Consider the following 66303-nt stretch of genomic DNA (forward strand, 5'->3'; position numbering starts at 1 on the left):
GGATTGGGCTGTTATGTGGCCGTTGGCTTTGGGTTTAGCTATTTTGCGGGTACAGAAGGTTAGATAGTGGTCGCTAAGACCACAGATCATGACCCCACTATTTTTTATTTTAGGCCGGTCTGAAGTGAGAATGAGATCTATGGTTGATTGGGTGGAATCACACACCCTTGTTGGTAGTGTTATTAGCTGGGAAAGACCATGTAGATTACAAAGCTTGCTGTAGGATCTGAAGACAGGTGCATCTCTGCGTTGAATATCTGTGTTCAGATCTCCAGTTATAATTTTCTCCACGTTGTCTACCTTAGCCAAGCACTCCTCGAGAGCCCCATAGAAATCACTCTGATTAGGGGGTCTATATACAGTCCCTATCAGTACCAGCTTCGCGTTTTTAAATTAGATTTCCGCCCACACAGATTCAAGGGCATTGTGGTTGAGATCAGTGCGAGTAATGTATTTAATATCCTGGTGAATATACATACACACACCCCCACCATGTTTATTCCTGTCCTTTCTGATGACCGAAAAGTTTCAGAAACACTTTGATCTAATTTGGTTTCAGAGAAACACAGTATTTTAACCTTAGAGTTTTTGCCGTGGCAGACTTCTGCCGCTCCTCTTTTGAGGGCTACGAGGCAGACGATGGCGAGCTGCGAAAGAGGAAGGTGGCAGACGACATGAAGGAGGAGGTGAAGGAGGAGCGCTACTCGCCCTGGTCTGCAGATCCCGAGCACGGCGCCAAGAACGGGTCTCCTCCCGCTGCCGAGTCCCGGGATCTTTACAGCGCCGAGCAGCTGGTTCCTGCTCCCGCTAACTACCAGCCTTACAGGTGAGAGTGGACAAACATGGCTAACTACCAGCCTTACAGGTGAGAGTGGACAAACATGGCATCTTCTCGTCCTCACTGACCTCCTGTCACTCCTCAGGGTCCACGAGTACGGAAAGTCCTCCTCCCCTTCGTCCAGCAGGACCAGCGGAACAGGACGCGGCAATTTCGAGTCCAGGGTCCCCGACGTCGCCACCGTCCCCGACCATGACTCGCCAAAGCCCCGCCCTCACGACGTGGCCCCCTCCCCCTGCGCCCCCCAGGACTACCCCGGGGTGCTCAACATGACCATGGCGCAAGCCGGCAAGCCGGGCGTCATTGGCCACCACATCTACGGCCCCTACGGCGCCGAGCAGCCCCTGGCCCAGTGGAGCGGCCCCGGGCCGACCCAGTACCCGCCTCCTCACCACATGACCGCCGATTACACCACGCAAGCTGTGCATCACGGCTATCACCATGGCAACGTGGCCGAGTGGAGCCAGTACCCGCTGTTCTCGTATTCCTGCTGGTGAGGGCCCCTGAGGGATCTTCTGCGTGCTGCCGCTCCTTCACCTCACCGCCGCTGCTAGAACAAGTGTGCAATGTCATACCGAGGATTTATTTTATTGTGGAGTTGTCTATTTATTTTTCATTTCATTCCATCCTCAAGCGAACATATTATTTTTGTACAAAACTAACACAAAAAAAACCATAAGTGTGCAATTTTGTCCTGTCTTCCAGTTGTGATGTAATCTACAATTAAAAAACTGAAAAGTGAATGTTGCCTGGTGTCTCTTCAATGTAAAAATGTTATATTAATAATAAAAGACAATCAACACAGAAATACTTCAATCTATTTAAGTGGTGTCCAAAAATATGGCCCGGTGTCAATTTGTCAACGGCGGCTTGTAGTATTAGCGCAGGAGTAATAGCAGTAGCAGTAGTAACGCAAATCTGCTATCTCATAAAATGTGGAAAAATTGTAAAAAAGTTGAACGTCGCAAACGACTGCACGTTTTGCCTTTTTGTGCACTTCCCTGCTGCACTGGTTTTGTTATTAAATGCATTTGACCTGCCCCTTGCCTGCTGTCTCTGCATCCTGGGGTCACAACCAACAAAATCGACTGCCCTCTAATCGACAGCAAAAATGAGCTGAAAAACCTTTTGCATGATGTTCTCAGTTATTTAATGTCTGAGCATATATTTTAGACCTCAATGGTACACGTTGTACAACATTTTGTGGCACGCCAAAGAATCACTTGATTAAAACATTCAAACACAGTGTTACTGTTCAAGCTGTGTGTAATGTTACAGTGGACAAAAATATCAAATAAAACCTCTGCCTTGTTTTTAATGAACAGTTAGGCCTACCACGCTACTGTATTTTATTGTTGGTACTCGTAGAGTGTTCTCTAAGGTGGTACTTGGTGAACAAAGTTTGAGTTTGAGAACCACTGCTTTAGACAATCCAAACAATATCAAACTGGTCGCCACACCCTTTGATTTGTGTCCTTCGTGGGAAAAAGATCCGACCCCCTGCATGAACTAGAGATCAAACCCTCTGCATGAACTAGAGATCAAACCCTCTGCATGAACTAGAGATCAAACCCTCTGCATGAACTAGAGATCAAACCCTCTGCATGAACTAGAGAACAGGGGCCGTACTTATCAAGCTTCTTAGAGTGCCATTTTACACTTAAGTCCTGAGAATTTGCGAAATTTAGTCCTACTCTCAAACTTAAGAATAAAAGCTTTTTATCAACGTTCTTAAGTCTAAGAATCACTCCTACTCTCCACGATATTTAAGAGACCTTCAGAGGTGTCTTAAGTGGTTAGGAGTTGCCAGCAGGGGATGGCACTGAGGCGAGAGAGACGTGCGCCAACGTTCAGGGAACGGAACAATGTTTTTTTTTTTTTTGATGACGAGCAGCTGATCAAACGGTATCGTTTAGACAGAGCGGATATTATTTTTGTCACAGATTTAATACTTTTCGATTCCTTGTTGATTTCTGCATGTGTCTGCAGTGGGCTAGTATATATAGAGCCACCCACACCAGTTTCAAATTAGTTGCCTAATTAATGAATTGGAAAGAAAATGTTATGACAGTAGCGTATGTGTGTGGCCGTGAGGTGAGTGACGTCAGTGAGTGTGTGGGCGAGAGAAGAGAGGGAGCGGTAGCGTGAGTGCCGGCGGGGACTAGTTTGTTTTGTATTATTTTGTAGTTTATTGTCAAAATATACACTCCCATTGTCCACTTCAATATTTCCAAGATATTTCTTTATTCTTAGACAACGGATTCCCTTCCGTGATTGGTCATTTCTATGGACACAGAAATGACGTCACCTAAAATTCCGTTTACGGCACATAGTAATGTCGTAATTCAGCTCTGAGTGTGACACTTAAGATTCAGTCCTACACTTCGCTGAAAGTGTGAGTAAGACGCTTGATAACTAACTTTTAAGTGCAGCTTTCAGCCAAGAATTTATTTACTCTTAAGTCAACTCTTAGCAGACTTCTTAGGAGTCATTCTAAGAAGCTTGATAAGTACGGCCCCAGACCCCCTGCATGAACTAGAGATCAGACATGAACTAGAGATCAGACCCCCTGCATGAACTAGAGATCAGACATGAACTAGAGATCAGACCCCCTGCATGAAGTAGAGATCAGACCCCCTGCATGAAGTAGAGATCAGACCCCCTGCATGAACTAGAGATCAGACATGAACTAGAGACCAGACCCCCTGCATGAAGTAGAGATCAGACCCCCTGCATGAAGTAGAGACCAGACCCCCTGCATGAAGTAGAGATCAGACCCCCTGCATGAAGTAGAGATCAGACCCCCTGCATGAAGTAGAGACCAGACCCCCTGCATGAAGTAGAGATCAGACCCCCTGCATGAAGTAGAGATCAGACCCCCTGCATGAACTAGAGATCAGACCCCCTGCATGAAGTAGAGATCAGACCCCCTGCATGAACTAGAGATCAGACCCCCTGCATGAAGTAGAGATCAGACCCCCTGCATGAAGTAGAGATCAGACCCCCTGCATGAAGTAGAGATCAGACCCCCTGCATGAAGTAGAGATCAGACCCCCTGCATGAAGTAGAGATCAGACCCCCTGCATGAAGTAGAGAAGCGTTGGTCGCTTTGATTGATTGATTGATTGAATGTGCATGTTGCCTGCTAGACGGCGCATCGTTTAATGGTGTTTATTTGTGTTCCTCCATTGTTGCTGTAATGAAGAGCAGTGTTTGCCCAGCATGCATTAAAGTGTTTGCCCAGCATGCATTAAAGACGGCGTGTAACCGCGACTGCAGCTCACCTGCTGAGGCTGAGCCGCTAGCATCATAAAGCAAAGCGGCTAGCATCATAAAGCCAAGCCGCTAGCATCCTAAAGCAAAGCAGGACTCTCCTTCTTGCAAGCAAAGGCTATAAAAGAAGTGTGACCGTGGGGGGTGATGCAGTCTTTTCACACCCGGGGTGAGCACTTGGCCTCCACTCTGGATGGAGATGGGCCACTAATGACTGTTGTAAAGGAGGAGGGCGGAGGTGGGCGGGGGTCAAATCAGGTGTGCAATTCATTATCTCTGCTAGCTCACAATGTTGCTCTCTTCCTCATGTGCAAGTCAAGTGTTTATTACATCTTTAAGGCTTTTAAAGTCAACGCAATCCAAAATAAATCTTCCCAACTAATAAATGCTATCATTGGAAATGTGGAAATGACAGTATTTGTTCACTAAAACATAATCATATATGGAATGGTAGTTCAAAATATTGTTTTAAACGTGTTTACATAGAAGTGTACTAGGTTGGGCGGCTTGATCCAAATATCAATAGCATCGATAACAAGGGTAGTATCAGTATTGGATTGTGATCATATCGATATTTTCTGTTTTTTTCAATAATTGTTTTCACAAATATTTATAGATAGATAGATAGTACTTTATTGATTCCTTCAGGAGAGTTCCCTCAGGAACATTAATTATGTTTGTATTGTTAAATTGCTTATAAAGTTATACTAGTGAAACTCCAAAAATGTGAAGATCATGCAATTTAACATCAGAAGCCAAATTAATATGAGATGTTCAGTTCAACATTTTAGTGTGTCCATAGTCCAGTCCATAGTGGATCTAACATAATAGTGAGAGTCCAGTCCATAGTGGATCTAACATAATAGTGAGAGTCCAGTCCATAGTGGATCTAACATAATAGTGAGAGTCCAGTCCATAGTGGATCTAACATAATAGTGTGAGAGTCCAGTCCATAGTGGATCTAACATAATAGTGTGAGAGTCCAGTCCATAGTGGATCTAACATAATAGTGAGAGTCCAGTCCATAGTGGATCTAGCATAATAGTGTGAGAGTCCAGTCCATAGTGGATCTAACATAATAGTGTGAGAGTCCAGTCCATAGTGGATCTAACATAATAGTGTGAGAGTCCAGTCCATAGTGGATCTAGTTAATAGTGTGAGAGTCCAGTCCATAGTGGATCTAACATAATAGTGTGAGAGTCCAGTCCATAGTGGATCTAACATAATAGTGAGAGTCCAGTCCATAGTGGATCTAACATAATAGTGAGAGTCCAGTCCATAGTGGATCTAACATAATAGTGTGAGAGTCCAGTCCATAGTGGATCTAACATAATAGTGTGAGAGTCCAGTCCATAGTGGATCTAACATAATAGTGTGAGAGTCCAGTCCATAGTGGATCTAGTTAATAGTGTGAGAGTCCAGTCCATAGTGGATCTAACATAATAGTGTGAGAGTCCAGTCCATAGTGGATCTAACATGATAGTGTGAGAGTCCAGTCCATAGTGGATCTAGTTAATAGTGTGAGAGTCCAGTCCATAGTGGATCTATCATAATAGTGTGAGAGTCCAGTCCATAGTGGATCTAGTTAATAGTGTGAGAGTCCAGTCCATAGTGGATCTAACATAATAGTGTGAGAGTCCAGTCCATAGTGGATCTAGTTAATAGTGTGAGAGTCCAGTCCATAGTGGATCTAACATAATAGTGTGAGAGTCCAGTCCATAGTGGATCTAACATAATAGTGTGAGAGTCCAGTCCATAGTGGATCTAACATAATAGTGTGAGAGTCCAGTCCATAGTGGATCTAACATGATAGTGTGAGAGTCCAGTCCATAGTGGATCTAGTTAATAGTGTGAGAGTCCAGTCCATAGTGGATCTAGTTAATAGTGTGAGAGTCCAGTCCATAGTGGATCTAGTTAATAGTGTGAGAGTCCAGTCCATAATCATCAAAATGATACAAAAAGAAGGCATGCAATATCTTGAGATGCATGTTTTGAGTCTATGTCATAAATGAGTTTCTCTAGTAAATCTAATTGCTGACATGAAGAAACCTTTGCACGATATTCAAATATTTTGCGTTTCACTTGTACTTCCACACAGTCAGCCCTCGTCGTCCTACAATCCTACTATTCTACAAAAATTGTTGCACAAATGTTTCCCTAGTTTTCATCTACCGTCTGAGTTATTGTGTTATTGTGTGCGCATGACAAACTAATCTGTGGAATTGAGTACGCAAACAAGAATCCCACACGTTGGTGATGCAGTCCTTATTGTTTGCTTTCCCCCACAAAGGTTCCATGAGAAACAGGTTTCCATATTAAAAAATGGCCATTATAAAAAGCAGTCAATGGGGCACAAAAGAGTCCCGGGGAACTCCAATGTGGTCTCATTTAATAGAAAGAACGTGCCATGCACATTTTGAGACTAATTCCTTTACAACGTGTGCGGCCATATTCCATCCCGCTAACCTTAAAAAATGACAATTCTGTGGCATGATGTGACCTTGAAAGGCAATAAAAAGACCCTCAAAGGTCTCCCCAGGGGTCCAAATAGTCCATAATACTTTGTGTGTCTGATCAACAAGACAAAAGTAAGCAGGCTGCGGATGACTTCTCCTACGCCACAAGACAATCTGAAATGAAAGAGAAAGAACTTTTCCGGCTGGGTTTAATGGTTGTAGCTGGAGGTTAAATAGTACTTTGGGGCTTTCAATTGCTGTGGAAATGGTGCAAGAGCAGCTCATCGACCATGCACTAAGACGGCCGTAAAGTATCTGCCTTTTAAGTAATCCCTCGCCGGTACTCACGGAGAAAAGAACAGATTGACGTATTGCAGATTGTTAATGGTCAACAATGTCCACTGCTGGTGTTAGCAGACAAGTAAGTGGCATGGAGGCGTGAAGGAGTGCTGCCTCGACACATGTGGAGGAAATACCCAGGAGACTGAGGAACCTTCATAAACATCATGGAGTGGACCAGCAAATGGAGAGGAACTAAAACAGACTTATTGGCTGGAATCAAGGCAGTAATTATTCTTACCCTCCAAAGTCCACGTTGTACTAGAAGAGCTTTTACCTTGAAAGTCAGCTTTTACCTTGAAAACCAGCTTTTACCTTGAAAATCAGCTTTTACCTTGAAAATCAGCTTTTACCTTGAAAATCAGCTTTTTCCTTGAAAATCAGCTTTTACCTTGAAAATCAGCTTTTACCTTGAAAATCAGCTTTTACCTTGAAAGTCAGCTTTTTCCTTGAAAATCAGCTTTTACCTTGAAAATCAGTTTTTACCTTGAAAATCAGCTTTTGCCTTGAAAATCAGCTTTTACCTTGAAAGTCAGCTTTTACCTTGAAAATCAGCTTTTACCTTGAAAATCAGCTTTTTCCTTGAAAATCAGCTTTTGCCTTGAAAATCAGCTTTTTCCTTGAAAATCAGCTTTTGTCTGGACTGCAGTTAATTTGTTTAAAGGAAGGAATGAAATCATCCATTTTCAATTTTCATAACCATCATTTCAAAACTTGTGTCACGACAAGTTGTCATGTGATGGTAATATTTCACTACACAACATGGTGGCCACTAAATGATAATAAAATAGAGTATTAGAAAGTATTCTATTGAATGAACCCTCATATAAACATTCAACATGGAGGTAGTCGTTGTCACCTCCCACAATTCTATTAAGACTTTTTTTAAACAACAACAAAAATAGCTGACATTTGAAATGAAATGAGTTTATTTGGGTCATATAATCAATCACTTTGTGTGATCAGTTTAACAGCCCAGATTATACATATTAACAATCATACACATACACACAAAAAGACAAAGGAATAGGCTGAAGCCAAGGCTTATATTTGCCTATCCTAAACATTCACTGAAAATTACATTTCCTGGAACATCAACGTTCAAAAAATCAATATGAAAGTAATCCTTGCTATATTTTATCATTTTCCATTATTTCACCTTTCAAGGTTTTCTTAAAGCTTAACAAAGAAGTACATGTCTTCAGTTCATCACTGAGATTGTTCCACCATTTAACTCCTAAAACTGAAATACATTTGTATTTTATATTCCTTCTTACTTTACATGTTTCAAAAATCAATATCCCCCGTAAATGATAGTTTTCTCCTTTTAATTTAAATAACCTAAGAATACAAGCTGGAAGGCTGTTGTTCTTTACTCCAAACACAATATTGCTTTTAAGAACACAATATCTGAACATTTGAACACGTTAGAACTTACAAATAATGGATTGGTATGTTCATAGTAGCACACTTTGTGTATTATTCTAATGAACCTTTTTCAAAGTTTAATTATTGGCTTCTATGTTTGATTTATAAACATTTCCCCAAACTTCAACACAATATGTTAGATATGGAAAAATAAAAGAATAATACAACATATTTCTTATTCAGCATGTGTCTTACTTTTTAAAGAATAGCTGTGAGGAACTGGCATGGCTGCCGGGTTACTGACCCCAAGATCAGGAACCAGGAGAACGGGGAGCAGGTAAGAAGACTTGAATTACTCCAAACAGAGAAGGAAGCAATCTTGCATGTAACACAACCAAACATTAATCAATCTTCTAGCACTGAGGAGTGTGCGACATAGATAGATAGATAGATAGATAGATAGATAGATAGATAGATAGATAGATAGATAGATAGATAGATAGATAGATAGATAGATAGATAGATAGATAGATAGATAGATAGGCATAAATAGGAACATGCTGATTGGCAGCAGGTGTGGACTGGCTGCCAATCAACAGCAGGTGAGGTAAAAACCACAGCGCTCAGCGGGACAAGCAGGAAGTGGAAACAAAACAAGAGCACTGATAGGAAACAAACAGAAATGAAGTGACAGATCATCACATAGCAATGCATTTGGATATGTTTCCCTTTATATATTCAACATAATTAATGATCAATTATTATTCCCAAGAACTTAGTTTAATCTACTCTTATCAATTTCCACTTGATTTCCTTTTAATTTTGCTCCACAATTTGTCCTTGCACCACTAAACACCAAAAATGTAGTTTACTTATCATTTAATAATAACTTATTAATATCAAACCATTTTTCTCTCTCAATGAGATACATTATGTCATATACATGTCAAATACTAGTCTACATTATATTGTTATTACATCTAGCATTTTATGAATTGGCCTTCAAATATAAACGTATGTCCAATATATTATTGTGTTATGTCACACATATGTTATATGTTAATAACACACCCTTCTGTGCGTACCTTCTTTCATTTATTCCTAGTATTGTATACCATTATATAATATTAGTACTAATGTTAATCTATTATTTATCAAATATTGGAGTAATAATATCATACATCAGGCTCCAGCACCCCCTGCCACCCTGTAAGGGACAAGCGGTAGAACATGGATGGATGGATGGATGGATGGATGGATGGATGGATGGATGGATGGATTCTATTTTGATATGCAAACAAATAGCAAGTGTTCAAAGTTGTTGCACACTTTCACACCGTCTGTCAGTTTTGGTATGAAAATGTGAAATTGTTTGTGTGTAATCAAAATATGTTGCATGACAAATATCTGGCTGACATTTATATAATGATATAATGATATATAATGACCCAAACGGCTTGAAAATTGGTCAAAAATTCAATGAGTTATAGGGATTTTATTCTCTGATAGACTTCTAACTCTGTTGACGAATGCCCAATGCTTCCCCTGCTCAAGAGAGACACAATTGTCAGATCAATGCTAACATCACAAATGATGTGCAAATGGGTGAGTGGTATGGTTAACAGGTAGAGAATATTTCATGTTGTTACGATGATGTGACGACTTGGCTACAGGTGAGTGCTGCCATCTACAGTAGAACACACTCAAAGCTATCTTACATAACTTATATACTTATATACCTTATATACTTGGCTACAGGTGAGTACTGCCATCTACAGTAGAACACACTCAAGGCTACCTTATATACTTATATACTTATATACCTTATATACTTGGCTACAGGTGAGTTATATACCTTATATACTTGGCTACAGGTGAGTACTGCCATCTACAGTAGAACACACTCAAGGCCACAATATTGGCTGACTATGTTTATTTATTTATTTAGTTTTTCATTCAGTTTCAGTTTCAGTGGAACATGCATACGATACAATGTAATGCTTCACACTAATCCAGTTGTTTCATTACAGCACGTCTGAAAAGGAGTAGGAAGAAGCTGAGTTTATTTAATCCTACCCCTTTTCATACCATAGCAATTTGATCCTCTTTCCTTGTTCTCTGTAACAGAACAGTGAACAAATAAATAACAAACAAATAATATACCATAGTAAGCAAGCAAATATTACATAAATAAATAAATAATCTTTGTCTCAATAAAAATACAAATAAATAAAAAAAGGGTTCAAGATGTTCATCATAATTCTTGTTGTGTGTACTTTGTGAACACTTGTAGTGTGAACAGTCTCTGAAAGTGAATTATATTGCTGCTTTCTTTCATTTCTTTACTTAATCCATTCCATGATTTAATTCCACATACTGATATGCCAAAGGTTTTAAGTGTTGTACGAGCATACATTAGATTTCTCTCTAAGGTTATATTTCTCCTCTTTAGTTGAGAAGACTTGTTGTACATTCTTGGCTAGCAGGTTATAGTTTGCTTTGTACATCATTTGACATGTTTGTAAATGCACCAAATCATTGAATTTCAATATTTGTGATTTAAAAAATAAAGTGTTTGTATGTTCTCTATATCCAACATGATGTATTAATCTAACTGATCTTTTTTGTAACACAGTTAGTGAATGAAGTGCACATTTGTAGTTATTTACATTATTTCTGCACAATAACTGTAGATATGTAACACTGGTGAGCAGGAAAATGGGTTTTACTTCATGTTTAGGGCTCTAATCATGTAAGATTGTATTTAGAAGGTCATTAACTATTTGTTATGTTATTGCTAAGAAAATATTAATAATATTAATAATCTTACTTTGCAGATTTTGACCAGTCAGGCTTGGAACCAATTGGCCGCCACAATGGAGGGATGGATGTACCTAAACAACTCAACTATGCCGCCACAATGGAGGGATGGATGTACCTAAACAACTCAACTATGCCGCCACAATGGAGGGATGGATGTACCTAAACAACTCAACTATGCCGCCACAATGGAGGGATGGATGTACCTAAACAACTCAACTATGCCGCCACAACGGAGGGATGGATGTACCTAAACAACTCAACTATGCCGCCACAATGGAGGGATGGATGTACCTAAACAACTCAACTATGCCGCCACAATGGAGGGATGGATGTACCTACACAACTCAACTATGCCGCCACAATGGAGGGATGGATGTACCTAAACAACTCAACTATGCCGCCACAATGGAGGGATGGATGTACCTAAACAACTCAACTATGCCGCCACAATGGAGGGATGGATGTACCTACACAACTCAACTATGCCGCCACAATGGAGGGATGGATGTACCTAAACAACTCAACTATGCCGCCACAACGGAGGGATGGATGTACCTACACAACTCAACTATGCCGCCACAATGGAGGGATGGATGTACCTAAACAACTCAACTATGCCGCCACAATGGAGGGATGGATGTACCTAAACAACTCAACTATGCCGCCACAATGGAGGGATGGATGTACCTAAACAACTCAACTATGCCGCCACAATGGAGGGATGGATGTACCTAAACAACTCAACTATGCCGCCACAACGGAGGGATGGATGTACCTACACAACTCAACTATGCCGCCACAACGGAGGGATGGATGTACCTAAACAACTCAACTATGCCGCCACAACGGAGGGATGGATGTACCTAAACAACTCAACTATGCCGCCACAACGGAGGGATGGATGTACCTAAACAACTCAACTATGCCGCCACAACGGAGGGATGGATGTACCTAAACAACTCAACTATGCCGCCACAATGGAGGGATGGATGTACCTAAACAACTCAACTATGCCGCCACAATGGAGGGATGGATGTACCTAAACAACTCAACTATGCCGCCACAATGGAGGGATGGATGTACCTAAACAACTCAACTATGCCGCCACAACGGAGGGATGGATGTACCTAAACAACTCAACTATGCCGCCACAATGGAGGGATGGATGTACCTAAACAACTCAACTATGCCGCCACAACGGAGGGATGGATGTACCTAAACAACTCAACTATGCCGCCACAACGGAGGGATGGATGTACCTAAACAACTCAACTATGCCGCCACAATGGAGGGATGGATGTACCTAAACAACTCAACTATGCCGCCACAACGGAGGGATGGATGTACCTAAACAACTCAACTATGCCGCCACAACGGAGGGATGGATGTACCTAAACAACTCAACTATGCCGCCACAACGGAGGGATGGATGTACCTAAACAACTCAACTATGCCGCCACAACGGAGGGATGGATGTACCTAAACAACTCAACTATGCCGCCACAATGGAGGGATGGATGTACCTAAACAACTCAACTATGCCGCCACAATGGAGGGATGGATGTACCTAAACAACTCAACTATGCTGCCACAATGGAGGGATGGATGTACCTAAACAACTCAACTATGCCGCCACAACGGAGGGATGGATGTACCTAAACAACTCAACTATGCCGCCACAATGGAGGGATGGATGTACCTAAACAACTCAACTATGCCGCCACAATGGAGGGATGGATGTACCTAAACAACTCAACTATGCCGCCACAATGGAGGGATGGATGTACCTAAACAACTCAACTATGCCGCCACAATGGAGGGATGGATGTACCTAAACAACTCAACTATGCCGCCACAATGGAGGGATGGATGTACCTAAACAACTCAACTATGCCGCCACAATGGAGGGATGGATGTACCTAAACAACTCAACTATGCCGCCACAATGGAGGGATGGATGTACCTAAACAACTCAACTATGCCGCCACAACGGAGGGATGGATGTACCTAAACAACTCAACTATGCCGCCACAACGGAGGGATGGATGTACCTAAACAACTCAACTATGCCGCCACAATGGAGGGATGGATGTACCTAAACAACTCAACTATGCCGCCACAATGGAGGGATGGATGTACCTAAACAACTCAACTATGCTGCCACAATGGAGGGATGGATGTACCTAAACAACTCAACTATGCCGCCACAACGGAGGGATGGATGTACCTAAACAACTCAACTATGCCGCCACAATGGAGGGATGGATGTACCTAAACAACTCAACTATGCCGCCACAATGGAGGGATGGATGTACCTAAACAACTCAACTATGCCGCCACAATGGAGGGATGGATGTACCTAAACAACTCAACTATGCCGCCACAATGGAGGGATGGATGTACCTAAACAACTCAACTATGCCGCCACAACGGAGGGATGGATGTACCTAAACAACTCAACTATGCCGCCACAACGGAGGGATGGATGTACCTAAACAACTCAACTATGCCGCCACAATGGAGGGATGGATGTACCTAAACAACTCAACTATGCTGCCACAATGGAGGGATGGATGTACCTAAACAACTCAACTATGCCGCCACAATGGAGGGATGGATGTACCTAAACAACTCAACTATGCTGCCACAATGGAGGGATGGATGTACCTAAACAACTCAACTATGCCGCCACAATGGAGGGATCGATGTACCTAAACAACTCAACTATGCCGCCACAATGGAGGGATGGATGTACCTAAACAACTCAACTATGCCGCCACAATGGAGGGATGGATGTACCTAAACAACTCAACTATGCCGCCACAATGGAGGGATGGATGTACCTAAACAACTCAACTATGCTGCCACAATGGAGGGATGGATGTACCTAAACAACTCAACTATGCCGCCACAATGGAGGGATGGATGTACCTAAACAACTCAACTATGCCGCCACAACGGAGGGATGGATGTACCTAAACAATAACTCAACTATGACTATACAACTATGATTATGATGCACAATGGAATTTTAGATGAGAACATAGATTCAGCCAGATCATTGTGGAAGTTGTATCTTCCAGCATGACAATGAACCAGAACATGCAAACAAAGGAGTTAGTCAAGAAGAAGCACAGTAAGATATTCTTTGTACCCCCAACTGTTCTTGCTTTGGACTTATTCTGTGACGAGTCCTGCAGCTTCCTGGCACACATCAAGTCTGTACATGTCAGCCTGTAGTCGCTGGCCAGGTGATCCTCCTCAGACTAGTTGTGAGTCTTGTAGTCGCTGGCCAGGTGATCCTCCTCAGACTAGTTGTGAGTCTTGTAGTCGCTGGCCAGGTGATCCTCGTCAGACTAGTTGTGAGTCTTGTAGTCGCTGGCCAGGTGATCCTCGTCAGACTAGTTGTGAGTCTTGTAGTCGCTGGCCAGGTGATCCTCCTCAGACTAGTTGTGAGTCTTGTAGTCGCTGGCCAGGTGATCCTCGTCAGACTAGTTGTGAGTCTTGTAGTCGCTGGCCAGGTGATCCTCCTCAGACTAGTTGTGAGTCTTGTAGTCGCTGGCCAGGTGATCCTCGTCAGACTAGTTGTGAGTCTTGTAGTCGCTGGCCAGGTGATCCTCGTCAGACTAGTTGTGAGTCTTGTAGTCGCTGGCCAGGTGATCCTCGTCAGACTAGTTGTGAGTCTTGTAGTCGCTGGCCAGGTGATCCTCCTCAGACTAGTTGTGAGTCTTGTAGTCGCTGGCCAGGTGATCCTCGTCAGACTAGTTGTGAGTCTTGTAGTCGCTGGCCAGGTGATCTTCCTCAGACTAGTTGTGAGTCTTGTAGTCGCTGGCCAGGTGATCTTCCTCAGACTAGTTGTGAGTCTTGTAGTCGCTGGCCAGGTGATCCTCGTCAGACTAGTTGTGAGTCTTGTAGTCGCTGGCCAGGTGATCCTCGTCAGACTAGTTGTGAGTCTTGTAGTCGCTGGCCAGGTGATCCTCGTCAGACTAGTTGTGAGTCTTGTAGTCGCTGGCCAGGTGATCCTCGTCAGACTAGTTGTGAGTCTTGTAGTCGCTGGCCAGGTGATCCTCCTCAGACTAGTTGTGAGTCTTGTAGTCGCTGGCCAGGTGATCCTCCTCAGACTAGTTGTGAGTCTTGTAGTCGCTGGCCAGGTGATCCTCCTCAGACTAGTTGTGAGTCTTGTAGTCGCTGGCCAGGTGATCCTCCTCAGACTAGTTGTGAGTCTTGTAGTCGCTGGCCAGGTGATCCTCGTCAGACTAGTTGTGAGTCTTGTAGTCGCTGGCCAGGTGATCCTCCTCAGACTAGTTGTGAGTCTTGTAGTCGCTGGCCAGGTGATCCTCCTCAGACTAGTTGTGAGTCTTGTAGTCGCTGGCCAGGTGATCCTCCTCAGACTAGTTGTGAGTCTTGTAGTCGCTGGCCAGGTGATCCTCCTCAGACTAGTTGTGAGTCTTGTAGTCGCTGGCCAGGTGATCCTCGTCAGACTAGTTGTGAGTCTTGTAGTCGCTGGCCAGGTGATCCTCCTCAGACTAGTTGTGAGTCTTGTAGTCGCTGGCCAGGTGATCCTCCTCAGACTAGTTGTGAGTCTTGTAGTCGCTGGCCAGGTGATCCTCCTCAGACTAGTTGTGAGTCTTGTAGTCGCTGGCCAGGTGATCCTCCTCAGACTAGTTGTGAGTCTTGTAGTCGCTGGCCAGGTGATCCTCGTCAGACTAGTTGTGAGTCTTGTAGTCGCTGGCCAGGTGATCCTCGTCAGACTAGTTGTGAGTCTTGTAGTCGCTGGCCAGGTGATCCTCCTCAGACTAGTTGTGAGTCTTGTAGTCGCTGGCCAGGTGATCCTCCTCAGACTAGTTGTGAGTCTTGTAGTCGCTGGCCAGGTGATCCTCGTCAGACTAGTTGTGAGTCTTGTAGTCGCTGGCCAGGTGATCCTCGTCAGACTAGTTGTGAGTCTTGTAGTCGCTGGCCAGGTGATCCTCGTCAGACTAGTTGTGAGTCTTGTAGTCGCTGGCCAGGTGATCCTCGTCAGACTAGTTGTGAGTCTTGTAGCTTGTGGCTTCTTTGTGAGTGTGAGGATGAACGCTATAGAAGACAGCAGTCATCCTCCTTGTGTGCATTGTAAGACAAACAGATGAAATGATTGAGGAGGAGATTTTACTTCTCCACAGAAATGGTGCTTCAGTACTCAGGTAAGAACAGCAGGAGGCGCTGATGTCCATGAAGTGTCCATCCAAGCAGTGCAGAGTTCAGTCAGTGCCAGGCTTTGCCATCCTCTCTAGTCACAAGGACTCTGTTGTCAAAGGCAAAGTAGACGCTGCACTTTTAAAGCAAACACATTGTTCTCTTTTTACAAAGCAAATGTATCTAGTCAACAAAGTATGTATTGTTACATAATGTAACTAAGTAAGCATGTATTGTTACATACTGTAACTCAATAAGCATGTATTGTTACATACTGTAACTCAATAAGCATGTATTGTTACATACTGTAACTCAATAAGCATGTACTGTTACATACTGTAACTCAATAAGCATGTATTGTTACATACTGTAACTCAATAAGCATGTACTGTTACATACTGTAACTCAATAAGCATGTATACTGTAACTCAATAAGCATGTACTGTTACATACTGTAACTCAATAAGCATGTATTGTTACATACTGTAACTCAATAAGCATGTACTGTTACATACTGTAACTCAATAAGCATGTATACTGTAACTCAATAAGCATGTATTGTTGCATACTGTAACTCAATAAGCATGTATTGTTACATATTGTAACTCAATAAGCATGTATTGTTACATACTGTAACTCAATAAGCATGTATTGTTACATACTGTAACTCAATAAGCATGTACTGTTACATACTGTAACTCAATAAGCATGTATTGTTACATACTGTAACTCAATAAGCATGTATACTGTAACTCAATAAGCATGTACTGTTACATACTGTAACTCAATAAGCATGTGCTGTTACATACTGTAACTCAATAAGCATGTATTGTTACATACTGTAACTCAATAAGCATGTATTGTTACATACTGTAACTCAATAAGCATGTACTGTTACATACTGTAACTCAATAAGCATGTATTGTTACATACTGTAACTCAATAAGCATGTATACTGTAACTCAATAAGCATGTACTGTTACGTACTGTAACTCAATAAGCATGTACTGTTACATACTGTAACTCAATAAGCATGTATACTGTAACTCAATAAGCATGTACTGTTACATACTGTAACTCAATAAGCATGTATTGTTACATACTGTAACTCAATAAGCATGTACTGTTACATACTGTAACTCAATAAGCATGTATACTGTAACTCAATAAGCATGTATTGTTGCATACTGTAACTCAATAAGCATGTATTGTTACATATTGTAACTCAATAAGCATGTATTGTTACATACTGTAACTCAATAAGCATGTATTGTTACATACTGTAACTCAATAAGCATGTACTGTTACATACTGTAACTCAATAAGCATGTATTGTTACATACTGTAACTCAATAAGCATGTATACTGTAACTCAATAAGCATGTACTGTTACATACTGTAACTCAATAAGCATGTGCTGTTACATACTGTAACTCAATAAGCATGTATTGTTACATACTGTAACTCAATAAGCATGTATTGTTACATACTGTAACTCAATAAGCATGTACTGTTACATACTGTAACTCAATAAGCATGTATTGTTACATACTGTAACTCAATAAGCATGTATACTGTAACTCAATAAGCATGTACTGTTACGTACTGTAACTCAATAAGCATGTACTGTTACATACTTTAACTCAATAAGCATGTATTGTTACATACTGTAACTCAATAAGCATGTATACTGTAACTCAATAAGCATGTACTGTTACATACTGTAACTCAATAAGCATGTGCTGTTACATACTGTAACTCAATAAGCATGTATTGTTACATACTGTAACTAAATAAGCATGTACTGTTACATACTGTAACTCAATAAGCAAGTATTGTTACATACTGTAACTCAATAAGCATGTATTGTTACATACTGTAACTCAATAAGCATGTATTGTTACATACTGTAACTAAATAAGCATGTACTGTTACATACTGTAACTCAATAAGCATGTGCTGTTACATACTGTAACTCAATAAGCATGTATTGTTACATACTGTAACTAAATAAGCATGTATTGTTACATACTGTAACTCAATAAGCATGTATTGTTACATACTGTAACTAAATAAGCATGTACTGTTACATACTGTAACTCAATAAGCATGTGCTGTTACATACTGTAACTCAATAAGCATGTATTGTTACATACTGTAACTCAATAAGCATGTGCTGTTACATACTGTAACTCAATAAGCATACTGTAACTCAATAAGCATGTACTGTTACATACTGTAACACAATAAGTCCTGTATGTGTATGTGTACAGTCCTGTGAGTGTACAGCTCTGGTAATGCAGGAGTGTACAGCTCTGGTAATGCAGGAGTGTACAGCTCTGGTAATGCAAGAGTGTACAGCTCTGGTAATGCAGGAGTGTACAGCTCTGGTAATGCAAGAGTGTACAGCTCTGGTAATGCAGGAGTGTACAGCTCTGGTAATGCAGGAGTGTACAGCTCTGGTAATGCAGGAGTGTACAGCTCTGGTAATGCAAGAGTGTACAGCTCTGGTAATGCAGGAGTGTACAGCTCTGGTAATGCAGGAGTGTACAGCTCTGGTAATGCAAGAGTGTACAGCTCTGGTAATGCAGGAGTGTACAGCTCTGGTAATGCAGGAGTGTACAGCTCTGGTAATGCAGGAGTGTACAGCTTTGGTAATGGCTACATTCACACCCACCTGCACAAATGTACTTCAAAATGTAACAATCTAAATAAATATTACTTTTGTTTGTTTACTATTGCATGCATTAATAATATGCATTAGTTTGACCATTTAAAATCAACGCTAATAAAAAGGAGATGCTTGCAAATAGCATAAAAATGCCCCAAAAACTTGAAAAAACGCGATTCATAGCTTTACTTTTTGGTGTAACCATCATGAGCGTTCTGTTCAGGTATATTTCTATTATATTTTGATAAATCATCATATTTATGTATTACTACATTTAAATAGGTATTGCTCAATCTTTAATCCAATCAATCCAATCCAATCCACTTTATTTATATAGCACATTTACACAACAAGAATGTTTCCAAAGTGCTGCACAGCCATGTTAAAAACAATATTAAAAACAATATTAAAAACTATATTAAAAACAATATTAAAAAACAATATTATGCTACACCAATGACTGAATAAAAACAAAGAATAAATGAATAGAAAACCAATACAGAGACAATATAAAAAATAAATATGATTAAAAACGATTTTAAAGGGTGAAACCAATTAAAACAGTAAAATAGACATCAAAATTTATAACCCTAACCCTAACCACACAGGACAACAGAGGACAGAAGACCACACAACTCACGTAGTGTTAAAAGCCAAAGAATAAAAGTGGGTCTTTAGACGAGACTTAAAACACTCCACTGTGGGAGCAGTTTGAACATGGAGGGGCAGAGTGTTCCAGAGTTTAGGGCCGACCACAGAGAAGGCCCTCCCTGTCTCCCCTGGTTTTAAGTCTGGTCCTGGGCACCACGAGCTGGAGCTGGCTCTCGGACCTCAGAGCGCGCGCAGGAGTGTAAATTTGGATGAGGTCCGAGATATACTGAGGTGCCAGTCCATGTAAAGCTTTAAAAACAAACAGCAAGGATTTAAAATCAATTCTAAAATGAACAGGGAGCCAGTGCAAACTCCGAAGAATTGGGGTTATATGCTGGCGTTTCCTGGCCCCTGTTAAAAGTCGTGCTGCCGCGTTCTGGACTAACTGCAACCGGGAGAGAGTTTTTTGGCTAATGCCAGCATAAAGTGCATTGCAGTAGTCTAGGCGACTTGAAATAAAAGCATGCACGACTTGTTCAAAAAGGTTAAAAGATAAAAATGGTTTTACCTTTGCTAAAAGACGAAGATGATAAAAACACGATTTTAAAACGCCATTGACTTGTTTGTTTAAGCTGTGTGTGTTTGATTTCAGTTTGCTTTTGACATCTTATTTAGAATTGTACTTGAAACTTTTACAACCTTGTGTTGCGCTCATGATGGCGTAACCAAACTAGATTATTTTGAATATTTATTCCCTTTTATACATTTAGTATATTTAAATATTAATTTATAATTATTGAATACATTTCAAATATCAATAAAATGCAATTGCCTTCATCTTATAGGGTAATGTTTAGTTACACCAAGTCATGAGCGTAACACTAAGCTTCATCACTTTGACTTGTAATATCTCTCATTCTGCTGGTGTTTCATGCTTTTTTCTTTTTGGAACTTGTACTATACATATAATACAATCAAGTTTCCATATAAAATGATGTTCCTAGCAATACTTTAATTTTGCCTTTGAAAGTAACACTCCAATGTCCCTTAGTGGAGATGTACACATGACAAAATATTTGTGTTGTATAATTACTTGGGAATCATTCTAGATTTACATTTGAAAAGTAAGTCAAGAAAGTAATGTGCACGGCTAAACTAAATCTTGCTAATTTAAAGTATATCAGTAATAATTTGAATCCAGACGCTGCTAAATGACTTTTTTATTCCATGATAATACCACATGCGTCATACTGTGTCATCCGCTGGTCTTAGGGCTGTAACACAACACTGTAACCAATCTGTTATGTCTATAAGCAGACTCAAAAAAGTCCTGGACATGAAACCATTTTGTTATCACCACTGTAATATATTGGACAAATATCAACTACTGAATTGGGAACATTTTGCAATGTTACACGATGCTAATCTGGTTTTTAATATCTTACCACCACTTTTTGATTTTGTACATCTGAGTAGAAGGCAAACTAGATTCCCTCCTCAAACAGCCTGATAGTTCCACTCTGAAAAAGTGCCTCAGTGAGGGCAGCCCAGTTTTGGAACAAGATCCCTTCCCATGTATACTATGTTGATACATGACAGCAGAGGCGGGCCGTGCGTTTCTCACCTAGGCTTTCAGTGATGTCCGACTCAGTACCACTTCACCTCTCGAAATAGCGTAATTGATGTCACCACATGGACACGGCTGGAGATACTATACAGAAACACACTTGCACACTACTGGTTATTGAATCCCCTCAACAGTGTACAAAAGGGTCTACTTGTTGGCGCATTTAACATTCAATAAACCCGCTTCAGCAATTAAAACACATCTTACGTGCTACTGTCAAAATTAAAAGAATTGTATAAAACAAATGAAACATGAAAAAATTAAGAGATAAAATAATTGAACTCACAATTTGTAGCACCCATTGGACGCCGGATAAGCCAGTGGTACCGCTCCGAGTCCTTTGATTCGTGTGAAAGTGGCGGGCAAACCATTTCACCGCCAGGACAGCTTAGCTAGCTTCAGGTGTTGGCCGACAATATGTAGTTTCTCTTAAGTATCCTTCTTGAAAATGGCCTTGCAAATATTTATCTGCCACCTAATCAACATTTTGCTCTCCTTCTTTGTGAGTACCGGGGACTTTTCTGTGGCTTTCTATGGCTCGTATGGCTCCGGTGCCATTTCCTGTTTTTGCAACTTGTGATTGGGACTCCCAAGTGAGTATCCAATCACAGGACGCGTAAATGTCAGGGAGATTGATTGATTGATTGAGACTTTTATTAGTAGGTTGCACAGTGAAGTACATATTCCGTACAATTGACCACTAAATGGTAACACCCGAATAAGTTTTTCAACTTGTTTAAGTCGGGGTCCACTTAAATTGATTCATGATACAGGGCCAGCTAGAAGACCTTACTGACAACAACTCCTGATCTGATTGGCTATGGTAATTGTCTATCACCTGTATGTGCCCGTTCACTTACAGTCTACACACATTGTTGATTCTGAAGGCCTCGGGCAGATTTGGTACAGCATGGCAACATAAGCTAGCTGAATTCTGATTGGATACAAACACTAACCTAAAAACAACAACACTGAAAGGAGCAAAATATGACATGAAGAAAATATGAATACTTTTAGATAGTTAGGGAAAGTAAATGAAAAATTACTTTTATCCTAAATTATGATCATGTTTTCTTGTTATGTTAGGCCAGCAGAAAAGGCCTTGCTGGCTCACCACGGCATTACAGTAAGGCAATTCAGAAATAAGCAAAAAATCATGGCTACTTGAGAATCAAACTTGTGTACATCATCATTAATGTATTTTATTTTTTGCTGGTTTGTGCTTACCTGCCTGCTGCCGATGTAACTATGCATGTGTGGTATTGTTCATGGTGCTGTTGAAGTGTAGTGCTTGCACTGAATGTTGCCATATGTGAGTGTGAGATATTAACCACATCTTTTACTATTTCAAGTAGGCTATTAATGATTGTTGTTTTTATTGAATATTGTTTGCTGCTTGCGATCTACATACAGTATTTCACAGGGACTCCAGTTGGAAACTAGCTTTGTAGCTAAAACTTGCGCATTTATAGCAGTGTTACATACTGTGCGTTGGCCCTGTTCACTAATAAAATGAAAAAGAAATGAAACCCTGAAGATATACAGGAGCAACTGTATCCATACCCCCACCCTCAAGTCAAGTTGCCATAAAAGACAGGTGATATGCCTCTTGAACAGAGATGTGTTGGAGGAATGCAAGGGCTGGTATCCCGCTGCCTGTGGGGACTGTGGAGAAAGGCCCAACACACCCATTGATCTTGTTTGATAAAGGCCTTGACAGGCTCAGATTATATGTCTGAACCTGGATGAGATGTCTGTCTCAGTCCTGTGCTGAAGAAAGTCGATCTGGTGGGAAATAGGTGGGGCCATACCTGTAAACATTGGGAGGGAAGGACTACAACACCCACCTTGCTAGGAAATAATAATAAAAAATGACACCAAAGTATCAAAGTATCACCCATCTAATTTAACTGGTCTCACCTATATAAAAATTAATAATTCCACAAAAAATAGCAGGAGATTTATTCCGAAAAAAGGGGCCTGGCTACAAAATGTTGACTGACAGTACGCACTAGGCTGATTAAGATTTATTTTAAGTACATTTTAAGTACCCAACTTAAGGTAAAAACTATGCTGGACATTTCAGTCATGTCGATGGTTGAACCCTGATGCAGCTTCTGTTGCTTGACAAATGTTTCCAATTTCTCAATCGGTAGAGCACGAGACTCTTAGACTCACGGTTATATGTTTGAACCCCACATTGTGCAAAATATTTGTTCTTTAGATATTTCTTGAAGATATTTTTTCGGTGGCAACTTCACCTTAAAAAACCTCAGGAACAGTATACTCCAGACTGAAAACAATATTACCATACCTAAACTTAGTGTCATAGCGCGGGCTCGATCGCACTTCTCATCTGCAGCAAGGGCTGCCAGCACCACCTTTAGCAGCACGCCAGGACACCGTAGATGGTGAAATCCCTAAATTCCTTGCAATAGCTGGTCATCTCATAATTTCCATGAAAGAGGCCTGGTTAGCTCAGTCGGTAGAGCATGAGACTCTTAATCTCAGGGTCGTGGGTTCGAGCCCCACATTGGGCAAGATTTAGGTTTGCTATATACTGCATGAATCTTTCTTTCTTTCTTGTGGTAACTCCAATCTATAACTTTTACTAAATGTACACTGAAGTCTGAAAACGTCTCGTATTTCTCAAGAAAGAGGCCTGGTTAACTCAGTCGGGAAAGCATGAGACTCTTAATCTCAGGATCGTGGTTTCGAGCCCACATTGGGCGAGATTTATGTTTGCTAGATACTGCATGAATCTGTCTTTCTTGTGGCAACTCCAATCTAAAACTTTTTCTAATTGTACACTGAAGTCTAAAAACATCTCGTATTCCCCATGAAAACAGCCCGGTTAGCTCAGTCGGTAGAGCATGAGACTCTTAATCTCAGGGTCGTGGGTTCGAGCCCCACATTGGGCGAGATTTTTTTTAATAGATATTGCTTGAATTGGTCTTTCTTGTGGCAATTCCACTCTAAAACTTTGAGAAATTGTAAAATCAAGTCTGAAAAGGTCTCGTAACTCAAATGAAAGAGGCCCGGTTAGCTCAGTCGGTAGAGCATGAGACTCTTAATCTCAGGGTCGTGGGTTCGAGCCCCACATTGGGCGAGATTTATGTTTGCTAGATACTGCATGAATCTGTCTTTCTTGTGGCAATTCCACTCTAAAATTTGTACTAATTGTACACTGAAATCTGAAAACTTTGCTTATTTTCCCAGAAAGTGGCCCGGTTAGCTCAGTCGGTAGAGCATGAGACTCTTAATCTCAGGGTCGTGGGTTCGAGCCCCACACTGGGCGAGATTTATGTTTGCTAGATACTGCATGAATCTGTCTTTCTTGTGGCAACTCCAATCTAAAACTTTTTCTAATTGTACACTGAAGTCTAAAAACATCTCGTATTCCCCAAGAAAACAGCCCGGTTAGCTCAGTCGGTAGAGCATGAGACTCTTAATCTCAGGGTTGTGGGTTCGAGCCCCACATTGGGCGAGATTTTGTTTTCTAGATATTGCTTGAATTGGTCTTTCTTGTGGCAATTCCACTCTAAAACTTTGAGAAATTGTAAAATCAAGTCTGAAAAGGTCTCGTAACTCAACTGAAAGAGGCCTGGTTAGCTCAGTCGGTAGAGCATGAGACTCTTAATCTCAGGGTCGTGGGTTCGAGCCCCACATTGGGCAAGATTTAGGTTTGCTATATACTGCATGAATCTTTCTTTCTTTCTTGTGGTAACTCCAATCTATAACTTTTACTAAATGTACACTGAAGTCTGAAAACGTCTCGTATTTCTCAAGAAAGAGGCCTGGTTAACTCAGTCGGTAGAGCATGAGACTCTTAATCTCAGGATCGTGGTTTCGAGCCCACATTGGGCGAGATTTATGTTTGCTAGATACTGCATGAATCTGTCTTTCTTGTGGCAACTCCAATCTAAAACTTTTTCTAATTGTACACTGAAGTCTAAAAACATCTCGTATTCCCCAAGAAAACAGCCCGGTTAGCTCAGTCGGTAGAGCATGAGACTCTTAATCTCAGGGTTGTGGGTTCGAGCCCCACATTGGGCGAGATTTTGTTTTCTAGATATTGCTTGAATTGGTCTTTCTTGTGGCAATTCCACTCTAAAACTTTGAGAAATTGTAAAATCAAGTCTGAAAAGGTCTCGTAACTCAATTGAAAGCGGCCCGGTTAGCTCAGTCGGTAGAGCATGAGACTCTTAATCTCAGGGTCGTGGGTTCGAGCCCCACATTGGGCGAGATTTATGTTTGCTAGATACTGCATGAGTCTGTCTTTCTTATGGCAATTCCACTCTAAAATTTGTACTAATTGTACACTGAAATCTGAAAACGTTGCTTATTTTCGCAGGAAGTGGCCCGGTTAGCTCAGTCGGTAGAGCATGAGACTCTTAATCTCAGGGTCGTGGGTTCGAGCCCCACATTGGGCGAGATTTAGGTTAGCTAGATACTGTATGAATCTTTCTTTGTTGTGGTAACTCCAATCTAAAACTTTTTCTAATTGTACACTGAAGTCTAAAAACATCTCGTATTTTCCAAGAAAACAGCCCGGTTAGCTCAGTCGGTAGAGCATGAGACTCTTAATCTCAGGGTCGTGGGTTCGAGCCCCACATTGGGCGAGATTTTGTTTTCTAGATATTGCTTGAATTGGTCTTTCTTGTGGCAATTCCACTCTAAAACTTTGAGAAATTGTAAAATCAAGTCTGAAAAGGTCTCGTAACTCAACTGAAAGAGGCCTGTTTAGCTCAGTCGGTAGAGCATGAGACTCTTAATCTCAGGGTCGTGGGTTCGAGCCCCAAATTGGGCGAGATTTATGTTTGCTAGATACTGCATGAATCTGTCTTTCTTGTGGCAATTCCACTCTAAAATTTGTACTAATTGTACACTGAAATCTGAAAACATTGCTTATTTTCCCAGAAAGTGGCCCGGTTAGCTCAGTCGGTAGAGCATGAGACTCTTAATCTCAGGGTCGTGGGTTCGAGCCCCACATTGGGCGAGATTTTGTTTTCTAGATATTGCTTGAATTGGTCTTTCTTGTGGCAATTCCACTCTAAAACTTTGAGTAATTGTAAAATCAAGTCTGAAAAGGTCTCGTAACTCAATGGAAAGAGGCCCGGTTAGCTCAGTCGGTAGAGCATGAGACTCTTAATCTCAGGGTCGTGGGTTCGAGCCCCACATTGGGCGAGATTTATGTTTGCTAGATACTGCATGAGTCTGTCTTTCTTGTGGCAATTCCACTCTAAAATTTGTACTAATTGTACACTGAAATCTGAAAACGTTGCTTATTTTCCCAGAAAGTGGCCCGGTTAGCTCAGTCGGTAGAGCATGAGACTCTTAATCTCATGGTCGTGGGTTCGAGCCCCACATTGGGCGAGATTTAGGTTAGCTAGATACTGTATGAATCTTTCTTTGTTGTGGTAACTCCAATCTAAAACTTTTACTAATTTTACACTGAAGTCTGAAAACGTCTCCTATTGTCGAAGAAAGCGGCCCGGTTAGCTCAGTCGGTAGAGCATGAGACTTTTAATATCAGTGTCGTGGGTTCGATCCCCACATTGGGCGAGATTTGTTTTTGTAGATACTGCTTGAAATGGTCTTTCTTTTGGCAATTCCACTCTAAAACTTTGAGTAATTGTAAAATCAAGTCTGAAAACGTCTCATAACGCAAAGGAAAGAGGCCCGGTTTGCTCAGTCGGTAGAGCATGAGACTCTTAATCTCAGGGTCGTGGGTTCGAGCCCCACATTGGGCTAGATTTAGGTTTGTTAGATACTGTATGAATCTGTCTTTCTTGTGGCAATTCCACGCTAAAATTTTTACTAATTGTACACTGAAATCTGAAAACGTTGCTTATTTTCCATGAAAAAGGCCAGGTTAGCTCAGTCGGTAGAGCATGAGACTCTTAATCTCAGGGTCGTGGGTTCGAGCCCCACATTGGGCGAGATTTAGGTTTGCTATATACTGCGTGAATCTTTCTTTCTTGTGATAACTCCAATCTATAACATTTACTAAATGTACACTGAAGTCTGAAAACGTCTCGTATTTCCCAAGAAAGAGGCCTGGTTAACTCAGTCGGGAAAGCATGAGACTCTTAATCTCAGGATCGTGGTTTCGAGCCCACATTGGGCGAGATTTATGTTTGCTAGATACTGCATGAATCTGTCTTTCTTGTGGAAACTCCAATCTAAAACTTTTTCTAATTGTACACTGAAGTCTAAAAACATCTCGTATTTTCCAAGAAAACAGCCCGGTTAGCTCAGTCGGTAGAGCATGAGACTCTTAATCTCAGGGTCGTGGGTTCGAGCCCCACATTGGGCGAGATTTAGGTTTGCTATATACTGCGTGAATCTTTCTTTCTTGTGGTAACTCCAATCTATAACTTTTACTAAATGTACACTGAAGTCTGAAAACGTCTCGTATTTCCCAAGAAAGAGGCCTGGTTAACTCTTAATCTCAGGATCGTGGTTTCGAGCCCACATTGGGCGAGATTTATGTTTGCTAGATACTGCATGAATCTGTCTTTCTTGTGGAAACTCCAATCTAAAACTTTTTCTAATTGTACACTGAAGTCTAAAAACATCTCGTATTTTCCAAGAAAACAGCCCGGTTAGCTCAGTCGGTAGAGCATGAGACTCTTAATCTCAGGGTCGTGGGTTCGAGCCCCACATTGGGCGAGATTTTGTTTTCTAGATATTGCTTGAATTGGTCTTTCTTGTGGCAGTTCCACTCTAAAACTTTGAGAAATTTAAAATCAAGTCTGAAAAGGTCTCGTAACTCAATTGAAAGAGGCCCGGTTGGCTCAATCGGTAGAGCATGAGACTCTTAATCTCAGGGTCGTGGGTTCGAGCCCCACATTGGGCGAGATTTATGTTTGCTAGATACTGCATGAATCTGTCTTTCTTGTGGCAATTCCACTCTAAAATTTGTACTAATTGTACACTGAAATCTGAAAACGTTGCTTATTTTCCCAGAAAGTGGCCCGGTTAGCTCAGTCGGTAGAGCATGAGACTCTTAATCTCAGGGTCGTGGGTTCGAGCCCCACATTGGGCGAGATTTTGTTTTCTAGATATTGCTTGAATTGGTCTTTCTTGTGGCAATTCCACTCTAAAACTTTGAGTAATTGTAAAATCAAGTCTGAAAAGGTCTCGTAACTCAATGGAAAGAGGCCCGGTTAGCTCAGTCGGTAGAGCATGAGACTCTTAATCTCAGGGTCGTGGGTTCGAGCCCCACATTGGGCGAGATTTAGGTTAGCTAGATACTGGATGAATCTTTCTTTGTTGTGGTAACTCCAATCTAAAACTTTTACTAATTTTACACTGAAGTCTGAAAACGTCTCATATTGTCGAAGAAAGCGGCCCGGTTAGCTCAGTCGGTAGAGCATGAGACTTTTAATCTCAGGGTCGTGGGTTCGAGCCCCACATTGGGCTAGATTTAGGTTTGTTAGATACTGCATGAATCTGTCTTTCTTGTGGCAATTCCACTCTAAAATTTTTACTAATTGTACACTGAAATCTGAAAAAGTTGCTTATTTTCCATGAAAAAGGCCCGGTTAGCTCAGTAGGTAGAGCATGAGACTCTTAATCTCAGGGTCGTGGGTTCGATCCCCACATTGGGCGAGATTTTGTTTTCTAGATATTGCTTGAATTGGTCTTTCTTGTGGCAATTCCACTCTAAAACTTTGAGAAATTGTAAAATCAAGTCTGAAAAGGTCTCGTAACTCAACTGAAAGAGGCCTGTTTAGCTCAGTCGGTAGAGCATGAGACTCTTAATCTCAGGGTCGTGGGTTCGAGCCCCACATTGGGCGAGATTTATGTTTGCTAGATACTGCATGAATCTGTCTTTCTTGTGGCAATTCCACTCTAAAATTTGTACTAATTGTACACTGAAATCCGAAAACATTGCTTATTTTCCCAGAAAGTGGCCCGGTTAGCTCAGTCGGTAGAGCATGAGACTCTTAATCTCAGGGTCGTGGGTTCGAGCCCCACATTGGGCGAGATTTTGTTTTCTAGATATTGCTTGAATTGGTCTTTCTTGTGGCAATTCCACTCTAAAACTTTGAGTAATTGTAAAATCAAGTCTGAAAAGGTCTCGTAACTCAATGGAAAGAGGCCCGGTTAGCTCAGTCGGTAGAGCATGAGACTCTTAATCTCAGGGTCGTGGGTTCGAGCCCCACATTGGGCGAGATTTATGTTTGCTAGATACTGCATGAGTCTGTCTTTCTTGTGGCAATTCCACTCTAAAATTTGTACTAATTGTACACTGAAATCTGAAAACGTTGCTTATTTTCCCAGAAAGTGGCCCGGTTAGCTCAGTCGGTAGAGCATGAGACTCTTAATCTCATGGTCGTGGGTTCGAGCCCCACATTGGGCGAGATTTAGGTTAGCTAGATACTGTATGAATCTTTCTTTGTTGTGGTAACTCCAATCTAAAACTTTTACTAATTTTACACTGAAGTCTGAAAACGTCTCCTATTGTCGAAGAAAGCGGCCCGGTTAGCTCAGTCGGTAGAGCATGAGACTTTTAATATCAGTGTCGTGGGTTCGATCCCCACATTGGGCGAGATTTGTTTTTGTAGATACTGCTTGAAATGGTCTTTCTTTTGGCAATTCCACTCTAAAACTTTGAGTAATTGTAAAATCAAGTCTGAAAAGGACTCGTAACACAAATGAAAGAGGCCCGGTTAGCACAGTCGGTAGAGCATGAGACTCTTAATCTCAGGGTCGTGGGTTCGAGCCCCACATTGGGCTAGATTTAGGTTTGTTAGATACTGTATGAATCTGTCTTTCTTGTGGCAATTCCACGCTAAAATTTTTACTAATTGTACACTGAAATCTGAAAACGTTGCTTATTTTCCATGAAAAAGGCCAGGTTAGCTCAGTCGGTAGAGCATGAGACTCTTAATCTCAGGGTCGTGGGTTCGAGCCCCACATTGGGCGAGATTTAGGTTTGCTATATACTGCGTGAATCTTTCTTTCTTGTGGTAACTCCAATCTATAACATTTACTAAATGTACACTGAAGTCTGAAAACGTCTCGTATTTCCCAAGAAAGAGGCCTGGTTAACTCAGTCGGGAAAGCATGAGACTCTTAATCTCAGGATCGTGGTTTCGAGCCCACATTGGGCGAGATTTATGTTTGCTAGATACTGCATGAATCTGTCTTTCTTGTGGAAACTCCAATCTAAAACTTTTTCTAATTGTACACTGAAGTCTAAAAACATCTCGTATTTTCCAAGAAAACAGCCCGGTTAGCTCAGTCGGTAGAGCATGAGACTCTTAATCTCAGGGTCGTGGGTTCGAGCCCCACATTGGGCGAGATTTAGGTTTGCTATATACTGCGTGAATCTTTCTTTCTTGTGGTAACTCCAATCTATAACTTTTACTAAATGTACACTGAAGTCTGAAAACGTCTCGTATTTCCCAAGAAAGAGGCCTGGTTAACTCTTAATCTCAGGATCGTGGTTTCGAGCCCACATTGGGCGAGATTTATGTTTGCTAGATACTGCATGAATCTGTCTTTCTTGTGGCAATTCCACGCTAAAATTTTTACTAATTGTACACTGAAATCTGAAAACGTTGCTTATTTTCCATGAAAAAGGCCAGGTTAGCTCAGTCGGTAGAGCATGAGACTCTTAATCTCAGGGTCGTGGGTTCGAGCCCCACATTGGGCGAGATTTAGGTTTGCTATATACTGCGTGAATCTTTCTTTCTTGTGATAACTCCAATCTATAACATTTACTAAATGTACACTGAAGTCTGAAAACGTCTCGTATTTCCCAAGAAAGAGGCCTGGTTAACTCAGTCGGGAAAGCATGAGACTCTTAATCTCAGGATCGTGGTTTCGAGCCCACATTGGGCGAGATTTATGTTTGCTAGATACTGCATGAATCTGTCTTTCTTGTGGAAACTCCAATCTAAAACTTTTTCTAATTGTACACTGAAGTCTAAAAACATCTCGTATTTTCCAAGAAAACAGCCCGGTTAGCTCAGTCGGTAGAGCATGAGACTCTTAATCTCAGGGTCGTGGGTTCGAGCCCCACATTGGGCGAGATTTAGGTTTGCTATATACTGCGTGAATCTTTCTTTCTTGTGGTAACTCCAATCTATAACTTTTACTAAATGTACACTGAAGTCTGAAAACGTCTCGTATTTCCCAAGAAAGAGGCCTGGTTAACTCTTAATCTCAGGATCGTGGTTTCGAGCCCACATTGGGCGAGATTTATGTTTGCTAGATACTGCATGAATCTGTCTTTCTTGTGGAAACTCCAATCTAAAACTTTTTCTAATTGTACACTGAAGTCTAAAAACATCTCGTATTTTCCAAGAAAACAGCCCGGTTAGCTCAGTCGGTAGAGCATGAGACTCTTAATCTCAGGGTCGTGGGTTCGAGCCCCACATTGGGCGAGATTTTGTTTTCTAGATATTGCTTGAATTGGTCTTTCTTGTGGCAGTTCCACTCTAAAACTTTGAGAAATTTAAAATCAAGTCTGAAAAGGTCTCGTAACTCAATTGAAAGAGGCCCGGTTGGCTCAATCGGTAGAGCATGAGACTCTTAATCTCAGGGTCGTGGGTTCGAGCCCCACATTGGGCGAGATTTATGTTTGCTAGATACTGCATGAATCTGTCTTTCTTGTGGCAATTCCACTCTAAAATTTGTACTAATTGTACACTGAAATCTGAAAACGTTGCTTATTTTCCCAGAAAGTGGCCCGGTTAGCTCAGTCGGTAGAGCATGAGACTCTTAATCTCAGGGTCGTGGGTTCGAGCCCCACATTGGGCGAGATTTTGTTTTCTAGATATTGCTTGAATTGGTCTTTCTTGTGGCAATTCCACTCTAAAACTTTGAGTAATTGTAAAATCAAGTCTGAAAAGGTCTCGTAACTCAATGGAAAGAGGCCCGGTTAGCTCAGTCGGTAGAGCATGAGACTCTTAATCTCAGGGTCGTGGGTTCGAGCCCCACATTGGGCGAGATTTTGTTTTCTAGATATTGCTTGAATTGGTCTTTCTTGTGGCAATTCCACTCTAAAACTTTGAGTAATTGTAAAATCAAGTCTGAAAAGGTCTCGTAACTCAATGGAAAGAGGCCCGGTTAGCTCAGTCGGTAGAGCATGAGACTCTTAATCTCAGGGTCGTGGGTTCGAGCCCCACATTGGGCGAGATTTAGGTTAGCTAGATACTGGATGAATCTTTCTTTGTTGTGGTAACTCCAATCTAAAACTTTTACTAATTTTACACTGAAGTCTGAAAACGTCTCATATTGTCGAAGAAAGCGGCCCGGTTAGCTCAGTCGGTAGAGCATGAGACTTTTAATCTCAGGGTCGTGGGTTCGAGCCCCACATTGGGCTAGATTTAGGTTTGTTAGATACTGCATGAATCTGTCTTTCTTGTGGCAATTCCACTCTAAAATTTTTACTAATTGTACACTGAAATCTGAAAAAGTTGCTTATTTTCCATGAAAAAGGCCCGGTTAGCTCAGTAGGTAGAGCATGAGACTCTTAATCTCAGGGTCGTGGGTTCGATCCCCACATTGGGCGAGATTTTGTTTTCTAGATATTGCTTGAATTGGTCTTTCTTGTGGCAATTCCACTCTAAAACTTTGAGAAATTGTAAAATCAAGTCTGAAAAGGTCTCGTAACTCAACTGAAAGAGGCCTGTTTAGCTCAGTCGGTAGAGCATGAGACTCTTAATCTCAGGGTCGTGGGTTCGAGCCCCACATTGGGCGAGATTTATGTTTGCTAGATACTGCATGAATCTGTCTTTCTTGTGGCAATTCCACTCTAAAATTTGTACTAATTGTACACTGAAATCCGAAAACATTGCTTATTTTCCCAGAAAGTGGCCCGGTTAGCTCAGTCGGTAGAGCATGAGACTCTTAATCTCAGGGTCGTGGGTTCGAGCCCCACATTGGGCGAGATTTTGTTTTCTAGATATTGCTTGAATTGGTCTTTCTTGTGGCAATTCCACTCTAAAACTTTGAGTAATTGTAAAATCAAGTCTGAAAAGGTCTCGTAACTCAATGGAAAGAGGCCCGGTTAGCTCAGTCGGTAGAGCATGAGACTCTTAATCTCAGGGTCGTGGGTTCGAGCCCCACATTGGGCGAGATTTATGTTTGCTAGATACTGCATGAGTCTGTCTTTCTTGTGGCAATTCCACTCTAAAATTTGTACTAATTGTACACTGAAATCTGAAAACGTTGCTTATTTTCCCAGAAAGTGGCCCGGTTAGCTCAGTCGGTAGAGCATGAGACTCTTAATCTCATGGTCGTGGGTTCGAGCCCCACATTGGGCGAGATTTAGGTTAGCTAGATACTGTATGAATCTTTCTTTGTTGTGGTAACTCCAATCTAAAACTTTTACTAATTTTACACTGAAGTCTGAAAACGTCTCCTATTGTCGAAGAAAGCGGCCCGGTTAGCTCAGTCGGTAGAGCATGAGACTTTTAATATCAGTGTCGTGGGTTCGATCCCCACATTGGGCGAGATTTGTTTTTGTAGATACTGCTTGAAATGGTCTTTCTTTTGGCAATTCCACTCTAAAACTTTGAGTAATTGTAAAATCAAGTCTGAAAAGGACTCGTAACACAAATGAAAGAGGCCCGGTTAGCACAGTCGGTAGAGCATGAGACTCTTAATCTCAGGGTCGTGGGTTCGAGCCCCACATTGGGCTAGATTTAGGTTTGTTAGATACTGTATGAATCTGTCTTTCTTGTGGCAATTCCACGCTAAAATTTTTACTAATTGTACACTGAAATCTGAAAACGTTGCTTATTTTCCATGAAAAAGGCCAGGTTAGCTCAGTCGGTAGAGCATGAGACTCTTAATCTCAGGGTCGTGGGTTCGAGCCCCACATTGGGCGAGATTTAGGTTTGCTATATACTGCGTGAATCTTTCTTTCTTGTGGTAACTCCAATCTATAACATTTACTAAATGTACACTGAAGTCTGAAAACGTCTCGTATTTCCCAAGAAAGAGGCCTGGTTAACTCAGTCGGGAAAGCATGAGACTCTTAATCTCAGGATCGTGGTTTCGAGCCCACATTGGGCGAGATTTATGTTTGCTAGATACTGCATGAATCTGTCTTTCTTGTGGAAACTCCAATCTAAAACTTTTTCTAATTGTACACTGAAGTCTAAAAACATCTCGTATTTTCCAAGAAAACAGCCCGGTTAGCTCAGTCGGTAGAGCATGAGACTCTTAATCTCAGGGTCGTGGGTTCGAGCCCCACATTGGGCGAGATTTAGGTTTGCTATATACTGCGTGAATCTTTCTTTCTTGTGGTAACTCCAATCTATAACTTTTACTAAATGTACACTGAAGTCTGAAAACGTCTCGTATTTCCCAAGAAAGAGGCCTGGTTAACTCTTAATCTCAGGATCGTGGTTTCGAGCCCACATTGGGCGAGATTTATGTTTGCTAGATACTGCATGAATCTGTCTTTCTTGTGGAAACTCCAATCTAAAACTTTTTCTAATTGTACACTGAAGTCAAAAAACATCTTGTATTTTCCAAGAAAACAGCCCGGTTAGCTCAGTCGGTAGAGCATGAGACTCTTAATCTCAGGGTCGTGGGTTCGAGCCCCACATTGGGCGAGATTTTTTTTTCTAGATATTGCTTGAATTGGTCTTTCTTGTGGCAGTTCCACTCTAAAACTTTGAGAAATTTAAAATCAAGTCTGAAAAGGTCTCGTAACTCAATTGAAAGAGGCCCGGTTGGCTCAATCGGTAGAGCATGAGACTCTTAATCTCAGGGTCGTGGGTTCGAGCCCCACATTGGGCGAGATTTATGTTTGCTAGATACTGCATGAATCTGTCTTTCTTGTGGCAATTCCACTCTAAAATTTGTACTAATTGTACACTGAAATCTGAAAACGTTGCTTATTTTCCCAGAAAGTGGCCCGGTTAGCTCAGTCGGTAGAGCATGAGACTCTTAATCTCAGGGTCGTGGGTTCGAGCCCCACATTGGGCGAGATTTTGTTTTCTAGATATTGCTTGAATTGGTCTTTCTTGTGGCAATTCCACTCTAAAACTTTGAGTAATTGTAAAATCAAGTCTGAAAAGGTCTCGTAACTCAATGGAAAGAGGCCCGGTTAGCTCAGTCGGTAGAGCATGAGACTCTTAATCTCAGGGTCGTGGGTTCGAGCCCCACATTGGGCGAGATTTAGGTTAGCTAGATACTGGATGAATCTTTCTTTGTTGTGGTAACTCCAATCTAAAACTTTTACTAATTTTACACTGAAGTCTGAAAACGTCTCATATTGTCGAAGAAAGCGGCCCGGTTAGCTCAGTCGGTAGAGCATGAGACTTTTAATCTCAGGGTCGTGGGTTCGAGCCCCACATTGGGCTAGATTTAGGTTTGTTAGATACTGCATGAATCTGTCTTTCTTGTGGCAATTCCACTCTAAAATTTTTACTAATTGTACACTGAAATCTGAAAAAGTTGCTTATTTTCCATGAAAAAGGCCCGGTTAGCTCAGTCGGTAGAGCATGAGACACTTAATCTCAGGGTCGTGGGTTCGAGCCCCACATTGGGCAAGATTTAGGTTTGCTATATACTGCATGAATCTTTCTTTCTTTCTTGTGGTAACTCCAATCTATAACTTTTACTAAATGTACACTGAAGTCTGAAAACGTCTCGTATTTCCCAAGAAAGAGGCCCGGTTAACTCAGTCGGTAGAGCATTAGATTCTTAATCTCAGGATCGTGGTTTCGAGCCCACATTGGGCGAGATTTATGTTTGCTAGATACTGCATGAATCTGTCTTTCTTGTGGCAACTCCAATCTAAAACTTTTTCTAATTGTACACTGAAGTCTAAAAACATCTCGTATTTTCCAAGAAAACAGCCCGGTTAGCTCAGTAGGTAGAGCATGAGACTCTTAATCTCAGGGTCGTGGGTTCGAGCCCCACATTGGGCGAGATTTTGTTTTCTAGATATTGCTTGAATTGGTCTTTCTTGTGGCAATTCCACTCTAAAACTTTGAGAAACTGAAAATCAAGTCTGAAAAGGTCTCGTAACTCAACTGAAAGAGGCCTGTTTAGCTCAGTCGGTAGAGCATGAGACTCTTAATCTCAGGGTCGTGGGTTCGAGCCCCACATTGGGCGAGATTTATGTTTGCTAGATACTGCATGAATCTGTCTTTCTTGTGGCAATTCCACTCTAAAATTTGTACTAATTGTACACTGAAATCCGAAAACATTGCTTATTTTCCCAGAAAGTGGCCCGGTTAGCTCAGTCGGTAGAGCATGAGACTCTTAATCTCAGGGTCGTGGGTTCGAGTCCCACATTGGGCGAGATTTTGTTTTCTAGATATTGCTTGAATTGGTCTTTCTTGTGGCAATTCCACTCTAAAACTTTGAGTAATTGTAAAATCAAGTCTGAAAAGGTCTCGTAACTCAATGGAAAGAGGCCCGGTTAGCTCAGTCGGTAGAGCATGAGACTCTTAATCTCAGGGTCGTGGGTTCGAGCCCCACATTGGGCGAGATTTATGTTTGCTAGATACTGCATGAATCTGTCTTTCTTGTGGCAATTCCACTCTAAAATTTGTACTAATTGTACACTGAAATCTGAAAACGTTGCTTATTTTCCCAGAAAGTGGCCCGGTTAGCTCAGTCGGTAGAGCATGAGACTCTTAATCTCATGGTCGTGGGTTCGAGCCCCACATTGGGCGAGATTTAGGTTAGCTAGATACTGTATGAATCTTTCTTTGTTGTGGTAACTCCAATCTAAAACTTTTACTAATTTTACACTGAAGTCTGAAAACGTCTCCTATTGTCGAAGAAAGCGGCCCGGTTAGCTCAGTCGGTAGAGCATGAGACTTTTAATATCAGTGTCGTGGGTTCGATCCCCACATTGGGCGAGATTTGTTTTTGTAGATACTGCTTGAAATGGTCTTTCTTTTGGCAATTCCACTCTAAAACTTTGAGTAATTGTAAAATCAAGTCTGAAAAGGACTCGTAACACAAATGAAAGAGGCCCGGTTAGCACAGTCGGTAGAGCATGAGACTCTTAATCTCAGGGTCGTGGGTTCGAGCCCCACATTGGGCGAGATTGTATTTTTTAGATACTGCTTGAAACGGTCTTTCTTGTGGCAATTCCACTCTAAAACTTTGAGTAATTGTAAAATCAAGTCTGAAAACGTCTCATAACGCAAAGGAAAGAGGCCCGGTTTGCTCAGTCGGTAGAGCATGAGACTCTTAATCTCAGGGTCGTGGGTTCGAGCCCCACATTGGGCTAGATTTAGGTTTGTTAGATACTGTATGAATCTGTCTTTCTTGTGGCAATTCCACGCTAAAATTTTTACTAATTGTACACTGAAATCTGAAAACGTTGCTTATTTTCCATGAAAAAGGCCAGGTTAGCTCAGTCGGTAGAGCATGAGACTCTTAATCTCAGGGTCGTGGGTTCGAGCCCCACATTGGGCGAGATTTAGGTTTGCTATATACTGCGTGAATCTTTCTTTCTTGTGGTAACTCCAATCTATAACATTTACTAAATGTACACTGAAGTCTGAAAACGTCTCGTATTTCCCAAGAAAGAGGCCTGGTTAACTCAGTCGGGAAAGCATGAGACTCTTAATCTCAGGATCGTGGTTTCGAGCCCACATTGGGCGAGATTTATGTTTGCTAGATACTGCATGAATCTGTCTTTCTTGTGGAAACTCCAATCTAAAACTTTTTCTAATTGTACACTGAAGTCTAAAAACATCTCGTATTTTCCAAGAAAACAGCCCGGTTAGCTCAGTCGGTAGAGCATGAGACTCTTAATCTCAGGGTCGTGGGTTCGAGCCCCACATTGGGCGAGATTTATGTTTGCTAGATACTGCATGAATCTGTCTTTCTTGTGGAAACTCCAATCTAAAACTTTTTCTAATTGTACACTGAAGTCTAAAAACATCTCGTATTTTCCAAGAAAACAGCCCGGTTAGCTCAGTCGGTAGAGCATGAGACTCTTAATCTCAGGGTCGTGGGTTCGAGCCCCACATTGGGCGAGATTTAGGTTTGCTATATACTGCGTGAATCTTTCTTTCTTGTGGTAACTCCAATCTATAACTTTTACTAAATGTACACTGAAGTCTGAAAACGTCTCGTATTTCCCAAGAAAGAGGCCTGGTTAACTCTTAATCTCAGGATCGTGGTTTCGAGCCCACATTGGGCGAGATTTATGTTTGCTAGATACTGCATGAATCTGTCTTTCTTGTGGAAACTCCAATCTAAAACTTTTTCTAATTGTACACTGAAGTCAAAAAACATCTCGTATTTTCCAAGAAAACAGCCCGGTTAGCTCAGTCGGTAGAGCATGAGACTCTTAATCTCAGGGTCGTGGGTTCGAGCCCCACATTGGGCGAGATTTTGTTTTCTAGATATTGCTTGAATTGGTCTTTCTTGTGGCAATTCCACTCTAAAACTTTGAGTAATTGTAAAATCAAGTCTGAAAAGGTCTCGTAACTCAATGGAAAGAGGCCCGGTTAGCTCAGTCGGTAGAGCATGAGACTCTTAATCTCAGGGTCGTGGGTTCGAGCCCCACATTGGGCGAGATTTATGTTTGCTAGATACTGCATGAATCTGTCTTTCTTGTGGCAATTCCACTCTAAAATGTGTACTAATTGTACACTGAAATCTGAAAACGTTGCTTATTTTCCCAGAAAGTGGCCCGGTTAGCTCAGTCGGTAGAGCATGAGACTCTTAATCTCATGGTCGTGGGTTCGAGCCCCACATTGGGCGAGATTTAGGTTAGCTAGATACTGTATGAATCTTTCTTTGTTGTGGTAACTCCAATCTAAAACTTTTACTAATTTTACACTGAAGTCTGAAAACGTCTCCTATTGTCGAAGAAAGCGGCCCGGTTAGCTCAGTCGGTAGAGCATGAGACTTTTAATATCAGTGTCGTGGGTTCGATCCCCACATTGGGCGAGATTTGTTTTTGTAGATACTGCTTGAAATGGTCTTTCTTTTGGCAATTCCACTCTAAAACTTTGAGTAATTGTAAAATCAAGTCTGAAAACGACTCGTAACACAAATGAAAGAGGCCCGGTTAGCACAGTCGGTAGAGCATGAGACTCTTAATCTCAGGGTCGTGGGTTCGAGCCCCACATTGGGCGAGATTGTATTTTTTAGATACTGCTTGAAACGGTCTTTCTTGTGGCAATTCCACTCTAAAACTTTGAGTAATTGTAAAATCAAGTCTGAAAACGTCTCATAACGCAAAGGAAAGAGGCCCGGTTAGCTCAGTCGGTAGAGCATGAGACTCTTAATCTCAGGGTCGTGGGTTCGAGCCCCAAATTGGGCGAGATTTATGTTTGCTAGATACTGCATGAATCTGTCTTTCTTGTGGCAATTCCACTCTAAAATTTGTACTAATTGTACACTGAAATCTGAAAACATTGCTTATTTTCCCAGAAAGTGGCCCGGTTAGCTCAGTCGGTAGAGCATGAGACTCTTAATCTCAGGGTCGTGGGTTCGAGCCCCACATTGGGCGAGATTTTGTTTTCTAGATATTGCTTGAATTGGTCTTTCTTGTGGCAATTCCACTCTAAAACTTTGAGTAATTGTAAAATCAAGTCTGAAAAGGTCTCGTAACTCAATGGAAAGAGGCCCGGTTAGCTCAGTCGGTAGAGCATGAGACTCTTAATCTCAGGGTCGTGGGTTCGAGCCCCACATTGGGCGAGATTTATGTTTGCTAGATACTGCATGAATCTGTCTTTCTTGTGGCAATTCCACTCTAAAATTTGTACTAATTGTACACTGAAATCTGAAAACGTTGCTTATTTTCCCAGAAAGTGGCCCGGTTAGCTCAGTCGGTAGAGCATGAGACTCTTAATCTCATGGTCGTGGGTTCGAGCCCCACATTGGGCGAGATTTAGGTTAGCTAGATACTGTATGAATCTTTCTTTGTTGTGGTAACTCCAATCTAAAACTTTTACTAATTTTACACTGAAGTCTGAAAACGTCTCCTATTGTCGAAGAAAGCGGCCCGGTTAGCTCAGTCGGTAGAGCATGAGACTTTTAATATCAGTGTCGTGGGTTCGATCCCCACATTGGGCGAGATTTGTTTTTGTAGATACTGCTTGAAATGGTCTTTCTTTTGGCAATTCCACTCTAAAACTTTGAGTAATTGTAAAATCAAGTATGAAAACGTCTCATAACGCAAATGAAAGAGGCCCGGTTAGCTCAGTCGGTAGAGCATGAGACTCTTAATCTCAGGGTCGTGGGTTCGAGCCCCACATTGGGCGAGATTGTTTTTTTTAGTTATTGCTTGAAACGGTCTTTCTTGTGGCAATTCTACTCTAAAACTTTGAGTAATTGTAAAATCAAGTCTGAAAACGTCTCGTAACTCACATGAAAGAGGCCCGGTTAGCTCAGTCGGTAGAGCATGAGACTCTTAATCTCAGGGTCGTGGGTTCGAGCCCCACATTGGGCGAGATTTTGTTTTCTAGATATTGCTTGAATTGGTCTTTCTTGTGGCAATTCCACTCTAAAACTTTGAGTAATTGTAAAATCCAGTCTGAAAAGGTCTCGTAACTCAATGGAAAGAGGCCCGGTTAGCTCAGTCGGTAGAGCATGAGACTTTTAATCTCAGTGTCGTGGGTTCGAGCCCCACATTGGGCGAGATTTGTTTTTGTAGATACTGCTTGAAATGGTCTTTCTTTTGGCAATTCCACTCTAAAACTTTGAGTAATTGTAAAATCAAGTATGAAAACGTCTCATAACGCAAATGAAAGAGGCCCGGTTAGCTCAGTCGGTAGAGCATGAGACTCTTAATCTCAGGGTCGTGGGTTCGAGCCCCACATTGGGTGAGATGGTTTTTTTTAGATACTGCTTGAAACGGTCTTTCTTGTGGCAATTCTACTCTAAAACTTTGAGTAAATGTAAAATCAAGTCTGAAAACGTTTCGTAACACACATGAAAGAGGCCCGGTTAGCTCAGTCGGTAGAGCATGAGACTCTTAATCTCAGGGTCGTGGGTTCGAGCCCCACATTGGGTGAGATTTGTTTTTTTAGATACTGCTTGAAATGGTCTTTCTTGTGGCAATTCTATTCTAAAACTTTGAGTAATTGTAAAATCAAGTCTGAAAACGTCTCGTAACTCACATGAAAGAGGCCCGGTTAGCTCAGTCGGTAAAGCATGAGACTCTTAATCTCAGGGTCGTGGGTTCGAGCCCCACATTGGGCAAGATTTGTTTTTCTAGATACTGCTTGAAATGGTCTTTCTTATGGCAAATCCAGTCTTAAACTTTGAGTAATTGTAAAATCAAGTATGAAAACGACTTGTAACTCAGCTGACAGAGGCCCTGTTAGCTCAGTCGGTAGAGCATGAAACTCTTAATCTCAGGGTCGTGGGTTCGAGCCCCACATTGGGCGAGATAGTTTTTTTTAGTTATTGCTTGAAACGGTCTTTCTTGTGGCAATTCCACTCTAAAACTTTGAGTAATTGTAAAATCAAGTCTGAAAACGTCTCGTAACACACAAGAAAGAGGCCCAGATAGCTCAGTCGGTAGAGCATGAGACTCTTAATCTCAGGGTCGTGGGTCGAGCCCCACATTGGGTTAGATTTAGGTTTGTTAGATACTGCATGAATCTGTCTTTCTTGTGGCAATTCCACTCTAAAATGTGTACTAATTGTACACTGAAATCTGAAAACGTTGCTTATTTTCCCAGAAAGTGGCCCGGTTAGCTCAGTCGGTAGAGCATAAGACTCTTAATCTCAGGATCGTGGTTTCGAGCCCACATTGGGCGAGATTTATGTTTGCTAGATACTGCATGAATCTGTCTTTCTTGTGGCAACTCCAATCTAAAACTTTTTCTAATTGTACACTGAAGTCTAAAAACATCTCGTTTTTTCCAAGAAAACAGCCCGGTTAGCTCAGTCGGTAGAGCTTGAGACTCTTAATCTCAGGGTCGTGGGTTCGAGCCCCACATTGGGCGAGATTTTGTTTTCTAGATATTATTTGAATTGGTCTTTCTTGTGGCAATTCCACGCTAAAACTTTGAGTAATTGTAAAATCAAGTCTGAAAAGGTCTCGTAACTCAATGGAAAGAGGCAGGGTTAGCTCAGTCGGTAGAGCATGAGACTCTTAATCTCAGGGTCGTGGGTTCGAGCCCCACATTGGGCGAGGTTTATGTTTGCTAGATACTGCATGAATCTGTCTTTCTTGTGGCAATTCCACTCTAAAATTTGTACTAATTGAACACTGAAATCTGAAAACGTTGCTTATTTTCCAAGAAAGTGGCCTGGTTAGCTCAGTCGGTAGAGCATGAGACTCTTAATCTCAGGGTCATGAGTTCGAGACCCACATTGGGCGAGATTTAGGTTAGCTAGATACTGTATGAATCTTTCTTTGTTGTGGTAACTCCAATCTAAAACTTTTACTAATTTTACACTGAAGTCTGAAAACGTCTGCTATTGTCGAAGAAAGCGGCCCGGTTAGCTCAGTCGGTAGAGCATGAGACTTTTAATCTCAGGGTCATGGGTTCGAGCCCCATGCTGGGCGAGATTGTTTTTTTTTAGATACTGCTTGAAACGGTCTTTCTTGTGGCAATTCCACTATAAAACTTTGAGTAATTGTAAAATCAATTCTGAAAACGTCTCGTAACTCGCATGGAAGAGGCCCGGTTAATTTAGTCGGTAGAGCATGAGACTCTTAATCTCAGGGTCGTGGGTTCGAGTCCCACATTGGGCGAGATTTGGTTTTCTAGATACTGCTTGAAACGGTCTTTCTTGTGGCAATTCTACTCTAAAACTTTGAGTAATTGTAAAATCAAGTCTGAAAACGACTCGTAACACAAATGAAAGAGGCCCGGTTAGCTCAGTCGGTAGAGCATGAGACTCTTAATCTCAGGGTCGTGGGTTCGAGCCCCACATTGGGCGAGATTGTTTTTTTTAGATACTGCTTGAAACGGTCTTTCTTTCGGCTATTCTACTCTAAAACTTTGAGTAATTGTAAAATCAAGTCTGAAAACGTCTCGTAACTCACACGAAAGAGGCCTGGTTAGCCCATTCGGTAGAGCATGAGACTCTTAATCTCAGGGTCGTGGGTTCGAGCCCCATGCTGGGCGAGATTGTTTTTTTTTAGATACTGCTTGAAACGGTCTTTCTTGTGGCAATTCCACTCTAAAACTTAGAGTAATTGTAAAATCAATTCTGAAAACGTCTCGTAACTCGCATGGAAGAGGCCCGGTTAATTTAGTCGGTAGAGCATGAGACTCTTAATCTCAGGGTCGTTGGTTTGAGTCCCACATTGGGCGAGATTTGGTTTTCTAGATACTGCTTGAAACGGTCTTTCTTGTGGCAATTCTACTCTAAAACTTTGAGTAATTGTAAAATGAAGTCTGAAAACGTCTCGTAACTTTCTTGAAGGAGGCCTGGTTAGCTCAGTCGGTAGAGTATGAGACTCTTAATCTCAGGGTCGTGGGTTTGAGCCCCACATTGGTTGAGTTTTAGGTTTGCTATATACTGCATGAATCTGTCTTTCTTGTGGCAATTCCACTCTAAAATGTTTACTAATTGTACACTGAAATCTGAAAACATTGCTTATTTTCCATGAAAGAGGCCCGGTTAGCTCAGTCGGTAGAGCATGAGACTCTTAATCTCAGGGTCGTGGGTTTGAGCCCCACATTGGGCGAAATTTAGGTTTTCTAAATATTGCTTGAAACTCTCTTTCTCGTGGCAAACTCCACGCTGAAACTTTTACTAATTGTACACTGAAGTCTGAAAACATCTCGTATGTTCCATGAAAGCGGCCCGCTTAGCTTAGTCGGTAGAGCATGAGACTCTTAATTTCCGGTTTCGTGGGATTGAGCCCCACATTGAGCGAAATTTAGGTTTTCTAAATACTGCTTGAAACTCTCTTTCTCGTGGCAAACTCCATGCTGAACCTTTTTTTAATTGTACACTGAAGTCTGAAAACATCTCGTATTTTCCATGAAAGCGGCCCGGTTAGCTCAGTCGGTAGAGCATGAGACTCTTAATCTTATTGTCGTGGGTTTCGAGTCCCACATTGGGCGAGATTTAGGTTTTCTCGATACTGCTTGAAGCTGTATTTCTTGTGGCAACTCCACCTTGAAAGTCTTGGCTGATTGTACACTCAAGTCTGAAAACAGTACTTAAACACACACTACAACCAACCTTGGATAAGTGCAGGTGTGTGGTTGACTAAACTGCACAACCATAAGAAATATTCTGAAGCACAGAACACCTAACCAAATATGACTAAAATGTAAGTATTTTCTGCCATGACAGTCCTTGAACCCGGTAATAACTTCTGTCAACCGAGAAATATTGTTGGCTGCAGATTTTCTGAAACATCTTTAAGGAGTATCTGTACACCCCAGACTAAAAACAATACCATCATAATTACAAATCCACACTTGCAATGCACGTGAATGACTGAACCCAAGCACTCTTTCTGATGCCTGAAGAATTAGCGTATAGGTTGTACAGGTTAAAAAATAATTTCTCCACAGTAGTGATAAGTCGGTCGCGAACGATAGCCGATTGGTGCCGGCTCTTTGAAGTGAACGACGGGATCTGTTTCGCGAACGAGAAAGCAGACTCCTGTTTGAAAGCTATTTTTCTTTTTTTAATTGTATTTTAAATCCGCATTGGTCATCTTTTGTGGCTGTATCAGTGTCTGTGTGACTGTGACGGTTCAGTTCAGTTTCAGCTTATTTGGAACATGCATACGATACAATGTAATGCATCACATATTTCCAGTAGTTTCATTACAGCACGTCCGAAAAGGAGTAGGAAGAAGCTGAGCTTACTTAATCCTACCCCTTTTCATACCATAGCAATTTTATCCTATTTCCTTGTTCTCTGTGACATGACAGTGAACAAATAAATAATAAATAAATAATATACCATAGTAAGTAAACAAATATTAAATACTTAAATGATATTTATCTCAAAACAAAGAAAAAGGGTTCAAGATGTTCATCATAATTACTGTTCTGTGTCGTTTATTTGATTTTGTGTTTTGTTTTTCAATTTACATGGTTGCACATTTGAAGTTGTATTTTGTTGAGTGAATTTGGTGTTTTTTTCACAAATTAAAATGTATTTATGTAAATGTCAAGTTATGTTATGTTTATCAATGAATCCATATAAATACTATACATAGGTTATATTTAATGTGTTTTACATAAGTTATTTTTTTACACAAAATTTGGTAATAAATGAATTTAAGTAACAAAAAATGTGAGGAGCCACTTGGGAGCTGAGCCAAAAGAGTTCCCATTACTCCCAATAGTGGTGTCTACAGTCTCCAGCTAACTTAATGCATATGTTTTGGCTTTGCGCAGCCCTGTGCATATAGTGGAATTAAACTTTTAATACTTTGTCTTTGGTAATTGGCCAAAGGTTACTATTTGGGGTAGCCCCTCTGTCATCTTCTCTGAGCAAATCCAAAAAGATCTTGGTAGCATGTAATACTTTTGTTGGCAAGAAGACTAATTGTGCTCATTTGGAAGGCAACAGCGCCTCGTTGCCACACCCGCTGGGTTAGAGATACTCTTTATTTCCCTAAATTGGAGAAAATTAGGCTGACATTGAACGGTTGTTCTGTGAAGTTTCAGAAAGTAGAGGGTGGTTTCCTAAAATATGCAAAAGAGGCTGATCTCAAAGTCAACCCTGATTGAAAAGTCATTGAAAGGTAGATCATTGATGAGCCTTTTGTCTGATTTTGTGCATCGCCGTACTGTGTTGGGGATATTCCTGAGTGCAGTTGTCTGTGGATTCATGTCAATATGTGCCTGTACTTTTTTGACTGATGAATGTTTATTTTATATATCAATCAATCAATCAAAGTATATTTATATAGCCCTTAATCACAAGTGTCTCAAAGGGCTGCACAAGCCACAACGGTTATATCATTTTTGTGGGTTACTTGTTTTGGGGTGAAAAAAACAAGTTTTGACATGTGTTTAATTGTATTTCTGGAGTGTATATAGCAAAAATACAATAAAGAAATGTCTAAAGAAAACAATGATTAGATTTAATAAACATCCCCACAAAGAAGTAGAGCATTGTTGTTTGTGATGTACTGTAAAGAAGGCTGAGATGATAACAACAAAGTGAGTGACAGGTCTGTGCCCCATGTTCACCTTCTCTGTCATGTCACATTCCCACAGCCAGCAGAGCCCAGAGATCTTGTCACACGGACACAAACAGGAGTTGTCACACTTGTCACATGGACACAAACAGGAGTTGTCACATGGACACAAACAGGAGTTGTCACATGGACACAAACAGGAGTTGTCACATGGACACAAACAGGAGTTGTCACATGGACACAAACAGGAGTTGTCACATTGACACAAACAGGAGTTGTCACATGGACACAAACAGGAGTTGTCACATGGACACAAACAGGAGTTGTCACATTGACACAAACAGGAGTTGTCACATGGACACAAACAGGAGTTGTCACATGGACACAAACAGGAGTTGTCACATGGACACAAACAGGAGTTGTCACATGGACACAAACAGGAGTTGTCACATGGACACAAACAGGAGTTGTCACATGGACACAAACAGGAGTTGTCACATGGACACAAACAGGAGTTGTCACACGGACACAAACAGGAGTTGTCACATGGACACAAACAGGAGTTGTCACATTGACACAAACAGGAGTTGTCACATGGACACAAACAGGTTATTTAGTTTTGCAGCCAAAGTGGTGAGTTTTCAGTTTTGTCTTACAGTTTTTCCTTTTCCTCAATTTTTTGAGTGACATTTTTTGTTAACAATTTTGCTAGATAAGAGACAGTGAAGAAGTTTTATAGCCATTGTTTCTCCCTCCTTTTGGAGGGTTTTTTCTTAATGATAAATGTCAGAGATTATATCCTGCGCCAAGTATAGTTCGCTCTTGTTTTGTCTTTCCTCCTTTCAAAGTGACTTTCGGTTGTTCCTTTTTGTGGAACCCTTTCTTTTTCGCCGACTAGTCAGGTTATAGCATATGTTGAATTGTCCTGACTCTGGAGGTGAAAAGAAACTTTCAAAATAAAAGCCTGCCGGATTATTCCCTACTCTGCATCTGAGTCCTATATTTGACCAAGCCTGACATATATATATATATGTATTTATATTAGTGTTGTCCTGATAACAATATGTTGGTCCCGGTACTTTTCAGAGGCAGTATAGTCCCAAATATATGCTTTCAGAACAGCCTTCTTCTGTTTTGAGCAGCGTCAAGGCCATTCAAGGGAGTCAAATAGTAGATTAGGATTGTTGTTTTTCCGCGAGCAGACATTACAATGGCTTGTCTGTTGTAGTTGTCCATGTTGGCCCTCATATCCAATCTTCTCAATTCAACAAGCTTCTCCATGATGTGATCCATCTTGCCATTCATTTCAGAAATGGCCACAGTCTGTGATCCCACAACTCGCCCCCAAGCCTTCCATTGCCACGAACAGCCTTTGGACTCCTTGAGTGGCTGCCATCGTCTTCCCAACTTGACTACACACCAGAGCAATGCCCAGCCTAATCAGCACATGCCCCGCCATCATGCTTCCAAATAGGTAGATGTCTTCCACGTCCTCGACGGCAAGGACCGAGAGGCACATGATTCTCCATTTGTCCCAGGAATCTCTCTTGTACCCCGCAGCAAAGGTTCCGTCAGGGCAGCCAGGCTCCCCAGAACCTCTTTTCCTCGTCCAAAAGATTTTGTTAATTGAGTCGAGAGTCCAGCTAATCAATTCCATGTCTGATGTTTAGATTTGGAGGACAACGCAGAGAAAGAGGCTTAAAAAAAGTGTAGACAAGACCTATGTGTATATATATATGAATGAATGATCTTTATCGTCATTGTGCATGTACAGCTACAGGTCCAACGAAATTTAGGTTGCTTCCCTAAGGTGCTTTGCATTTTTAAAAAAAAGAAGAAACCACACAATATACAAAAACAACACAATATACACAATATGCAATATAATATATAATACATGCATTGACTGCAGCGCATGGTATGTGCTGCGGAGAAGGTGAATGGCTGCAAGCTCCCATCCCTCCAGGACTTGTTCTCCTCCAGGACCAGGAGGCGTGTGGGTGGGATCACAGCTGACTCTTCTCACCCTGGACACACACTATTCTCCCCTCCCCCCTCAGGCAGGAGACTACGCTCCATCCAGACCCACACCTCCCGCCACCTCAACACTTTATTCCCCTCGGCCATCAGGCACATGAACAAGAACTCCTAACAGCAGCTCCTTGAATTCCTTCTAAGTCTATCTGATAGCTCAGTCACAGCTCTTTTTATACCAAATATGTGTTATATGTGTTTTATGTTGCACGTTTGCACCAAGAAAAATTCCTAGTTTGTGAACCCGTTCTCAAACAATGGCAATAAAACTATTCTGATTCTGATTCTGATATGGCCTAAGACCACTCTAAGAGGCAATGTAAAAAAGAACGAGACAGTAAAAAGTATAAAGTGACTAGTGAAGTGACTAGAGAGGAGTAATGCTGGTTCCCAGAGTGCTGAGGGGGTGGGAGTCAGCATTTCTTACCTCCTATGCTGTGCAGGCATTTTATTTTGGATTAAATATGTCAATAAATATGATAAATATTGTCCAGTTGGCCTTCGCTGATTGCACAGTCCCGGATCGTGATTGACCGGTGGCTTCCTCATGTTGCACGTGAGGGAGTTTTTATATATATGTATGTATGTATATACATATATATGAATGAATATATATATATATATATATATATATATATATATATATATATATATATATATATATATATATATATATATATATATATATATATATATATATATATATATATATATATATATACACTACCGTTCAAAAGTTTGGGGTCACATTAAAATGTCCTTATTTTTCAATGAAGATAACTTTAAACTAGTCTTAACTTGAAAGAAGTACACTCTATACATTGCTAATGTGGTAAATGACTATTCTAGCTGCAAATGTCTGCTTTTTGGTGCAATATCTACATAGGTGTATAGAGGCCCATTTCCAGCAACTATCACTCCAGTGTTCTAATGGTACAATGTGTTTGCTCATTGGCTCAGAAGGCTAATTGATGATTAGAAAACCCTTGTGCAATCATGTTCACACATCTGAAAACACTTTAGCTCGTTACAGAAGCTACAAAACTGACCTTCCTGCGAGCAGATTGACTTTCTGGAGCATCACATTTGTGGGGTCAATTAAACGCTCAAAATGGCCAGAAAAAGAGAACTTTCATCTGAAACTCCACAGTCTATTCTTGTTCTTAGAAATGAAGGCTATTCCACTAAATTGTTTGGGTGACCCCAAACTTTTGAACGGTAGTGTGTATATAATATATATATATATATATATATATATATATATATATATATATATATATATATATATATATATATATATATATATATATATATATATATATATATATATATATATATATATATATATATATATATACTGTATATATATATATATATATATATATATATATATATATATATATATATATATATATATATATATATATATATATATATATATATATATATATATATATATATATATATATATATATATATATACAGGTGCTGGTTCCATCCCAGCATTCTTCAGTGCCGTTGTGTCCTTATTTGGGTAATAGAGTGTACCCACCTTGCTTCCAGTGTGAATCAGTAGCACGTTTATGGCAAACCCAAAGTCAATTAGCATCGAGCTAACGCATTTTGAAAAGTGTACTTCTGAGCGCCTTCTTCTTGCTTCGTGGTCATTGAAAATGGCAACATTCCCACTGAGTCAGCTCTGGGTGCTGCTGGGGTTCTTGTTTCCCCGCCAAGTGTTTGAGCCATCGCAACCGGATGTGACATGACGGCAAGAAAGGATTGGAGGAATGGCAATGTTTTCATTTGACATGAATTGATACCAAACTACAGAATTCGGTACCCATCTCTGGTCATCATTTTATTGAAGTATTTCAATGATTGTTCTCTTTGAATATTTTGTCAAAATAAAAAGGCACGGTCTTGAGACAACATTTGTATGTACAGTTGGTATGTAAGTAGCGCTTCATTTGGGTCAGTACTGTTTGTTTGTAACTCAATGTAGTAATAGTATGCAGCCTTTTGTTAGATTCCCCCTTCACCCAGCCACTGAACATGTGCACCAATGATGGAGAAAAGACAAGATTGCATGATGTAAAAATGTCAAACAGCAGATGAATACTTTCAGCTCTTGCGATGCAACGGAGAAAATGCCGTCATTAGAGTGCTTAAGTGCTTGATGTTTGACACTTTTCCCTGCCAAGACTGGATGTTGGCCAGGCTTATATTTAGGAGCGGCATTTTTACTCTGGGGTTACTTTCTCTCTCCATCCCCTCCACGTCACCATTTGTCCTCTGTCACATGAATAATGCTGTCATCTGCCAGGAGATGAAAGTGCACAGCAGGTTGACGTCACCACTCCATTACCACAGATCTTCATCATCACACACATCTTCATCACAAGCAGTACATCCTCCATAGCGTTAAAGTGTGGCTCATCAAGTACCACTGAAGCAAGGAGAAATGTCTCTGCACGATAATCTAAAGCCTTTACATTTGCACACAAAGAGGCTTGTTGGCATCTCTTTGAAAAGATGAGTGACTTCCAAAATGACCATATTAGGAGATGTGCCTTGATGAGAGGAAGTAAGATGTGTCTGCTCACATGGAAACTGAGATCTTAAGTCAGGAGTCAGGATTAGCAGCAAATGTCCACAGGAATTCATTTTGGGAGAAGCTGGAATAAAAATGTTTCCAAAAGACACGCTAATATATACGAATACAATGCTCCAACACGGCCAAAACAACACATAGCAAACCATGTTGGGGTCTCAGATGACATCGGGCAAGAGGTGTGGTGTATGTATATATATATACATACATATATATATATATATATATATATATATATATATATATATATATATATATATATATATATATATATATATATATATATATATATATGTATATATATATATATATATATATATATATATATATATATATATATATATATATGTATATATATATATATATATATATATATATATATACATATATATATATATATATATATACATATATATATATATATATATATATATATATATGTATGTATATATATATATATATATATATATATATATATATATATATATATATATATATATATATATATATATATATATATATATATATATATATATATATATATATATATACATATATATATAGAGGATAGAGGGAAAGATGAATGCAGCAATGTGCAGAGACATCGTGGATGAAAAGCATGTAACTGAGAGACAAGTCAGGATAGAGGGAAAGATGAATGCAGCAATGTGCAGAGACATCCTGAATAAAAAGCATGTAATTGAGAGGTGCTGCAAAGAGGAATTGGCCAACATGCCAAAGATAAAAGTGCCAAGCTTGTGGTGTCGTATTGAAAACAACTTGAGGCTGTAATTGCTGCTGAAGGAGCATCAACAAAGTATTGAGCAGAGGTTGTGAATACTTATGTACATGTGATTGCTTTTATTTTCAATCAATTGGCAACATTTCAAATTGAACTTTTCCTCATTGTCATCACGGGGTATTGTGTGTACAACTGCAATGTTGTATTCCATTCTGGAATAAGGCTGCAACATAACAACATGTGGACAAAGTGAAACACTGTAAATGTTGTATTCCATTCTGGAATAAGGCTGCAACATAACAACATGTGGACAAAGTGAAACACTGTAAATGTTGTATTCCATTCTGGAATAAAGCTGCAACATAACAACATGTGGACAAAGTGAAACGCTGTAAATGTTGTATTCTATTCTGGAATAAGGCTGCAAGATAACAACATGTGGACAAAGTGAAACGCTGTAAATGTTGTATTCTATTCTGGAATAAAGCTGCAACATAACAACATGTGGACAAAGTGAAACGCTGTAAATGTTGTATTCTATTCTGGAATAAGGCTGCAACATAACAACATGTGGACAAAGTGAAACACTGTAAATGTTGTATTCTATTCTGGAATAAGGCTGCAACATAACAACATGCGGACAAAGTGAAACACTGTAAATGTTGTATTCCATTCTGGAATAAGGCTGCAACATAACAACATGTGGACAAAGTGAAACGCTGTAAATGTTGTATTCTATTCTGAAATAAGGCTGCAACATAACAACATGTGGACAAAGTGAAACACTGTAAATGTTGTATTCCATTCTGGAATAAGGCTGCAACATAACAACATGTGGACAAAGTGAAACACTGTAAATGTTGTATTCCATTCTGGAATAAGGCTGCAACATAACAACATGTGGAAAAAGTGAAACACTGTAAATGTTGTATTCTATTCTGGAATAAAGCTGCAACATAACAACATGTGGACAAAGTGAAACACTGTAAATGTTGTATTCCATTCTGGAATAAGGCTGCAACATAACAACATGTGGACAAAGTGAAACACTGTAAATGTTGTATTCCATTCTGGAATAAAGCTGCAACATAACAACATGTGGACAAAGTGAAACACTGTAAATGTTGTATTCCATTCTGGAATAAGGCTGCAACATAACAACATGTGGACAAAGTGAAACACTGTAAATGTTGTATTCCATTCTGGAATAAGGCTGCAACATAACAACATGTGGAAAAAGTGAAACACTGTAAATGTTGTATTCTATTCTGGAATAAAGCTGCAACATAACAACATGTGGACAAAGTGAAACGCTGTAAATGTTGTATTCTATTCTGGAATAAGGCTGCAAGATAACAACATGTGGACAAAGTGAAACGCTGTAAATGTTGTATTCTATTCTGGAATAAAGCTGCAACATAACAACATGTGGACAAAGTGAAACGCTGTAAATGTTGTATTCTATTCTGGAATAAGGCTGCAACATAACAACATGTGGACAAAGTGAAACACTGTAAATGTTGTATTCCATTCTGGAATAAGGCTGCAACATAACAACATGCGGACAAAGTGAAACACTGTAAATGTTGTATTCCATTCTGGAATAAGGCTGCAACATAACAACATGTGGACAAAGTGAAACGCTGTAAATGTTGTATTCTATTCTGAAATAAGGCTGCAACATAACAACATGTGGACAAAGTGAAACACTGTAAATGTTGTATTCCATTCTGGAATAAAGCTGCAACATAACAACATGTGGACAAAGTGAAACACTGTAAATGTTGTATTCCATTCTGGAATAAGGCTGCAACATAACAACATGTGGACAAAGTGAAACACTGTAAATGTTGTATTCTATTCTGGAATAAGGCTGCAACATAACAACATGTGGAAAAAGTGAAACACTGTAAATGTTGTATTCTATTCTGGAATAAAGCTGCAACATAACAACATGTGGACAAAGTGAAACACTGTAAATGTTGTATTCCATTCTGGAATAAGGCTGCAACATAACAACATGTGGACAAAGTGAAACACTGTAAATGTTGTATTCCATTCTGGAATAAGGCTGCAACATAACAACATGTGGACAAAGTGAAACACTGTAAAAGTTGTATTCCATTCTGGAATAAGGCTGCAACATAACAACATGTGGACAAAGTGAAACACTGTAAATGTTGTATTCCATTCTGGAATAAGGCTGCAACATAACAACATGTGGACAAAGTGAAACACTGTAAATGTTGTATTCCATTCTGGAATAAGGCTGCAACATAACAACATGTGGACAAAGTGAAACACTGTAAATGTTGTATTCCATTCTGGAATAAAGCTGCAACATAACAACATGTGGACAAAGTGAAACACTGTAAATGTTGTATTCCATTCTGGAATAAGGCTGCAACATAACAACATGTGGACAAAGTGAAACGCTGTAAATGTTGTATTCTATTCTGGAATAAAGCTGCAACATAACAACATGTGGACAAAGTGAAACACTGTAAATGTTGTATTCCATTCTGGAATAAAGCTGCAACATAACAACATGTGGACAAAGTGAAACACTGTAAATGTTGTATTCCATTCTGGAATAAGGCTGCAACATAACAACATGCGGACAAAGTGAAACACTGTAAATGTTGTATTCCATTCTGGAATAAGGCTGCAACATAACAACATGTGGACAAAGTGAAACACTGTAAATGTTGTATTCTATTCTGGAATAAGGCTGCAACATAACAACATGTGGAAAAAGTGAAACACTGTAAATGTTGTATTCTATTCTGGAATAAAGCTGCAACATAACAACATGTGGACAAAGTGAAACACTGTAAATGTTGTATTCCATTCTGGAATAAGGCTGCAACATAACAACATGTGGACAAAGTGAAACACTGTAAATGTTGTATTCCATTCTGGAATAAGGCTGCAACATAACAACATGTGGACAAAGTGAAACACTGTAAATGTTGTATTCCATTCTGGAATAAGGCTGCAACATAACAACATGTGGACAAAGTGAAACACTGTAAATGTTGTATTCCATTCTGGAATAAGGCTGCAACATAACAACATGTGGACAAAGTGAAACACTGTAAATGTTGTATTCCATTCTGGAATAAGGCTGCAACATAACAACATGTGGACAAAGTGAAACACTGTAAATGTTGTATTCCATTCTGGAATAAAGCTGCAACATAACAACATGTGGACAAAGTGAAACACTGTAAATGTTGTATTCCATTCTGGAATAAGGCTGCAACATAACAACATGTGGACAAAGTGAAACGCTGTAAATGTTGTATTCTATTCTGGAATAAAGCTGCAACATAACAACATGTGGACAAAGTGAAACACTGTAAATGTTGTATTCCATTCTGGAATAAAGCTGCAACATAACAACATGTGGACAAAGTGAAACACTGTAAATGTTGTATTCCATTCTGGAATAAGGCTGCAACATAACAACATGCGGACAAAGTGAAACACTGTAAATGTTGTATTCCATTCTGGAATAAGGCTGCAACATAACAACATGTGGACAAAGTGAAACGCTGTAAATGTTGTATTCTATTCTGAAATAAGGCTGCAACATAACAACATGTGGACAAAGTGAAACACTGTAAATGTTGTATTCCATTCTGGAATAAGGCTGCAACATAACAACATGTGGACAAAGTGAAACACTGTAAATGTTGTATTCCATTCTGGAATAAGGCTGCAACATAACAACATGTGGACAAAGTGAAACACTGTAAATGTTGTATTCCATTCTGGAATAAGGCTGCAACATAACAACATGTGGAAAAAGTGAAACACTGTAAATGTTGTATTCTATTCTGGAATAAAGCTGCAACATAACAACATGTGGACAAAGTGAAACACTGTAAATGTTGTATTCCATTCTGGAATAAGGCTGCAACATAACAACATGTGGACAAAGTGAAACACTGTAAATGTTGTATTCCATTCTGGAATAAGGCTGCAACATAACAACATGTGGACAAAGTGAAACACTGTAAATGTTGTATTCCATTCTGGAATAAGGCTGCAACATAACAACATGTGGACAAAGTGAAACACTGTAAATGTTGTATTCTATTCTGGAATAAGGCTGCAACATAACAACATGTGGAAAAAGTGAAACACTGTAAATGTTGTATTCTATTCTGGAATAAAGCTGCAACATAACAACATGTGGACAAAGTGAAACACTGTAAATGTTGTATTCCATTCTGGAATAAGGCTGCAACATAACAACATGTGGACAAAGTGAAACACTGTAAATGTTGTATTCCATTCTGGAATAAGGCTGCAACATAACAACATGTGGACAAAGTGAAACACTGTAAATGTTGTATTCCATTCTGGAATAAGGCTGCAACATAACAACATGTGGACAAAGTGAAACACTGTAAATGTTGTATTCCATTCTGGAATAAGGCTGCAACATAACAACATGTGGACAAAGTGAAACACTGTAAATGTTGTATTCCATTCTGGAATAAGGCTGCAACATAACAACATGCGGACAAAGTGAAACACTGTAAATGTTGTATTCCATTCTGGAATAAAGCTGCAACATAACAACATGTGGACAAAGTGAAACACTGTAAATGTTGTATTCCATTCTGGAATAAGGCTGCAACATAACAACATGTGGACAAAGTGAAACGCTGTAAATGTTGTATTCTATTCTGGAATAAAGCTGCAACATAACAACATGTGGACAAAGTGAAACACTGTAAATGTTGTATTCCATTCTGGAATAAAGCTGCAACATAACAACATGTGGACAAAGTGAAACACTGTAAATGTTGTATTCCATTCTGGAATAAAGCTGCAACATAACAACATGTGGACAAAGTGAAACACTGTAAATGTTGTATTCCATTCTGGAATAAAGCTGCAACATAACAACATGTGGACAAAGTGAAACACTGTAAATGTTGTATTCCATTCTGGAATAAAGCTGCAACATAACAACATGTGGACAAAGTGAAACACTGTAAATGCTGAGGTTGCCATGACGATATCACACCTTGAACATTATGACAGAAAGAAGAGAAGCTAGCATGTCGTAGCACGTTCATCCTCAAAAGAATAAAGAAGTAAATAACAACAACTGACCCCTAAAGTGCGGGAGAGGAAGTACAACAAAATAAACCCGGGGGATTTTCACAACAAAATGCTTCATGTTTAATAATAGCTTGTTGGTGTTAAAAGCACAATAAATAGACACTTTCAAACAATACTTGATGACTTTATTCCACATACCAATTCCACAGCACATACTTGTTTGTTGGTGATGATGACGAACCTGATGGCCTTGGGCTGGACCTGGACTTGGACCTGGACCTGGACCTGGACCTGGGCCTGGACCTGGACCTGGACCTGGGCCTGGACCTGGGCCTGGACCTGGACCTGGGCCTGGGCCTGGACCTGGACCTGGACCTGGGCCTGGGCCTGGGCCTGGACCCGGGCCCGGGCCTGGGCCTGGACCTGGGCCTGGACCTGGGCCTGGGCCTGGGCCTGGGCCTGGGCCTGGACCTGGACCTGTTTGACTGACTGCAGTAAGAAACTTCCTGAAGTAAATACTGACAATTGGAAGCAAACAATAGTGATAAATGTATTGAATAGTGATAAATGTATTGAATAGTGATAAATGTATTGAATAGTGAGACATGTATTGAATAGTGATAAATGTATTGAATAGTGATACATGTATTGAATAGTGATACATGTATTGAATAGTGAGACAGGTATTGAATAGTGAGACATGTATTGAATAGTGATACATGTATTGAATAGTGATAAATGTATTGAATAGTGATACATGTATTGAATAGTGATACATGTATTGAATAGTGATACATGTATTGAATAGTGAGACAGGTATTGAATAGTGATAAATGTATTGAATAGTGATACATGTATTGAATAGTGAGACATGTATTGAATAGTGAGACATGTATTGAATAGTGATAAATGTATTGAATAGTGAGACATGTATTGAATAGTGAGACATGTATTGAATAGTGATAAATGTATTGAATAGTGATAAATGTATTGAATAGTGAGACATGTATTGAATAGTGATAAATGTATTGAATAGTGAGACATGTATTGAATAGTGAGACATGTATTGAATAGTGATAAATGTATTGAATAGTGATACATGTATTGAATAGTGAGACATGTATTGAATAGTGAGACATGTATTGAATAGTGATAAATGTATTGAATAGTGAGACATGTATTGAATAGTGATAAATGTATTGAATAGTGAGACATGTATTGAATAGTGATAAATGTATTGAATAGTGATACATGTATTGAATAGTGAGACATGTATTGAATAGTGATAAATGTATTGAATAGTGAGACATGTATTGAATAGTGAGACATGTATTGAATAGTGAGACATGTATTGAATAGTGAGACATGTATTGAATAGTGAGACATGTATTGAATAGTGAGACATGTATTGAATAGTGATAAATGTATTGAATAGTGAGACATGTATTGAATAGTGATACATGTATTGAATAGTGAGACATGTATTGAATAGTGAGACATGTATTGAATAGTGATAAATGTATTGAATAGTGATACATGTATTGAATAGTGAGACAGGTATTGAATAGTGATAAATGTATTGAATAGTGATACATGTATTGAATAGTGATAAATGTATTGAATAGTGATAAATGTATTGAATAGTGAGACAGGTATTGAATAGTGATACATGTATTGAATAGTGATACATGTATTGAATAGTGAGACATGTATTGAATAGTGATACATGTATTGAATAGTGATAAATGTATTGAATAGTGATAAATGTATTGAATAGTGAGACATGTATTGAATAGTGATAAATGTATTGAATAGTGATACATGTATTGAATAGTGATAAATGTATTGAATAGTGAGAAATGTATTGAATAGTGATAAATGTATTGAATAGTGATAAATGTATTGAATAGTGATACATGTATTGAATAGTGAGACAGGTATTGAATAGTGATACATGTATTGAATAGTGATACATGTATTGAATAGTGAGACATGTATTGAATAGTGATACATGTATTGAATAGTGATACATGTATTGAATAGTGATAAATGTATTGAATAGTGATAAATGTATTGAATAGTGAGACATGTATTGAATAGTGATACATGTATTGAATAGTGAGACATGTATTGAATAGTGAGACATGTATTGAATAGTGATACATGTATTGAATAGTGAGACATGTATTGAATAGTGATAAATGTATTGAATAGTGAGACATGTATTGAATAGTGATAAATGTATTGAATAGTGAGACATGTATTGAATAGTGATAAATGTATTGAATAGTGATAAATGTATTGAATAGTGAGACATGTATTGAATAGTGATAAATGTATTGAATAGTGATAAATGTATTGAATAGTGAGACATGTATTGAATAGTGATAAATGTATTGAATAGTGAGACATGTATTGAATAGTGATAAATGTATTGAATAGTGAGACATGTATTGAATAGTGAGACATGTATTGAATAGTGAGACATGTATTGAATAGTGATAAATGTATTGAATAGTGAGACATGTATTGAATAGTGATAAATGTATTGAATAGTGAGACATGTATTGAATAGTGATAAATGTATTGAATAGTGAGACATGTATTGAATAGTGAGACATGTATTGAATAGTGAGACATGTATTGAATAGTGATAAATGTATTGAATAGTGATACATGTATTGAATAGTGAGACATGTATTGAATAGTGATACATGTATTGAATAGTGAGACATGTATTGAATAGTGATAAATGTATTGAATAGTGAGACATGTATTGAATAGTGAGACATGTATTGAATAGTGATAAATGTATTGAATAGTGAGACATGTATTGAATAGTGATAAATGTATTGAATAGTGAGACATGTATTGAATAGTGAGACATGTATTGAATAGTGAGACATGTATTGAATAGTGATACATGTATTGAATAGTGAGACATGTATTGAATAGTGAGACATGTATTGAATAGTGAGACATGTATTGAATAGTGATACATGTATTGAATAGTGAGACATGTATTGAATAGTGATAAATGTATTGAATAGTGATAAATGTATTGAATAGTGATACATGTATTGAATAGTGATAAATGTATTGAATAGTGATAAATGTATTGAATAGTGATACATGTATTGAATAGTGAGACATGTATTGAATAGTGATAAATGTATTGAATAGTGATACATGTATTGAATAGTGAGACATGTATTGAATAGTGATACATGTATTGGTGTGCAGTGAGAGTTTCGAGTGATCCAAATAGTTGTGCTGCCATCTGTCCAAAGTGATAAGTCGTCCTAATGGCTCCTGTTAATGGCACCATTAAAGCAAGATGTCTCCCAGCCTTGCTCGTCTTATATTCTCTTCATCTCTACTTTTATGGCTCCTGTTACCAGGCGGGGAAGACATTTCTCTCACAAAAATAAAAGCTCAAATGTGTGACATGTTGTAATGGCCATAGGGCAGTAATGGCCATAGGGCAGTAATGGCCATAGGGCAGTGATAGCCATAGGTTAGTGATAGCCATAGGGCAGTGATAGCCATAGGTTAGTGATAGCCATAGGGCAGTGATAGCCATAGAGCAGTGATGGCCATAGGGCAGTGATGGCCATAGAGCAGTGATGGCCATAGGGCAGTGATAGCCATAGAGCAGTGATGGCCATAGGGCAGTGATAGCCATAGGTTAGTGATGGCCATAGGGCAGTGATAGCCATAGAGCAGTGATGGCCATAGGGCAGTGATAGCCATAGAGCAGTGATAGCCATAGGGCAGTGATAGCCATAGAGCAGTGATGGCCATAGGGCAGTGATAGCCATAGGTTAGTGATGGCCATAGGGCAGTGATGGCCATAGGGCAGTGATAGCCATAGGTTAGTGATGGCCATAGGTTAGTGATGGCCATAGAGCAGTGATGGCCATAGGGCAGTGATGGCCATAGGGCAGTGATAGCCATAGGTTAGTGATGGCCATAGGTTAGTGATAGCCATAGGTTAGTGATGGCCATAGGGCAGTGATGGCCATAGAGCAGTGATGGCCATAGAGCAGTGATGGCCATAGGGCAGTGATAGCCATAGGTTAGTGATGGCCATAGGGCAGTGATGGCCATAGAGCAGTGATGGCCATAGGGCAGTGATGGCCATAGAGCAGTGATGGCCATAGAGCAGTGATGGCCATAGAGCAGTGGGTGTCAAAGTTCCTTCACCAAGGACCACCTCAGCAAACATTTGGCCCAGCAAGTAGTCTACCAGCATAATGAGCAACATTCAAGTACAGTAATCATTCATAACAAGGCAGACATTAAGTATATTTCACATTTTAGCTTCTTTAACATTACACACAGTTTGAACCCTAACACTGTGTTTCAATATATACAAACATAAAACACTGTACTTAAATAGCACTAAATATATCCTGTGGTGTCCCTCAGGGATCAACACTGGGACCACAATTGTTCAATCACTAAATAAATGACATTTGCAAAGTTACAAAGGACTTAAAGTTAGTATTATTTGTAGATGATACAATACAAATATTCACAGAAAAAATTAATACATTCAAAATATGTTTTGTCAAAAACAGACGATTGTTGAATCTCAGTAAAACTCAAATAATGTTATTTGGTAACAATAGAAGAGAAAGTCCAACACAAATAAAAATAGTTGGAGTGACATTGAAAGGGTGAAATAAATCACATATTTGGTGTAATAATACATGATCAAATGGTGTAATAATACATGATCAAATGGTGTAATAATAGATGATCAAATGGTGTAATAATAGATGATCAAATGGTGTAATAATAGATTATCAAATGGTGTAATAATACATGATCAAATGGTGTAATAATAGATGATCAAATGGTGTAATAATAGATGATCAAATGGTGTAATAATAGATGATCAAATGGTGTAATAATACATGATCAAATGGTGTAATAATAGATGATCAAATGGTGTAATAATAGATTATCAAATGGTGTAATAATTGATGATAAAATTGTGTAATAATACATGATCAAATGGTGTAATAATACATGATCAAATGGTGTAATAATAGATGATCAAATGGTGTAATAATAGATGATCAAATGGTGTAATAATAGATGATCAAATGGTGTAATAATAGATTATCAAATGGTGTAATAATAGATGATCAAATGGTGTAATAATACATGATCAAATGGTGTAATAATAGATGATCAAATAGTGTAATAATACATGATCAAATGGTGTAATAATAGATGATCAAATGGTGTAATAATACATGATCAAATGGTGTAATAATAGATGATCAAATGGTGTAATAATACATGATCAAATGGTGTAATAATACCTGATTAAATGGTGTAATAATACCTGATTAAATGGTGTAATAATAGATGATCAAATGGTGTAATAATAGATGATCAAATAGTGTAATAATACATGATCAAATGGTGTAATAATACATGAGCAAATGGTGTAATAATACCTGATTAAATGGTGTAATAATACCTGATTAAATGGTGTAATAATAGATGATCAAATGGTGTAATAATAGATGATCAAATAGTGTAATAATACATGATCAAATGGTGTAATAATACATGATCAAATGGTGTAATAATAGATGATCAAATGGTGTAATAATACATGATCAAATGGTGTAATAATACCTGATTAAATGGTGTAATAATACATGATCAAATGGTGTAATAATACATGATCAAATGGTGTAATAATAGATGATCAAATGGTGTAATAATAGATGATCAAATGGTGTAATAATAGATGATCGAATGGTGTAATAATAGATGATCAAATGGTGTAATAATAGATGATCAAATGGTGTAATAATACATGATCAAATGGTGTAATAATAGATGATCAAATGGTGTAATAATAGATGATCAAATGGTGTAATAATACATGATCAAATTGTGTAATAATAGATGATCAAATGGTGTAATAATAGATGATCAAATGGTGTAATAATAGATTATCAAATGGTGTAATAATAGATGATAAAATTGTGTAATAATACATGATCAAATGGTGTAATAATACATGATCAAATGGTGTAATAATAGATGATCAAATGGTGTAATAATAGATGATCAAATGGTGTAATAATAGATGATCAAATGGTGTAATAATACATGATCAAATGGTGTAATAATAGATGATCAAATGGTGTAATAATAGATGATCGAATGGTGTAATAATAGATGATCAAATAGTGTAATAATACATGATCAAATGGTGTAATAATACATGATCAAATGGTGTAATAATAGATGATCAAATGGTGTAATAATAGATGATCAAATGGTGTAATAATAGATGATCAAATGGTGTAGTAATAGATGATCAAATGGTGTAATAATAGATGATCAAATGGTGTAATAATAGATTATCAAATGGTGTAATAATAGATGATCAAATGGTGTAATAATAGATGATCAAATGGTGTAATAATAGATGATCGAATGGTGTAATAATAGATGATCAAATGGTGTAATAATACATGATCAAATGGTGTAATAATACCTGATTAGATGGTGTAATAATACCTGATTAAATGGTGTAATAATACATGATCAAATGGTGTAATAATACATGATCAAATGGTGTAATAATAGATGATCAAATGGTGTAATAATAGATGATCAAATAGTGTAATAATACATGATCAAATGGTGTAATAATACATGATCAAATGGTGTAATAATAGATGATCAAATGGTGTAATAATAGATGATCAAATGGTGTAATAATAGATTATCAAATGGTGTAATAATAGATGATCAAATGGTGTAATAATAGATGATCAAATGGTGTAATAATAGATGATAAAATTGTGTAATAATACATGATCAAATGGTGTAATAATACATGATCAAATGGTGTAATAATAGATGATCAAATGGTGTAATAATAGATGATCAAATGGTGTAATAATAGATGATCAAATGGTGTAATAATAGATGATCGAATGGTGTAATAATAGATGATCAAATGGTGTAATAATAGATGATCAAATGGTGTAATAATACATGATCAAATGGTGTAATAATAGATGATCAAATGGTGTAATAATAGATGATCAAATGGTGTAATAATACATGATCAAATTGTGTAATAATAGATGATCAAATGGTGTAATAATAGATGATCAAATGGTGTAATAATAGATTATCAAATGGTGTAATAATAGATGATAAAATTGTGTAATAATACATGATCAAATGGTGTAATAATACATGATCAAATGGTGTAATAATAGATGATCAAATGGTGTAATAATAGATGATCAAATGGTGTAATAATAGATGATCAAATGGTGTAATAATACATGATCAAATGGTGTAATAATAGATGATTAGATGGTGTAATAATACCTGATTAAATGGTGTAATAATACATGATCAAATGGTGTAATAATAGATGATTAGATGGTGTAATAATACCTGATTAAATGGTGTAATAATAGATGATCAAATGGTGTAATAATACATGATCAAATGGTGTAATAATACATGATCAAATGGTGTAATAATAGATGATCAAATGGTGTAATAATAGATGATCAAATGGTGTAATAATAGATGATCGAATGGTGTAATAATAGATGATCAAATGGTGTAATAATAGATGATCAAATGGTGTAATAATACATGATCAAATGGTGTAATAATAGATGATCAAATGGTGTAATAATAGATGATCAAATGGTGTAATAATACATGATCAAATTGTGTAATAATAGATGATCAAATGGTGTAATAATAGATGATCAAATGGTGTAATAATAGATTATCAAATGGTGTAATAATAGATGATAAAATTGTGTAATAATACATGATCAAATGGTGTAATAATACATGATCAAATGGTGTAATAATAGATGATCAAATGGTGTAATAATAGATGATCAAATGGTGTAATAATAGATTATCAAATGGTGTAATAATAGATGATAAAATTGTGTAATAATACATGATCAAATGGTGTAATAATACATGATCAAATGGTGTAATAATAGATGATCAAATGGTGTAATAATAGATGATCAAATGGTGTAATAATAGATGATCAAATGGTGTAATAATACATGATCAAATGGTGTAATAATAGATGATTAGATGGTGTAATAATACCTGATTAAATGGTGTAATAATACATGATCAAATGGTGTAATAATAGATGATTAGATGGTGTAATAATACCTGATTAAATGGTGTAATAATAGATGATCAAATGGTGTAATAATACATGATCAAATGGTGTAATAATACATGATCAAATGGTGTAATAATAGATGATCAAATGGTGTAATAATAGATGATCAAATGGTGTAATAATAGATGATCGAATGGTGTAATAATAGATGATCAAATGGTGTAATAATAGATGATCAAATGGTGTAATAATACATGATCAAATGGTGTAATAATAGATGATCAAATGGTGTAATAATAGATGATCAAATGGTGTAATAATACATGATCAAATTGTGTAATAATAGATGATCAAATGGTGTAATAATAGATGATCAAATGGTGTAATAATAGATTATCAAATGGTGTAATAATAGATGATAAAATTGTGTAATAATACATGATCAAATGGTGTAATAATACATGATCAAATGGTGTAATAATAGATGATCAAATGGTGTAATAATAGATGATCAAATGGTGTAATAATAGATGATCAAATGGTGTAATAATACATGATCAAATGGTGTAATAATAGATGATTAGATGGTGTAATAATACCTGATTAAATGGTGTAATAATACATGATCAAATGGTGTAATAATACATGATCAAATGGTGTAATAATAGATGATCAAATGGTGTAATAATACATGATCAAATGGTGTAATAATAGATGATCAAATGGTGTAATAATAGATGATCAAATGGTGTAATAATAGATTATCAAATGGTGTAATAATAGATGATCAAATGGTGTAATAATAGATGGTCAAATGGTGTAATAATAGATGATAAAATTGTGTAATAATACATGATCAAATGGTGTAATAATACATGATCAAATGGTGTAATAATACATGATCAAATGGTGTAATAATAGATGATCAAATGGTGTAATAATACATGATCAAATGGTGTAATAATAGATGATCAAATGGTGTAATAATAGATGATCGAATGGTGTAATAATAGATGATCAAATGGTGTAATAATACATGATCAAATGGTGTAATAATACCTGATTAGATGGTGTAATAATACCTGATTAAATGGTGTAATAATACATGATCAAATGGTGTAATAATACATGATCAAATGGTGTAATAATAGATGATCAAATGGTGTAATAATAGATGATCAAATAGTGTAATAATACATGATCAAATGGTGTAATAATACATGATCAAATGGTGTAATAATAGATGATCAAATGGTGTAATAATAGATGATCAAATGGTGTAATAATAGATGATCAAATAGTGTAATAATACATGATCAAATGGTGTAATAATACATGATCAAATGGTGTAATAATAGATGATCAAATGGTGTAATAATAGATGATCAAATGGTGTAATAATAGATTATCAAATGGTGTAATAATAGATGATCAAATGGTGTAATAATAGATGATCAAATGGTGTAATAATAG

At 38.9% G+C, this 66303-nt stretch overlaps 1 protein-coding gene and 66 non-coding genes across 67 annotated transcripts in view; all 67 read left to right on the forward strand.

The window, feature by feature from the left end:
- The window catches only part of tbx16 (T-box transcription factor 16), a 36227-nt gene extending 34756 nt beyond the window's left edge, over nt 1-1471 (forward strand). Inside the window, exons 9-10 of the mRNA XM_062049728.1 lie at nt 601-826; nt 924-1471. Of these exons, the coding sequence (XP_061905712.1) occupies nt 601-826; nt 924-1335 (638 nt within the window). The 3' untranslated portion in view covers nt 1336-1471. The remainder of the gene's footprint in view (nt 1-600; nt 827-923) is intronic.
- Nucleotides 1472-23625: 22154 nt separating this feature from the next.
- trnak-cuu (transfer RNA lysine (anticodon CUU)) lies at nt 23626-23698 on the forward strand. Its single transcript has one exon. It is a non-coding gene; the product is annotated as a tRNA-Lys (tRNA).
- A 308-nt stretch (nt 23699-24006) lies between these two features.
- On the forward strand, nt 24007-24079 carry trnak-cuu (transfer RNA lysine (anticodon CUU)). Its single transcript has one exon. It is a non-coding gene; the product is annotated as a tRNA-Lys (tRNA).
- Nucleotides 24080-24194: 115 nt separating this feature from the next.
- On the forward strand, nt 24195-24267 carry trnak-cuu (transfer RNA lysine (anticodon CUU)). Its single transcript has one exon. It is a non-coding gene; the product is annotated as a tRNA-Lys (tRNA).
- Nucleotides 24268-24383: 116 nt separating this feature from the next.
- On the forward strand, nt 24384-24456 carry trnak-cuu (transfer RNA lysine (anticodon CUU)). The gene has a single exon. It is a non-coding gene; the product is annotated as a tRNA-Lys (tRNA).
- A 116-nt stretch (nt 24457-24572) lies between these two features.
- On the forward strand, nt 24573-24645 carry trnak-cuu (transfer RNA lysine (anticodon CUU)). The gene has a single exon. It is a non-coding gene; the product is annotated as a tRNA-Lys (tRNA).
- Nucleotides 24646-24760: 115 nt separating this feature from the next.
- trnak-cuu (transfer RNA lysine (anticodon CUU)) lies at nt 24761-24833 on the forward strand. The gene has a single exon. It is a non-coding gene; the product is annotated as a tRNA-Lys (tRNA).
- A 308-nt stretch (nt 24834-25141) lies between these two features.
- On the forward strand, nt 25142-25214 carry trnak-cuu (transfer RNA lysine (anticodon CUU)). Its single transcript has one exon. It is a non-coding gene; the product is annotated as a tRNA-Lys (tRNA).
- Nucleotides 25215-25329: 115 nt separating this feature from the next.
- trnak-cuu (transfer RNA lysine (anticodon CUU)) lies at nt 25330-25402 on the forward strand. Its single transcript has one exon. It is a non-coding gene; the product is annotated as a tRNA-Lys (tRNA).
- Nucleotides 25403-25518: 116 nt separating this feature from the next.
- Nucleotides 25519-25591, forward strand: trnak-cuu (transfer RNA lysine (anticodon CUU)). Its single transcript has one exon. It is a non-coding gene; the product is annotated as a tRNA-Lys (tRNA).
- A 116-nt stretch (nt 25592-25707) lies between these two features.
- On the forward strand, nt 25708-25780 carry trnak-cuu (transfer RNA lysine (anticodon CUU)). Its single transcript has one exon. It is a non-coding gene; the product is annotated as a tRNA-Lys (tRNA).
- Nucleotides 25781-26084: 304 nt separating this feature from the next.
- trnak-cuu (transfer RNA lysine (anticodon CUU)) lies at nt 26085-26157 on the forward strand. The gene has a single exon. It is a non-coding gene; the product is annotated as a tRNA-Lys (tRNA).
- Nucleotides 26158-26272: 115 nt separating this feature from the next.
- trnak-cuu (transfer RNA lysine (anticodon CUU)) lies at nt 26273-26345 on the forward strand. The gene has a single exon. It is a non-coding gene; the product is annotated as a tRNA-Lys (tRNA).
- A 116-nt stretch (nt 26346-26461) lies between these two features.
- trnak-cuu (transfer RNA lysine (anticodon CUU)) lies at nt 26462-26534 on the forward strand. Its single transcript has one exon. It is a non-coding gene; the product is annotated as a tRNA-Lys (tRNA).
- Nucleotides 26535-26650: 116 nt separating this feature from the next.
- Nucleotides 26651-26723, forward strand: trnak-uuu (transfer RNA lysine (anticodon UUU)). Its single transcript has one exon. It is a non-coding gene; the product is annotated as a tRNA-Lys (tRNA).
- Nucleotides 26724-27404: 681 nt separating this feature from the next.
- trnak-cuu (transfer RNA lysine (anticodon CUU)) lies at nt 27405-27477 on the forward strand. Its single transcript has one exon. It is a non-coding gene; the product is annotated as a tRNA-Lys (tRNA).
- A 283-nt stretch (nt 27478-27760) lies between these two features.
- Nucleotides 27761-27833, forward strand: trnak-cuu (transfer RNA lysine (anticodon CUU)). Its single transcript has one exon. It is a non-coding gene; the product is annotated as a tRNA-Lys (tRNA).
- A 114-nt stretch (nt 27834-27947) lies between these two features.
- trnak-cuu (transfer RNA lysine (anticodon CUU)) lies at nt 27948-28020 on the forward strand. The gene has a single exon. It is a non-coding gene; the product is annotated as a tRNA-Lys (tRNA).
- Nucleotides 28021-28136: 116 nt separating this feature from the next.
- Nucleotides 28137-28209, forward strand: trnak-cuu (transfer RNA lysine (anticodon CUU)). The gene has a single exon. It is a non-coding gene; the product is annotated as a tRNA-Lys (tRNA).
- A 115-nt stretch (nt 28210-28324) lies between these two features.
- Nucleotides 28325-28397, forward strand: trnak-cuu (transfer RNA lysine (anticodon CUU)). Its single transcript has one exon. It is a non-coding gene; the product is annotated as a tRNA-Lys (tRNA).
- Nucleotides 28398-28513: 116 nt separating this feature from the next.
- trnak-uuu (transfer RNA lysine (anticodon UUU)) lies at nt 28514-28586 on the forward strand. Its single transcript has one exon. It is a non-coding gene; the product is annotated as a tRNA-Lys (tRNA).
- A 116-nt stretch (nt 28587-28702) lies between these two features.
- trnak-cuu (transfer RNA lysine (anticodon CUU)) lies at nt 28703-28775 on the forward strand. Its single transcript has one exon. It is a non-coding gene; the product is annotated as a tRNA-Lys (tRNA).
- A 304-nt stretch (nt 28776-29079) lies between these two features.
- Nucleotides 29080-29152, forward strand: trnak-cuu (transfer RNA lysine (anticodon CUU)). The gene has a single exon. It is a non-coding gene; the product is annotated as a tRNA-Lys (tRNA).
- A 115-nt stretch (nt 29153-29267) lies between these two features.
- On the forward strand, nt 29268-29340 carry trnak-cuu (transfer RNA lysine (anticodon CUU)). The gene has a single exon. It is a non-coding gene; the product is annotated as a tRNA-Lys (tRNA).
- A 116-nt stretch (nt 29341-29456) lies between these two features.
- Nucleotides 29457-29529, forward strand: trnak-cuu (transfer RNA lysine (anticodon CUU)). The gene has a single exon. It is a non-coding gene; the product is annotated as a tRNA-Lys (tRNA).
- A 116-nt stretch (nt 29530-29645) lies between these two features.
- Nucleotides 29646-29718, forward strand: trnak-uuu (transfer RNA lysine (anticodon UUU)). Its single transcript has one exon. It is a non-coding gene; the product is annotated as a tRNA-Lys (tRNA).
- Nucleotides 29719-30399: 681 nt separating this feature from the next.
- On the forward strand, nt 30400-30472 carry trnak-cuu (transfer RNA lysine (anticodon CUU)). The gene has a single exon. It is a non-coding gene; the product is annotated as a tRNA-Lys (tRNA).
- A 660-nt stretch (nt 30473-31132) lies between these two features.
- Nucleotides 31133-31205, forward strand: trnak-cuu (transfer RNA lysine (anticodon CUU)). The gene has a single exon. It is a non-coding gene; the product is annotated as a tRNA-Lys (tRNA).
- Nucleotides 31206-31488: 283 nt separating this feature from the next.
- trnak-cuu (transfer RNA lysine (anticodon CUU)) lies at nt 31489-31561 on the forward strand. The gene has a single exon. It is a non-coding gene; the product is annotated as a tRNA-Lys (tRNA).
- Nucleotides 31562-31675: 114 nt separating this feature from the next.
- Nucleotides 31676-31748, forward strand: trnak-cuu (transfer RNA lysine (anticodon CUU)). Its single transcript has one exon. It is a non-coding gene; the product is annotated as a tRNA-Lys (tRNA).
- Nucleotides 31749-31864: 116 nt separating this feature from the next.
- trnak-cuu (transfer RNA lysine (anticodon CUU)) lies at nt 31865-31937 on the forward strand. The gene has a single exon. It is a non-coding gene; the product is annotated as a tRNA-Lys (tRNA).
- A 115-nt stretch (nt 31938-32052) lies between these two features.
- trnak-cuu (transfer RNA lysine (anticodon CUU)) lies at nt 32053-32125 on the forward strand. The gene has a single exon. It is a non-coding gene; the product is annotated as a tRNA-Lys (tRNA).
- A 115-nt stretch (nt 32126-32240) lies between these two features.
- On the forward strand, nt 32241-32313 carry trnak-cuu (transfer RNA lysine (anticodon CUU)). The gene has a single exon. It is a non-coding gene; the product is annotated as a tRNA-Lys (tRNA).
- A 116-nt stretch (nt 32314-32429) lies between these two features.
- trnak-uuu (transfer RNA lysine (anticodon UUU)) lies at nt 32430-32502 on the forward strand. The gene has a single exon. It is a non-coding gene; the product is annotated as a tRNA-Lys (tRNA).
- A 116-nt stretch (nt 32503-32618) lies between these two features.
- Nucleotides 32619-32691, forward strand: trnak-cuu (transfer RNA lysine (anticodon CUU)). Its single transcript has one exon. It is a non-coding gene; the product is annotated as a tRNA-Lys (tRNA).
- A 304-nt stretch (nt 32692-32995) lies between these two features.
- On the forward strand, nt 32996-33068 carry trnak-cuu (transfer RNA lysine (anticodon CUU)). Its single transcript has one exon. It is a non-coding gene; the product is annotated as a tRNA-Lys (tRNA).
- A 115-nt stretch (nt 33069-33183) lies between these two features.
- trnak-cuu (transfer RNA lysine (anticodon CUU)) lies at nt 33184-33256 on the forward strand. The gene has a single exon. It is a non-coding gene; the product is annotated as a tRNA-Lys (tRNA).
- Nucleotides 33257-33372: 116 nt separating this feature from the next.
- Nucleotides 33373-33445, forward strand: trnak-cuu (transfer RNA lysine (anticodon CUU)). Its single transcript has one exon. It is a non-coding gene; the product is annotated as a tRNA-Lys (tRNA).
- A 116-nt stretch (nt 33446-33561) lies between these two features.
- On the forward strand, nt 33562-33634 carry trnak-uuu (transfer RNA lysine (anticodon UUU)). The gene has a single exon. It is a non-coding gene; the product is annotated as a tRNA-Lys (tRNA).
- Nucleotides 33635-34315: 681 nt separating this feature from the next.
- trnak-cuu (transfer RNA lysine (anticodon CUU)) lies at nt 34316-34388 on the forward strand. Its single transcript has one exon. It is a non-coding gene; the product is annotated as a tRNA-Lys (tRNA).
- A 283-nt stretch (nt 34389-34671) lies between these two features.
- On the forward strand, nt 34672-34744 carry trnak-cuu (transfer RNA lysine (anticodon CUU)). The gene has a single exon. It is a non-coding gene; the product is annotated as a tRNA-Lys (tRNA).
- A 114-nt stretch (nt 34745-34858) lies between these two features.
- trnak-cuu (transfer RNA lysine (anticodon CUU)) lies at nt 34859-34931 on the forward strand. Its single transcript has one exon. It is a non-coding gene; the product is annotated as a tRNA-Lys (tRNA).
- A 116-nt stretch (nt 34932-35047) lies between these two features.
- Nucleotides 35048-35120, forward strand: trnak-cuu (transfer RNA lysine (anticodon CUU)). Its single transcript has one exon. It is a non-coding gene; the product is annotated as a tRNA-Lys (tRNA).
- A 115-nt stretch (nt 35121-35235) lies between these two features.
- On the forward strand, nt 35236-35308 carry trnak-cuu (transfer RNA lysine (anticodon CUU)). Its single transcript has one exon. It is a non-coding gene; the product is annotated as a tRNA-Lys (tRNA).
- A 116-nt stretch (nt 35309-35424) lies between these two features.
- trnak-uuu (transfer RNA lysine (anticodon UUU)) lies at nt 35425-35497 on the forward strand. Its single transcript has one exon. It is a non-coding gene; the product is annotated as a tRNA-Lys (tRNA).
- A 684-nt stretch (nt 35498-36181) lies between these two features.
- On the forward strand, nt 36182-36254 carry trnak-cuu (transfer RNA lysine (anticodon CUU)). The gene has a single exon. It is a non-coding gene; the product is annotated as a tRNA-Lys (tRNA).
- A 116-nt stretch (nt 36255-36370) lies between these two features.
- Nucleotides 36371-36443, forward strand: trnak-cuu (transfer RNA lysine (anticodon CUU)). The gene has a single exon. It is a non-coding gene; the product is annotated as a tRNA-Lys (tRNA).
- A 115-nt stretch (nt 36444-36558) lies between these two features.
- Nucleotides 36559-36631, forward strand: trnak-cuu (transfer RNA lysine (anticodon CUU)). The gene has a single exon. It is a non-coding gene; the product is annotated as a tRNA-Lys (tRNA).
- Nucleotides 36632-36747: 116 nt separating this feature from the next.
- trnak-cuu (transfer RNA lysine (anticodon CUU)) lies at nt 36748-36820 on the forward strand. Its single transcript has one exon. It is a non-coding gene; the product is annotated as a tRNA-Lys (tRNA).
- A 116-nt stretch (nt 36821-36936) lies between these two features.
- trnak-uuu (transfer RNA lysine (anticodon UUU)) lies at nt 36937-37009 on the forward strand. The gene has a single exon. It is a non-coding gene; the product is annotated as a tRNA-Lys (tRNA).
- Nucleotides 37010-37878: 869 nt separating this feature from the next.
- On the forward strand, nt 37879-37951 carry trnak-cuu (transfer RNA lysine (anticodon CUU)). The gene has a single exon. It is a non-coding gene; the product is annotated as a tRNA-Lys (tRNA).
- A 116-nt stretch (nt 37952-38067) lies between these two features.
- Nucleotides 38068-38140, forward strand: trnak-cuu (transfer RNA lysine (anticodon CUU)). The gene has a single exon. It is a non-coding gene; the product is annotated as a tRNA-Lys (tRNA).
- Nucleotides 38141-38423: 283 nt separating this feature from the next.
- On the forward strand, nt 38424-38496 carry trnak-cuu (transfer RNA lysine (anticodon CUU)). Its single transcript has one exon. It is a non-coding gene; the product is annotated as a tRNA-Lys (tRNA).
- A 115-nt stretch (nt 38497-38611) lies between these two features.
- trnak-cuu (transfer RNA lysine (anticodon CUU)) lies at nt 38612-38684 on the forward strand. Its single transcript has one exon. It is a non-coding gene; the product is annotated as a tRNA-Lys (tRNA).
- A 116-nt stretch (nt 38685-38800) lies between these two features.
- Nucleotides 38801-38873, forward strand: trnak-cuu (transfer RNA lysine (anticodon CUU)). Its single transcript has one exon. It is a non-coding gene; the product is annotated as a tRNA-Lys (tRNA).
- Nucleotides 38874-38989: 116 nt separating this feature from the next.
- On the forward strand, nt 38990-39062 carry trnak-uuu (transfer RNA lysine (anticodon UUU)). Its single transcript has one exon. It is a non-coding gene; the product is annotated as a tRNA-Lys (tRNA).
- Nucleotides 39063-39554: 492 nt separating this feature from the next.
- Nucleotides 39555-39627, forward strand: trnak-cuu (transfer RNA lysine (anticodon CUU)). The gene has a single exon. It is a non-coding gene; the product is annotated as a tRNA-Lys (tRNA).
- A 115-nt stretch (nt 39628-39742) lies between these two features.
- On the forward strand, nt 39743-39815 carry trnak-cuu (transfer RNA lysine (anticodon CUU)). Its single transcript has one exon. It is a non-coding gene; the product is annotated as a tRNA-Lys (tRNA).
- A 116-nt stretch (nt 39816-39931) lies between these two features.
- On the forward strand, nt 39932-40004 carry trnak-cuu (transfer RNA lysine (anticodon CUU)). Its single transcript has one exon. It is a non-coding gene; the product is annotated as a tRNA-Lys (tRNA).
- A 116-nt stretch (nt 40005-40120) lies between these two features.
- trnak-uuu (transfer RNA lysine (anticodon UUU)) lies at nt 40121-40193 on the forward strand. Its single transcript has one exon. It is a non-coding gene; the product is annotated as a tRNA-Lys (tRNA).
- A 115-nt stretch (nt 40194-40308) lies between these two features.
- trnak-cuu (transfer RNA lysine (anticodon CUU)) lies at nt 40309-40381 on the forward strand. The gene has a single exon. It is a non-coding gene; the product is annotated as a tRNA-Lys (tRNA).
- A 115-nt stretch (nt 40382-40496) lies between these two features.
- Nucleotides 40497-40569, forward strand: trnak-cuu (transfer RNA lysine (anticodon CUU)). The gene has a single exon. It is a non-coding gene; the product is annotated as a tRNA-Lys (tRNA).
- A 115-nt stretch (nt 40570-40684) lies between these two features.
- On the forward strand, nt 40685-40757 carry trnak-uuu (transfer RNA lysine (anticodon UUU)). The gene has a single exon. It is a non-coding gene; the product is annotated as a tRNA-Lys (tRNA).
- Nucleotides 40758-41248: 491 nt separating this feature from the next.
- On the forward strand, nt 41249-41321 carry trnak-cuu (transfer RNA lysine (anticodon CUU)). The gene has a single exon. It is a non-coding gene; the product is annotated as a tRNA-Lys (tRNA).
- A 679-nt stretch (nt 41322-42000) lies between these two features.
- Nucleotides 42001-42073, forward strand: trnak-cuu (transfer RNA lysine (anticodon CUU)). Its single transcript has one exon. It is a non-coding gene; the product is annotated as a tRNA-Lys (tRNA).
- A 493-nt stretch (nt 42074-42566) lies between these two features.
- Nucleotides 42567-42639, forward strand: trnak-uuu (transfer RNA lysine (anticodon UUU)). Its single transcript has one exon. It is a non-coding gene; the product is annotated as a tRNA-Lys (tRNA).
- A 304-nt stretch (nt 42640-42943) lies between these two features.
- Nucleotides 42944-43016, forward strand: trnak-cuu (transfer RNA lysine (anticodon CUU)). The gene has a single exon. It is a non-coding gene; the product is annotated as a tRNA-Lys (tRNA).
- Nucleotides 43017-66303: the final 23287 nt, after the last annotated feature.

Source organism: Entelurus aequoreus, linkage group LG06 (assembly GCF_033978785.1).
Source record: "Entelurus aequoreus isolate RoL-2023_Sb linkage group LG06, RoL_Eaeq_v1.1, whole genome shotgun sequence".
Taxonomy (NCBI): Eukaryota; Metazoa; Chordata; class Actinopteri; order Syngnathiformes; family Syngnathidae; genus Entelurus; species Entelurus aequoreus.